General features: G+C 55.2%; 4 protein-coding genes and 1 pseudogene across 5 annotated transcripts; 3 read left to right on the forward strand and 2 right to left on the reverse strand.

Annotated features, from left to right (window-relative positions):
* Window positions 1-13,575: 13,575 nt before the first annotated feature.
* On the reverse strand, window positions 13,576-17,134 carry LOC135666257 (uncharacterized). Of its 2 annotated transcripts, none has more exons than XR_010509729.1 (3): window positions 16,174-16,302; window positions 14,545-15,287; window positions 13,576-14,443 (listed from the first exon to the last, which is right to left on the reverse strand). XR_010509729.1 is itself a non-coding variant. In XM_065177825.1 (3 exons), exons 1-3 carry the CDS (start codon window positions 16,544-16,546, stop codon window positions 15,192-15,194), a joined length of 387 nt encoding a protein of 128 aa, XP_065033897.1. In that variant the 5' UTR covers window positions 16,547-17,134; the 3' UTR covers window positions 14,831-15,191. The 2 variants fall into 2 exon arrangements, 1 of the variants encoding a protein (XP_065033897.1); XM_065177825.1 differs by lacking the exon at window positions 13,576-14,443 and adding an exon at window positions 16,364-17,134 and having other exon boundaries at window positions 14,831-15,287; window positions 16,174-16,281.
* An 11,309-nt stretch (window positions 17,135-28,443) lies between these two features.
* LOC135666245 (LRR receptor-like serine/threonine-protein kinase GSO1) lies at window positions 28,444-30,728 on the forward strand. Its single transcript, XM_065177814.1, has one exon. It carries the CDS (start codon window positions 28,648-28,650, stop codon window positions 30,502-30,504), a length of 1,857 nt encoding a protein of 618 aa, XP_065033886.1. The 5' UTR covers window positions 28,444-28,647; the 3' UTR covers window positions 30,505-30,728.
* A 1,045-nt stretch (window positions 30,729-31,773) lies between these two features.
* LOC135666259 (ATP synthase subunit alpha, chloroplastic-like) lies at window positions 31,774-33,385 on the reverse strand (annotated as a pseudogene).
* A 3,796-nt stretch (window positions 33,386-37,181) lies between these two features.
* On the forward strand, window positions 37,182-40,727 carry LOC135666260 (uncharacterized). Its single transcript, XM_065177826.1, has 4 exons — window positions 37,182-37,856; window positions 37,956-38,345; window positions 38,433-39,793; window positions 40,058-40,727. Exons 1-4 carry the CDS (start codon window positions 37,182-37,184, stop codon window positions 40,725-40,727), a joined length of 3,096 nt encoding a protein of 1,031 aa, XP_065033898.1.
* Window positions 40,728-61,074: 20,347 nt separating this feature from the next.
* Window positions 61,075-61,539, forward strand: LOC135666261 (DNA damage-repair/toleration protein DRT100-like). Its single transcript, XM_065177828.1, has one exon. It carries the CDS (start codon window positions 61,075-61,077, stop codon window positions 61,537-61,539), a length of 465 nt encoding a protein of 154 aa, XP_065033900.1.
* Window positions 61,540-69,533: the final 7,994 nt, after the last annotated feature.

Consider the following 69,533-nt stretch of genomic DNA (forward strand, 5'->3'; position numbering starts at 1 on the left):
TCGGTCTTCGAGCTCTGGCAGAGAGGTGCAACCACCTCTGGCAGAGAGGTGAAACCTCTCTGATCAGGGGATGCACCGCCTGAGCTCGGTCTTCGAGCTCTGGCAGAGAGGTGCAACCACCCCTGACAGAGAAGGTGCATCCGCCTGGGCTCAGTCTTCGAGCTCTGCCAGGCGGTGCAACCTCTCCAGTCAAGAGGTGCAACCGCCTGAGCTCAGACTTCGAGCTCTGCCAGGCGGTGCAACCTCTCCAATCAAGAGGTGCAACCGCCTGATCCCGGAAATCCGGGATTTGATCGTTTTGAGCTCGAAGTTTGAACTGGGTTGGGGCCTATAAATACCCCACCCATTCAGCACAGAAAGGATACAGATCCACTATGAATTCTTGATCTTTTCTGTGATTCTAAGAGCTCAAACTTGTGAAAAGTCCAAAAGTTCTCCTCTTTCTGTTCTTCAAGTCTTGAGTTGTAAAGAGAGGAGAGAAAGGATCTGTAAGGGTTGTCTCCTGAGCCCGTCAAAAGGAGTGAAACTGTAAAAGGGCAGTTGGCCTTCGCCCATTGAAGGAAGGCAGCTAGTTGACGTCGGTGACCTCGTCGGTAGAGGAAGCCAAAAGTGGAGTAGGTCAAGACTGACCGAACCACTCTAAATCTCTGGTTTGCGTTTATTTTTGAGTTCCTTATCATTGCTGCAAACCTCCTACATAACTATTGCTCTCTGCGCCTTTACGAACAAGTTCTAAGTGCTGATCTTTTCGAATCTGCATTCAGACGTAAATCTCTGTTTTTCGTACGATCAGTTTACATTTACGTTTTGATTCTGCAAAACTGTCTTCTGCGCTTTTACGAATGAGTTTCTAAAATCAGATCCCTTTTAAACTGTGTTTTAGACGTAAAACTACTTTTAGACGCAAACTGCGTTTAGACGTAAAACTGCGTTTAGACGCAAACTGCATTTACACGTAAAACTGCGTTTAGACGTAAAACTGCGTTTAGACGTAAACTGTGTAAACTGTGTTTAAACATAAAACTGTGTTTTAGACGTAAAACTACTTTTAGACGCAAACTGCGTTTAGACGTAAAACTGCGTTTAGACGCAAACTGCGTTTAGACGTAAAACTGCGTTTAGACGTAAACTGTGTAAACTTTGTTTAAACGTAAAACTGTGTTTTAGACGTAAAACTACTTTTAGACGCAAACTGCATTTAGACGTAAAACTGCGTTTAGACGTAAACTGAGTTTAGACGCAAAACTGCGTTTAGACGTAAAACTGTGTTTAGACGCAAAACTGCGTTTAGACGCAAACTGTATTTAGATGCAAACTGAGTTTAAATGTAAACTGTGTTTAGACGTAAACTGCGCTAAATCTTAAGTAATCTTAGAATCAGCTTTTACATCGAAATCGTTTTTATCAGACAAATGCAGCTTTCGTTTTTAATCGCAGAAAGATTTCCGCTGCACTAATTCACCCCCCCCCTCTTAGTGCTCTCGATCCTAACATGAACCTCCGAATGTCAGGCGATCAACAGGCTCACTCCGACGAACCCCCAGCCGTCAGGTCGCACACGGCCGACGCAACGGAAGAACATCCCCGACAGGAGGGAGTTCGGGACGAGCGCCCCGCTGCGATCTCGGAGCGCTATTGGCGATTGTTCAACGACCTGGGTCTATCGCCACCCATCGCCAATCCCGGCGGCCCGTCACCCGTGCCACCCGAAGCCTTCTACGACCTCACTCACCAGGTCCGGGCTCTTATGGGGGTGATGCAAACCATCGTCCCACTGGTCTCTCATCCGACGTCTTCGCACTCAACCCTACCTCCACCACGGCAACGGCCCACCGCTCAGACCCCCGCACCGCTTCCCAAGTCTCCCGCCTCACCTCCGGGACAATCGACCCGACCCGGGAGTCGAGGAGCGGAGGATCCAACGGCGCGCCCGACGCCCGTGGCCCCAATTTCAGACTCGGCGGAGGGCCTATGGGCCCAGCTGCGCCTCGTAGGCCACCGACTGGACGAGGTGCAGCGTGAGGTTCGCCAGGCCAGGGGAGACACGGGGGCCGAGCAACGCCAGGGGTCCCCTTTCACCCCCGAGATTCAAGAGCAAGCGATCCCGCCGCATTTTCGGCTCCCTTCATTGGATGCCTACGACGGAGCCACCGACCCGGCGGACCACGTAGCTGCTTTCCGCGCCCAGATGGCGCTATATGGGACGTCCAACGCCCTGATGTGCAGGGCATTCCCGACAACCCTGCGAGGCCCAGCCCGAGCGTGGTACAGCAATCTCAAGACCGCGACCATCGCCTCTTTCGACCAGTTGGCCAAAGACTTCGAGCTTAACTTCCTGGCTCACGCCCGGCCGAAGCCGTCGGTGGCAATGCTTCTCGGGCTCAACCAGAGGGAAGACGAGCCCCTTTCTCACTTTGTGAACCGCTTCACCACACAAATTCGCGGGCTGTCTGATGCTCACCCTTCTTTGATGATGCAGGCATTCATGATGGGCCTGCAGCCTACCCGATTCTTTTGGTCTCTGGTAGAGCGACCCCCCACTTCGGTACCTGAAATGCTCCAGCGTGCGAACCAGTTCATCGCGGCTGAAGCATGGATGGTCGGCAAGCGCGACGAGCGCAAGAGGCTCAAGCCGGAGCAGTCCCGGCAACAACAGCCCGCTACCTCCCGGCGTAGGGCCAGCGGCCCCAACGATGCGGTACCTAGGTCCCCCCCCCCCGGGCCTGAACTCCTCTCGGACCGAAATATTTCTCCACATTAAGGAGAAAGGCCTTCTCAAAGACCCCCACCCGATGAGGAGCCCGCGCGAGCTCGCGGACCGCTCTAAATACTGCCGTTTCCACCGACAGCCCGGTCACGACACCGAGGAATGTCGAGAATTAAAAAGGCAAATCGAGGAGCTCATCCGCTGAGGGCACCTCGGCCCCTACCTCCGGCCAGTTAAGGAGCTTTCACCACGCCCGGAGGGTCCCATCGAGCGGCACATAGATGTCATAACCGGCGGGCCTGCGTCCGGAGGAAACTCTATGGCGGGCGGAAAGGCACGCGCCAGGGCCTCCCGAGCTGAAGCTTCCAACATGCAAAAGGACCCGAAGTCACCTTCCCGACCGGGGAACCTGGGCTAGCCGAACATGATGACGCGTTGGTGATATCAGCCAGGATCGCCAACGCGCAAGTGAGAAGGATCATGGTCGACATCGGAAGCTCGGCCAATATACTTTATTGGGACGCCTTCCAAAAGCTCGGCCTGGTCAAGGAGAACATGAAGCCGGTATGCTCGACGCTCACGGGGTTCACCGGCGCCTCAATCTCGTCACTTGGGGTTATCACCCTGCCCCTAACTTTGGGAGTTTTCCCGAAGACAAAAACAGTGATGACCTCCTTTCTGGTGGTCGACCTCCCCACGGCATACAACGCCATCCTCGGACGGCCAACCCTCAACAAGATCCGAGCCGTCATCTCAACTTACTACCGAACCATCAAATTCCCGACCCACGATGGGGTCGGGGAGGTAGCAGGGAACTCCTGGGAATCCGGGCGCTGCTACTTGACTGCCGGGTCGCTAAACAAGAGAGCGAGGGTCCAATCCCCGCTAGAAGACCCCCGGGAGGGAAAAAAAGCTGACTCCCCACCCCGAGCCGAAGGAATTCACCATCGACGTGCCGCTGATCAAAGGCAGCCCCGACCAAACAGTCAAAATCGGGTCGGGACTGCCCGAACAGGAGCAACGGCAGCTCGTCGACCTTCTGCAAGCCAACGCCGACATCTTCGCTTGGACGCCATCTGACCTAGTAGGAGTCCACCCGGAAGTTGCGCTGCACCACCTAAACATCTCGTCCGACGCTCGTCCGGTGAAACAAAGGCCCAGGCGGCAGGCCCCAGATCGGCAGCTGGCCATCCGAGAAGAGGTAAACCGACTTCTGGCGGCCGGTTTCATAGAAGAGGCCAGGTACCCACAATGGCTCTCCAATGTAGTCCTTGTCAAAAAGCCTAATGGAAGCTGTCGGATGTGCATTGACTATACTAGTCTCAACAATGCTTGCCCAAAAGATTGCTACCCCCTGCCGAAGATCGACCAGCTAGTCGACGCCACGGCCGGCCACGCCCGTCTCTCGTTTATGGATGCTTTCTCCGGGTACAACCAAATCAGGATGGCACCCGAAGACCAAGAACACACAGCCTTCCTCACCGAACAAGGGGTATATTTTTACAAAGTCATGCCGTTCGGGTTGAAAAATGCCGGGGCCACCTACCAGAGGACGGTGAACAGGATGTTCGCCCGCCAAATTGGACGAAACATGGAGATATATGTCGACGACATGATCGTGAAGAGCCGAACAGCGGAAGCTCATTCTTCCGACCTGGCTGAAACATTCGACACCCTGCGGAGGTTCAGCCTGCGCCTCAACCCCGCCAAGTGCGCCTTTGGCGTAACCTCGGGAAAATTCCTCGGATTCATCATACACGAGAGGGGGATCGACGCCAACCCGGAAAAGGTCCAGGCTATCATTGACATGCAGCCCCCTCGGACGATCAGAGACCTACAGCACCTTAACGGGAGGCTAGTCTCCCTATCACGATTCCTTTCCCGATCGGGAGATCAAGGCCTCCCCTTCTTCAAGGCCTTGAAGGATCCGAAGAACTTCCGATGGACGACAGAATGTGAGAGGGCCTTCGAGCAGATGAAGCAACACCTGGCCAACCTCCCCCGACTCGCTTCAGTTTCCTCGGGGGAGAAATTGAGTCTCTACCTCGCCGCCTCCCAGCATGCGGTCAGTTCGGTTCTGGTCAAGGAAAACTCCGGCGACCAACTGTCGGTCTACTATGTCAGCCACATGCTGAGCGGGCCAGAGAGATGCTACCCGCCAATTGAAAAGCTGGCGCTGGCGCTCGTCCTGTCAGCACGAAAGCTCCGCCCTTATTTCCAGGCCCACCCGATAGAGGTAATAACTGACCGGCCGCTGCGGCTTGTTTTGTCTAAATTCGACGTTGCAGGGCGTCTCCTCAAATGGGCAGTAGAGCTTGGCGAGCACGACATACAGTACATACCTCGGGCCGCCATTAAAGCCCAGTCCGTGGCAGACTTTATCGCGGAGCTGACCCCGAGCACAGGCAGAGAACTCGAGCCACCACGTGACACGTGGACTCTCCACGTAGATGGGTCGTCCAACGCAAAGGGCGCCGGAGCAGGGCTGGTGCTGGTGACACCTGACGGCCGCTCGATTGAGCGCTCCTTCCGCTTCGGGTTCAGGGCCACCAACAATGAAGCAGAATACGAAGCTCTCCTAGCAGGGCTCCAATTGGCACTGGAAATGCGGGTGACCGACATACGCGTCATCACCGACTCATAGCTGGTGGCTAGGCAGCTCGACGGCGAATACGAAGCCCGGGACCAGACCATGGCGAAATATCTGGCACAGGTAAAAAGCCTTGCCACCAAGTTCGCCCAGTTTGAATTATCGAATGTTCCCAGGAGCGAGAACCAGCGAGCCGACACTCTGGCAAGACTGGCGTCCGGCTCGGCACCCTGGGCTCGACCCGAGACCGAAGAGCTCCCTCACCGAGCCATAGAGATCGTCGCCACAGTCACGGGCGGCGCGCCGGCCACTTGGGTACAGGAGATGCTACGCTTCAAGCGGGACGGAACCCTACCCGACAATGAAACTACGGCTCGACGCTTGCGTCGGACGCAGGCGTGGTACTCTGAAGAAGGAGGGCGGCTGTACAAGCAGTCTTTCTCGCGCCCCTTGTTACGCTGCCTAGAGCCGAACGAAGCCCGGACAGTTCTGTCCGACATGCATGAAGGGGCCTGCGGGGAACACATAGGCGAACGAGCCCTGGCGCACAAGATACTCCGACAGGGATACTACTGGCCGACCATGCGCCAGGACGTGAAAGCTTTCGTGCGGCGATGCAACTCATGCCAGGAGCACGCCCGCACCGCCCGACGGCCGGCGGTCTTGTTCACCCCCGTCGACTGTGCTTGGCCATTCGCGCAGTGGGGACTGGACATACTCGGACCTCTCCCACCCGCTTCCGGGCAGCGGAAATACATCATCGTAGGAGTGGACTACTTTACCAGGTGGGTCGAAGCCGAGCCCCTAGCAACCATCACGGAGTCACAAGTGAAAATGTTCGTGTGGAGAAACCTCGTAACTCGGTTTGGTCTGCCCCGGTCCATCGTCACCGACAATGGACCTCAGTTCGCCGGCAGGAGGTTCCAAGAGTTTTGCGCCAAGCACAAGATTCAGCTGAGGTTCAGCTCGGTGGCTTACCCCCAGGTGAACGGATTAGCTGAAGTAACCAACCGGTCCATCATCGACGGTCTCAAGAGAAGAGTGTCCGCTGCCCGATCGGCCTGGATCGACGAGCTCCCGAGCGTCCTATGGGCGCTGCGCACTACCCCTAAGACCCCAACGGGGGAGTCTCCCTACAGCCTCACGTTCGGGACCGAGGCCGTATTACCATCCGAAGTGGCTGTCCCGACTCCGCGGGCAGCAGGCTACGGTGAAGAGGCCTCGGGCGAAGGGCTCCGATCCAACCTGGATTTGCTCGAAGAAAGACGGGCCGACGCGCACCGGAAAACCCTTTCTTACAAAAGAGCCGTAGCAAGGGTCTACAACCGGAGGGTACGACCCCGATCGATAAAGCTAGAAGACCTGGTCCTGCGCAAAATCGAGGTCAGCCACCCGACCCGAGTAAGGGGGAAACTGGCCCCGAAGTGGGAAGGACCCTATCGAGTCATCGGAGTGTCCCGACCAGGGACGTTTCGACTCGCAACAATGGATGGCGACCCCATACCCAGGACTTGGAACATACAGAACCTTAGGAAATACTTCATCTGAAGAATGCAGACACTACGCAAACACAGAAACCGGAAGAAAAGAGCATTTTATTTTAAAAGGGGGTACAGAAGCGTAACGGTAAGGAACAGACAGACCCCTCACACCCTCGACCCCGACTCCGACATACAAAAACCAAACTCATCACTCTCCTGGAGTCTCTGGGCGATCGTCGAAAGGCACGTCCTCCGGCATGTCCACCTCCAGGTCCACGGGATGAGAGGCAAACGGGTCCCTTTCCACCTCAGAGCCAGAAGGGCATGAGCCAAAGCGACCTAGGGTGATTCTATATCCATACTCGTAAGATACTCGCCCCATTCGGGTCAGTCCGAGCTCAAAGTTCTCGGACTTCTTATAAGCTTCGACCGCCTCTTTATCTTTTGACGGGCGAAGGCGAACCTCCTCGGCTAGCGCATCGGAAGAAGCGCGGGCCTCAGCTTCGGCCTTCTCCGCCCTCTTGGTGAGGCCAAGTGCCTCCGACTTCAGTAGGCGAAGCTCGGCCCGATCCAAACGAAGAAACTCTTGGAGTTCCTTGACTAAGTTGCCCGACTGCTCGAGCTCTGCCTCCAGACGCGCCACCTCCTCCTCGGATTCAGTCGCGCGCTTTTCCGCGGCCGCTACCGCCTCTGGGCCCGAACCGGCCCGAACTTCCTCTAGCTGGCGGCACAACTCGAAGTTTTGCTCGCTGAGGGTCCAGATTACCTGGCCAGCGTTACGCACTCGGTCCATCAGCGCCGTCGAGTAGTGGAGGCCCTGCCACAGAAAAAGGAGGGTCAGCGCGCAGTTACAGGGATGCCCGAAGTTAGCAAAACCCTCACCAGTGTCAGAAACCTCCCCGCCTTGTTGAGCAAGGCCTCCGAGGGCAGGGTATATAGGTCCCGAGCCAGATCGGGGTGGAGCACGCCCCGAAGAAAAGCAGCCGAGGGATCTCCCCCGGCCCACACCTTCTCCCCTCGGGACAGCCCCTTCCAGCGGGCGACTAGCGGGTCGGAAGCCTCCCCCGGTGGAAGCTCGCCCATCACCAACGACCACAGGGGCTCGTCGGCCCCCGGAAGTAGCCCGCACAGGTCATCCACCGTAGGCAGGCTCGACCTCTTCCCGGCCGCCCCTTGGCTAGGCCCATCAACTCGGGAGGGCCCTTCGTCCCGAGCGGTCCCCTTTGCGCCCACGGTTGTCGAAGAGGTGGCCCCCGCCTTGACTTTCCCGGGACCAGCCGTCTTCGCCTTCTTTGACGGGCGCCCCTCCGGAATCTCTAATGGAGCACCCGCCGAGCCGGGTAACGGGTCGCTTGAGGAGTGCGGAGAGGAAGCAGCGGACGGGCGTGGGGAAGGAGCCGACGATGACCGACCACTGCGGAGTGACAGAAGCTTCATTCCTACAAAGGAAACAAGCAAACCATCATAAACTACGGAAACAAACAAAACACGGGGAACACCCGCTATAAACATACCCCCGAAAGCCGGGCTAAGACCCGCCTCGGCCAGCCACTCCTCGGTCATAGCTCGGATGGCCTGAGAACCGGGAAGGATTGCCCGAAGCCTCTTCAGGTCCCGACGCTCCTCGTCGTTCAAATCCGGGACTGTGTTATCTATCACCCTCACTGCCCACCGAACTCCGAAGCCCCAATCCTTCGACCAGCTAACATAGAAAAACCGCCCCTTCCACCCTTTGTTGTTCGAAGGGGCTCCCCCGACACGAAAGCCAGCCCGGGCTGACACGAAATAGCCCCCCGGCCCCTTGAGAAGGCGGAAACAGGAGAGAAAGAGGTTTCGGGTAGGGGTGATGTTAGCATAATGACATTCCCCTAAGAACGCTACTAGGTAACGCCATGAGTTAGGCGCCACCTGGGAAGGTGAAACCCGCCACAAAGAAAGACAGGAGACAATGATAGGGTGAAGGGGGAGGTGCAACCCAGCCTCTAGGGCATCTTGAGTCAGCACGAAACCTCGGGGGATCGGGTCGTATGACCGCTGCCCCGGATCAGGCGCAACTAGGACAAACTCCTCCGGGATGTGATAACGATCCCGGAGCTTCTCCAGCGACGACCCACTCACCACCGAGTCAAGGTCGTGCGGCCACATTAGAGCCTCAAGGGCTCGCACCGCCTCCTCGTCTGGGGAGGGCGGAGGCGTGCTCTCCCGGGCTCTGTCGGGGAACAAAGGTGAAGAGACGGGCGAGAGGGGCATCCTTACCGGCTTTGAAACGAACAAGAGGGACGACGAGGGAGCGACTGGGGAATGACGGCACAGGAGAGGAGAAGGTGCGATGACAGAAAGGACGACGAGGGCCGAGGCTCAGCAGCAAAACTCATGAGACGGGCCGAATGCGCCATTTATATAAGAAAAATCCTGCCAAGAGAGACGTCCCTTCGTCTCCCCATAGCGGCCGACAGCTCATCCGCACCCTCACTCATCGCGTCAGGGAAGTCCAACGAACATCCTATCATAAATGCGGACCCAAGGTTACTGCAGGGGAGGGCCAACGGGCCCCTCGGCCGCATGTCCCCGAGACCACGTCCTCGGCGCGGCCAGCCCGCCCGAGACGTGCTCCTCGGCCGCATGACCCCGAGACCACCTCCTCGGCGCGGCCAACCCGCCCGAGACGTGTTCCTCGGCCGCATGACCCCGAGACCACCTCCTCGGCGCGGCCAACCTGCCCGAGACGTGCTCCTCGGCCGCATGACCCCGAGACCACCTCCTCGGCGCGGCCAGCCCGCCCGAGACGTGTTCCTCGGCCGCATGACCCCGAGACCACCTCCTCGGCGCGGCCAGCCCGCCCGAGACGTGCTCCTCGGCCGCATGACCCCGAGACCACCTCCTCGGCGCGGCCAGCCCGCCCGAGACGTGTTCCTCGGCCGCATGACCCCGAGACCACCTCCTCGGCGCGGCCAGCCCGCCCGAGACGTGCTCCTCGGCCGCATGACCCCGAGACCACCTCCTCGGCGCGGCCAGCCCGCCCGAGACGTGTTCCTCGGTCGCATGACCCCGAGACCACCTCCTCGGCGCGGCCAGCCCGCCCGAGATGTGCTCCTCGGCCGCATGTCCCCGAGACCACCTCCTCGGCCGCGGCCAGCCCGCCCGAGGCGTGCTCCTCGGCCGCATGACCCCGAGACCACCTCCTCGGCGCGGCCAGCCCGCCCGAGACGTGCTCCTCGGCCGCATGTCCCCGAGACCACCTCCTCGGCGCGGCCAGCCCACCCGAGACGTGCTCCTCGGCCGCATGACCCCGAGACCACCTCCTCGGCGCGGCCAGCCCGCCTGAGACGTGTTCCTCGGCCGCATGATCCCGAGACCACCTCCTCGGCGTGGCCAGCCCGCCCGAGACGTGCTCCTCGGCCGCATGACCCCGAGACCACCTCCTCGGCGTGGCCAGCCCGCCCGAGACGTGCTCCTCGGCCGCATGTCCCCGAGACCACCTCCTCGGCGCGGCCAGCCCGCCCGAGACGTGCTCCTCGGCCGCACGTCACCCAAAGCGCCTCCGCAACGCGGCTTTTCCGCCCCGGACATATGTCTCAATCATGAACCGCGAAGAGAACCACCGCCTACCGATCAAAGCCACGCCTCGAATCCCCTCCATCCGATGCCGAGCCATGGCTTCCTTTGGGGGGGGAATATGATATGACAAAAAATGGCAGACCCCACTCCCGGCAACATCCCCCGCACGTGGACAGGCGCGGCGCCCAAGGGGAAGCAACGAGGGTGACGACCCACGTCCGGACGTCAGCCTCACTGAGCCCACAGCCCCTCGGTTGACCCAGCACAGTCGGACGGGACAGAAGCAGGTAACGGTTGAAGCTCGCCCATACCCTGCGATCCCCGCTCCCCCACGCAACATCCTCGGCGATGTCGGACGCCATCAGAGGTACGGCCCCGACCGACGCGATGGCACGCCCGGTAAGGCCGAGCCCCCCCTATAAACGTCCCCGAGCGAAAGGGGAAGGGGGGAGAAAGAAAAGAGAAACTCTCCCTACACCAAAAAAGGCCCCCACATCATTCTCTAACAGTGATCGTCGGAGGGGTCGGGTCGAGCACCCCGACCCGACCTTTGTGTAGGTACAAAGCCCGGGCCCCCCGTCCGGACGTGCAGGCGAGAAGTCCCCGCCCGGGAGGAGTCGCAGCGACGCCCCGAGTCCGAGGCCGCACCCGACCTCCTTAGTGGAGCCGAGCAACGCCCCAGGGAGATTCCCGCCATTCGGACCCCCGAACGAGCCGAGACGCCCCCCCCGGGTCACGGCTAAGAAAAAGGTGTTTACATTAACACTACTTATTGTTAAAACTGCCCTCTTATACTCTGGTGTGTGGGATTGTCTGGACCTTTGCAAGAAATGGTAAAGGGTATGCGCTTATTACCTGCTATGTGGGGTCCCGCTCTGTGGGATATTCTGGACCTTTGCCAGAAATGGTAAAGGGTATGTGCTTAGAGCCTGCGATGCTCTGCCGGCCCCCTCTGACTTCACCTAGACGTGGGTGGATGGAGCTCCCAGACGTGGGAGACTTTTGTCAGGTGGTCATTCAGAAATGGATGAATCACATTCTGACTGAGATCCCACTACACCTTCTATATGTTTGATATGACATCCAGAGTTTTGGTGAGTTGTTTCTGTTCATGCTCTGGATAAGAATGATATGATTGCAACGTCAAGGACGACATTTGAGCTTCTGTACGATATTTGTTTTTGGATATGCTCTGAAATGCTTCATTCACTGATGATTTTGCTTCGAAATGTTCCACATGCCGTTGATATGCTTCGGAACATTTTATATGCCATTGATAAGCTCCGATATGTTTCCTTTGTTACTGATATGCTCCAATTACTCTATGCCCCATCTGTCAGGAACCAAATATGTAAGATTGAAAGGACCATTGTGTTTCTGCTCTTAATGATATTATGTCTACGAAATCGTATATTCTGCCTTGTATTTTGAAACTGTATCTCTTTGGAAATTGTACTATTTTGATATGGATATGTTAGTCACTTGCTGAGCTCTTTATGCTCACCCCGTTTGTTGATAAATTTTTCAGGATAGCGTATTGCTTGCTTAAATGTTAAGATTGGGCTGAGGCGGTGGAAAGTTTAGAAGATTTTGGGCAGATCTTTGTTAGCATATGTGTATTTGTTGTATAAGATACTCTGCATCTTATGAAATGTGACGATGAATCTAAACCTGTGGATTTTGTGTAAGATAAAGGATCCCTCATGTATAGGATTTTGGAATGTTAAGTTAAATTCATGTAATGATATGATCTTATGGTAATCGTTGGTTTGGTGACTGCATAGACTTCCCCACTTGTGAATTTATGTTGTGGTTATTATTTTGATGAGTCGAGTTCAGATTGTATGAATTATCAAGTGATGTGTGGTATGTTTATGAATTGCACAGGGTTATGAATTTGTAGACTATAGAGGTGAAATTTTGATCTGAATGTTTTCTTAGTGACCTCAAATGTGTGTTTGGATCCTGGGTTTGTTGTGATGAAAATTTTAAATATTGTCGATATTTTGGAGGGGCGTGACAGACGCGGTCGGGCTCGCCGCGCGCGTGCGACCGAGGGGTCGAGGCAGCGTTGGCTGCGCACGGTGCTGAGGGGCCGAGGCAGCAAGCTGCGCTGGCTGTTCGTGCGCGGGGCGCCGACGCGGGCGGGCTGTTCGCGCGTGGGGTGCCGACGTGGGTGGGCTGTTCGCGCGCGTGGTGCCGACGCGGGCGGGCTGTTCGCGTGCGGATTGCCGACGCGGGCGGGCTGTTCGCGTGCGTGGGGCCGACGCGGGCGGTTCAACCGTGCGCGTGGGACCGAGGGGTCCAAGCGGGTGGGGCCGAGGGGCCGAGGCGCGCGGTCTGGCCGCGCGCGTGGGGCCGAGAAGCCGAGGCACGCGGGCTGGTCGCGCGTGGAGCCCCAGAAGTCGCTGCTGCTGGTGCAGGTCGGCTGTAGTGGAGCAACCCAAGAGAAGGCTAACGTACTGTCATTCCGGGCCCTCCTTCTAGCGCCAAAATGTTACGGTAGGTAACTTTTTAAGCCGTGGCCTCAGGGCCGACGCGGCTCGGTTCTAGGGTCCAGATGTCGGGGATCTCGGGAGACGTCCCTCGGGGTTTCCTGGCGGCCGAGCACTGTGGTTCGGGGCGGTAGATCGGGTCGGCAACTCCGCAGCAGCACCGAGAAGAGGCCACCTCGCCTTCGTTCCTGCACACAGGTCGGGTCGGAGGCTCGGCCCGACCCCTCCGACGATCAAGTTAGCGATGATGTGGAGAGGGTTTTGGAGGAAGAGAAGCAGAAGTGTTCTCAAATGTCTTCCGAGTCCCCCATGAACTAGAGGGTGGTTGAAGAGGGAGTGTTTCTCTGTCCGTCCCTTTTTCTTCTAATGAGCGAGAGGGTATTTATAGGGAAGCAATCTGCTTCCTAAGCTGCCCACTTGCAGGGGGCAGGTCGACATTAATATGCCTTGGTCAGCGTGTTAGACTTGACTTTTGGCAAGGAAACAGACTGGTATTAATGATGCCTCGATCAACGTGTTGGCCAGTTTGACCCGGTGCTGAGGCGTGATGGGACAAGTGACGTCAGCCAGTCTTGTTGCCATTATTTCCCTCATCAGGCCCCATGAAGCTTGCCTGGGTTCAGACGCCCCATGATGGAAGTGGCGCTGCTGACTTTAATGGGACCATAGAAGAAAGAATAGGGGCGTCTCTCTGTCCCAATGGAGTATTATATCTCCTTCCTTCTCACCTAATGAGCTGTCGGAGTCGATGGGCTTCACTTGCCTTCGCCTGCCTTTCCAGGGTGTGTACTTATGATGGCGCACGAGGCTGTCAACCACTCACCACAGCAAACTGCAGGTTGGGGGAAGCCCTAAGGTAGTTGTCCCATCAATCGAACACTGATAAGGTAGCGCAGTACCAGAGCGAGCGTGTCGATAAGGCAAGCCCTACTCCCGTTGCTCTCGTCCGAAGTGAAGCGCTGCAGCAGCGATAAATTGGACCGAGGGCACCCGACTTGCGCCGCCAGCAGCCGCATCAGCGACCAGCAACGAAACCCGAACGCGGCGGCGCCTCTACTGCAGGCGATAGCCGCCGCAGACATCTGGATCGCGAAGTGAGAACTCGTCCGTCCGATTCGAGATCGAGGGGGATGAAAACGAAAAAAGGAAATATATTGTCGCGTTCGCTATCGACAACCTTTCTTCTTCCTGTTGCTTAGGCCGCGAAGAGAAGGGTTTTATTTGGCTTCTTGGCCCCCTTGGGCGGTTGGGCGGTTGCTATGATGACGAAGACCGTTCCCATGGATGCTAACGAACTTTCTCCACCCGTTCCCGTAGCAGATTTTTATTGATTTACCAAAGTAATCAATTTTCTTTTCTTCGCTGAAGCCTTTTAAGTTTCTCATTTGCTTTCATTTTGTCAGGTACATGTAGATCATAGTATGTAGGGTTAGAATTGGTAAATCAATCATTTGTCCTTGGGGATCTCCTCAGCCGCTTCTACACGCGAGGAACTGAACGTGAGAGCCGCAATCTGACAAGCAACAGCACATATAGAAACAACAGTAACGATGCAGAACTTTGTGGCATCATATTTTGCTGCGTCTAGCTGTGCCCTTAATGCAAGGATTTCCTGGAAAATTTACAAAGATAAACCAAATTTAGACATACTAAACCAAAAACTACGGACAGAATTATCAGTAATTTTTTTTCTCCTTAATCTAGGAAACTTACCTTCTCGATTTTGGTAATAAGTTTTGTGGTTTCTGCATTTTGTTTGGCTAACTTGTCACGTAACTTGTGACGTATGCGCCTAAACAATTAGAAAAAAGAAGTTAAAATTAAAGCTACTACATTCATCCGGTACAGCACATTAAAAATGAAAAGCTACTTGCAATAAGCACATACATAATCATTGATCGATGCTACTGATGGTAGTCCTATTTGTTTGCTCCAGGCATAACAAAGGTGATAAAAAATGAACAAAGTCAAATGAAACATTGGATCAACATTAGCACAGTGATCTAGCAACACTCAGACCAGAACGTCTTGATGATAAATCAGAATTCAAATCAATATGAACTCTTGTTTTTTGTTACCTACAACATGAACTCTTCATCTGAACTAGCATGGTTAACCTAGTTGTTAAATTAAAAAAGTGTATTTTCTGTAACAAATATGGACAATAATTCAGCCTGAGGTATCACCACATATTCCATTATCAAATAGACATTAACATCCCTTACCGTCTCTCGAGGATTAGATCCAAGCGCTGCCCAGCAATTACCTTGTCGATTTCATATCTGTTTAAGACAGTGAGTTTAAATTAAAGAAAGAAGTATTAATCTGGATATAATTGGCTTACTAATCTGTTATATACTTCAATGCAAACCAGACCTAAGTTCACTACGCATTTTCTCGATATCAACTCGAAGATTTTCTTCAGTCTCTCGTTGCAGCATTGGATAGTGTTGATCCTGCAATCATATGACATAAGTTTAAAAAAAAAAGAGTATATAGAGTAGAATCTGAACAGAGTGCCTAATGAACTGTAAATCGACAAACTTGTTACCCTCATGTAGTATTATAATAGATAAATCAGCTATCAGTTGATACATCACAAGACTGACTAACATGTTCACAATCCAATTGAGATGTACCTTTACTGAATGATATTAATTCCATGCTTTGATGTCCAAGCTTGTTGAAACTGCTAATTTCAAATATGGCATGATAAAGTTCAACATGTTCACAAGTACTTTAGGGTGTCTTCATCAAAAATTTCTGAAACGTTCCTTTGGGAAGAATATTTATGGAAATGATTGCAAATGCTTGCGATATGTCTAATCATAAAAGGTCTGTTAACTTCGAAGTGATTATCTGATCAAATAAGTGTTTAGTAAAACAACTTCTTAACAAATATCGGTAGTAGCAAAGCTACTGACATTGGTGGAAATGGCAGTGGAAAAAATACACACTAATTGTTCAATTTTTTCAAGCTAGAAAAGTATCAGTTCTGGAAGTCTGCCATAAATTTTCATGCATTATGCGTCACTTCATAAAATTGCAGCATAACAAAAACATAGCTAGAAACACTTGTGCATGCAATATTAGCTATACTAACAAAAAAGATGCTTGTTGATGCTACCACACAGACTTGTGATCAAATCTATCCAAACTAAATCAATAACTTAAACATAGATTGAAGTTTCTAGACTCATTTTAAACTATTCTCACAGTGGATGTACCGAAAACTCATGCTCAGTTTGTCAATTCACAATAGAAATAACTAATATATAGTGAGCATTCAATTACTTAAACTGATATGAAAAAGGTCTCAAGAAACATAAAAAGAGATCAAACCCTCTGTATCTCGGGCTTGGACCCAAGGGAGCGGGCGATCTCGTTCAAAACCTTCGTTATGGCCTCCGCTTGCTTCGACGGGACCCCTTCCTTCTCCAACTTCTTGACCTACACAAGCAAAAACACAAACACCTGTAGCGCAACCAAGACCCCCTCCCATCAGTCGAACACCGATAAGGTAGCGCAGTACCAGAGCGAGCGTGTCGATAAGGCAAGCCCTACTCCCGTTGCTCTCGTCCGAAGTGAAGCGCTGCAGCAGCGATAAATTGGACCGAGGGTACCCGACTTGCGCCGCCGGCAGCCGCATCAGCGACCAGCAACGAAACCCGAACGTGGCGGCGCCTCTACTGCAGGCGATAGCCGCCGCAGACATCTGGATCGCGAAGTGAGAACTCGTCCGTCCGATTCGAGATCGAGGGGGATGAAAACGAAAAAAGGAAATATATTGTCGCGTTCGCTATCGACAACCTTTCTTCTTCCTGTTGCTTAGGCCGCGAAGAGAAGGGTTTTATTTGGCTTCTTGGCCCCCTTGGGCGATTGGGCGGTTGCTATGATGACGAAGACCGTTCCCATGGATGCTAACGAACTTCTTGATTTACCAAAGTAATCAATTTTCTTTTCTTCGCTGAAGCCTTTTAAGTTTCTCATTTGCTTTCATTTTGTCAGGTACATGTAGATCATAGTATGTAGGGTTAGAATTGGACCTATTTGAATCAGATTATTTAATCCTCATCATTCCTAAGGAGTTTGGTGTCCACTAAACCTAGTGTCTTCTCTGGAATCAAGTTTGGAGATTCTATGCAATTGAGTGTGTTTTGATTATATTGTAAATGTCATTATTTGAGGAGTATGCATAAAAGAGAATAAACATGTAAATAGGAAAGCAAGCTCAAATAGGATGAGAGAAATCAGAAGCTTCCATACGTGATGAAACAAAAGAACAAAGCATATTATGTTTATTAGCACAATAACAGATGTTTCAACTCAAACACATGGAATTAATTTTCAGTCCTTAATAGTCAAAGATGGTTTGAGCACTTATGCTTATATTGGTTACCAGTGATATTTGTTTTGCTTTGGGCAATTGCTTCTTCTACAGCTGGCTTTTTTACTTGCGCATTATATTATCCAGATTTGTGAAGGTAATGTATGTGAGCCAAAGTACATTTTAGCTAGTGATCCTTATCATCTGATACTTCCTGGTCACCCCTGCCTCGATCAACGTGGGCGGGGTGACCGCTCAGGTGTGTCTCGGGATGCGTAAAGCTGAGGGCCGAGGAGCACAACGTGGGCGGGGTGACCGCTCGGGTGTGTCTCCGGATGGCGTAAAGCTGAGGGCCGAGGAGCACAACGTGGGCGGGGTGACCGCTCAGGTGTGTCTCGGGATACGTAAAGCTGAGGGCCGAGGAGCACAACGTGGGCGGGGTGACCGCTCAGGTGTGTCTCGGGATGGCGTAAAGCCGAGGCGCTCGGTTCGGGCAGGCTGTAACCGAGGCGATGGCCCCGGTTGTAACACGGACGAGGCGATACTTGGCTTTCGATCGGTGTTTTGGTCGTTTTTGACCATTGTGCGGGCGCAGTCAACCGGGTTGCCTTTTGCCTGGGGAAGATCAAAGGGCCACGCCTTTCGGGCGTCGTCGGTTTTCGAGGTTGACATGATTAGGGGCTCCGTACTTCGCATCGCACTGTGATTAAGAGCCGTACCAGCCGAAGTTATGGCGATACAGCCTTTGCGTCTTCGTAGCATATCTCAGGAGGGGAAGGGTCGCCGCTTCGGCGGGAAGCAGGCTATAAATAGCGCTCCATCGGTCTCTTTCACTTCTTGGTACCTGCATTTGCTTCAACCCCTTCTCTGGGTGACTCGACCTAGCACTCTTCAGTCGCCCTGCCTTCCCAAAAGCTCGGTAAGGATGGCTTCCCCTCCGTCGTTGTCTCCTTCTTTGCCTCCTTTTTCTGGTGCTGCTGGTGAGGTGGCGTTGGCGAGCCCCCGCTCGTCGTCCGAGGAACGGGCCACCAAAGCCCTTGAATCGCTGATGTGGCCGCACGACCTCGACTCCACTGTGAGCGAGTCGTCGCTGGGGCTCCTTCGGGACCGCTATGGTATCCCGCCGGAGTTCTCGCTCCTTGCCCTTGAGCCGGGGCAGCGGGCGTATGATCCCATTCCTAGGGGCTTTGCCCTAACCATAGATGCCTTCGAAGCCGGACTACGCCTACCGTTCCACCCGGTCATAACCTCCTGTGTCGCGTGGTGGCGCATTTCCCCTTCTCAGATGGCGCCGAATTCTTGGCGCTACCTGGTGGCGTTCCTCGGGGAATGCTACTTCGCCCGAATCACCCCGAGCCGGTCTCTTTTCCTTTCCTGTTTTCGCCTGTCCAGGGGGTCGGGGGGCTATTACTTGTCCGCCCGACCTGGTTTCCGGGTCGGCGGGGCTCCCTGCAGCAACAAGGGGTGGAAGGAGCGCTTCTTCTATGTCTGCCATCCGGAGAGTTGGAGCTTCGGGCTCCGGTGGGCCGCGCGCGCAGTCGATAACACTGTCCCGGCCTTGGATGAGGGGGAGCTCCAAGCCCTTCGAAGATTGAAGGAGATCCTCCCATCTTCCAGAGTCATCCGAAAGATGACCGAGGCGTGGTTGGTCGAGGCGGGCTTGAGCCCGGTACCTCGAGGTATGCCTTGAGAAGGTGGCGGTAGGCCCTCATGTTTTATTTTCTTCTTTCGGGGTGCTCACCGAGGCCGATGTGTTTTTGCAGTGATGGTGAAACTTGCTGTAGTGCGCGGAGGACGCGTCCCGTCCGCAGCATCTCCGCGGCGTCAGGTCGGCCTAGGCGCTGGTACAAGAGAGGCGCCAGTGGAGCTCGAGGATGCCCGCCCTCGGAAGAAGGCCAAGGTCGGAGCTTCAAAGAAACCGACTCCCCCGCGGGCTCAGGAGAGCGTGGGGGCGGCGGAGTCGGGCTCACACGACAGGCGAGGGCGAGGCAGGCCCGAGCAACGAGGCGGGGAAGGCGCCGCGGGAACCCTCGATCCGGGACTTGTGCCGTCTGCCCTCGGGGCCGCCAAACGACTCCTACCAAGCGCGCTTGATGGGCGAGCTTTCCGAAGGCCAACCCTCTGACCGGTTGGTAGCCCGCTGGGGGGGGCTGACCCGCGGGACCCGGGTGTGGGCCGATGCGGAGACCGCAGCTGCATTCATCCGAGGGGGGCTGCATCCCGACCTGGCTCGCGAAATGTATATTCTGCCGTCGGATGTCCTGCTCGGTAAATCCGTGAAGTCGCTGTTGTGGGTAAGTGCTCTGCTGTTGGCTTTCGATCTATGACGCAACCGAGGGTTCTGACTTTCCTCCCGCAGGGTCAGCACTACGCTATGGCGTTGGCAGATCGTGTTCGCGACTCGGGCCGGGCCTTAGGTATTTTGTGCGATCGCAACGCCGAGCTGCGCAGGCAGCTTGAGGAGGTTCGTGCGGGGGCAGCTCCTGAGGCGGTCGCGGCAGCCGAGCAGCGTTCCTTAGAGCTTGAAGCGGAGGTGACGCGTCTCCGGGTTGAGGCTGGGGAGACCGAGGCCGAGGTCCTTCGCCTAAGGTCCGAGGCGAAGGCGGCTGAGGAGGAGAAAGACAACCTCCGAAGGCTCCTGGAGGGGGCACAGTCCGAGGCTTGCCTGGCCCGAGGCGAGGCGGCCGCTCTTACCCAGCGGCTGGAGGGGGCTTTGGCCGACGCGAAGGGGGCCTCGGAAGCCCTGGCGGCCGAGCGGGAGCGGCGGCCGGAGAAGGAGAGGGAAATAATCGAAGCCTACAAGCAATCCCCCGGCTTCCAACTCGGGCTGGTTCGGTCAGGGCAGGTTACCTATGAGTACGGGTACCGGATAGCCCTGGGCCGATTCCGGACGTGCCATCCCGGGTTGGGGGTCGAGGCGGATCCTTTCACCTCGCACCCCGAGGACTTGGACGTAGACATGCCGAAGGAAGTTCCTTTCGACGATAGCGTCGGGGGCCCCGACGGCTTAGGGCAGTCTTGAAGTCGGCTCAGCCGAGCCGTTTTTGCTTGTAACTTTTGTGGTCTTCGGGTCAGGTCGTAGTTGTAATCCTGTGCTTCGTAAAATCTTCCCAGTGTGCCTTTTTGCTTCGAGAGTCTTCTTGTATTCTCATGCTCCAGAAATAAAGGTCCTTTCCTCGTATGTTTTTGAGCTTCAGAAATTGCATAGCTTCGACTTGGGAGACTTGGGAGATGCTTAACACGGATGTTGACCTCAGACAAAGAACTTTTTGAGGTTCTGGATGTTCCACGTTCTCGGCAAGGAGGAACCGTCCATTGCTGTGAGTCGATACGTACCCGGTCGGACCACGGCGGCAACTCGATATGGTCCCTCCCACTTGGGGGCCAGCTTCCCCCTCGTTCGGGTCGGGTCGCTGACCTCGGCCCTTCGTAGGACTAGATCGCCTAACATGATCGGTCGGGGTCGCACCTTTTTGTTATAGGCCCTGGCGACGGCTCTCTGGTGAGAGAGGGCCTTCAGGTGCGCGTCGGCGCGTCGCTCCTCGAGCACGTCGAGGCTGGCGCGAAGTCCCTGGTTCGAGGTTTCCTCGTCGTAGCTCCTTGTCCGACGCGTGGCGATAGACATCTCGGGTGGTAGGATGGCCTCGGTTCCGAACGTCAAACTGTACGGGGATTCTCCGGTCGCAGTCTTGGGAGTGGTTCGCAGCGACCATAACACACTAGGGAGCTCGTCCGTCCAGATCGATCGGGCCGCTGACACTCTTCTTTTGAGGCCATCCAAGATGGACCGGTTGGTTACCTCGGCCAACCCGTTCGTCTGAGGGTGGGCCACCGAGCTGAACCTTAGTTGAATGCCGTGACCGGTGCAGAATTCCCGAAACCTTGTGCCTGCGAACTGAGGTCCGTTGTCGGTGATAATGGCCCTGGGCAACCCAAACCGAGTTACAAGGTTCTTCCACACGAATTTCTCCATCTGATGTTCCGTGATCGTCGCCAGTGGCTCGGCCTCGACCCACTTTGTGAAGTAGTCTACTCCTACAATTATGTACTTCCGCTGTCCAGAAGCCGGTGGGAAGGGACCGAGGAGGTCCAGCCCCCACTGGGCAAAAGGCCATGCGCAGTCGATGGGGGAGAGCGGGACCGAGGGTTGTCGGGGTGCGCGGGCGTGTTGCTGACACGATCCGCACCACTGCACGTAGGCTTTCGCATCTCGGCACATGGTTGGCCAGTAGTAGCCTTGGTGGAGTATCTTGTGCGCCAAGGTTCGTCCGCCGATGTGTTCGCCGCAGACCCCCTCGTGAGTTTCGGCCAAGACTGTCTATGCTTCGTCAGGTTTGAAGCATCGCAGGAGGGGGTGGGTGAAGGACCGTTTGTAAAGCCGACCACCCTCCTCGGCGTACCACGCGTGTGTGCGGCGTAGACGTCGAGCGGCGACTTCGTCGAGAGGGAGAGTTCCATCCCGTTTGAAGCGCAGCAACTCTTGCACCCAAGTAGTCGGCGCACCGCCTGGGGCCATAGTCGCTACTTCGATGGCGCGGGCGGGGAGCTCCTCAATCTCTGGCCACGCCTCGGGGGTTTGTCTTGACGCCAGCTTAGCGAGCGCATCGGCTCGCTCGTTTTCCTCCCTCGGGACATTAGATAATGTAAAGTAAGGGAACCTCGCGGTTAGGTCTCTTACCCGTGCCAGGTACTTGGCCATGGTTGCGTCCCGAGCTTCATATCCACCGTTGAGCTGTTTGGCCACAAGTTGCGAGTCGGTGAGGACGTGTATTGCGTTTACCTGCATCTCGAGGGCCAGCCTTAATCCCGCTAGGAGTGCCTCGTATTCCGCCTCGTTATTAGTGGCTTTAAACCCGAAGCAGAGGGAACGCTCGAACGAGCGTCCGTCAGGGGCGAGGAGGACCAGCCCCGCTCCGGCACCACTTGAGTTAGCTGAGCCGTCCACGTGTAGGATCCAAGCCTCGGGGGTTTGCTTGGGATCTCCGTCCATGGGAGCCAGCTCCGCGATGAAGTCGGCCACCGCCTGGGCCTTCATGGCGGTCCTGGGTGCGTAACTGATATCATGTTCACCGAGCTCCACGGCCCATCGGAGGAGTCGACCTGCAACATCGAATTTTGTTAAGACCTGCCGGAGAGGCTGGTCGGTGATGACTTTCACCGGGTGCGCCTGGAAGTAAGGGCGCAACTTCCGAGCCGAGAGCACTAGGGCGAGTGTGAGTTTTTCTATCGGCGGGTAGCGCTCTTCAGGTCCACTAAGGACGTGGCTGACGTAGTAGATCGGTAGTTGCGGGCCGGAGCTTTCCTTGACAAGGACGGAGCTGACCGCATGCGGGGAGGCCGCTAGGTAGAGTCCCAGCTCCTCGCCGGGGGAGACAGAGGTGAGCCGAGGGAGGCTGGCCAGGTGCTGCTTTATCTGCTTTAAGGCCTCCTCGCATTCCGATGTCCATTGGAAATCCTTCGGGTTTTTGAGCGCCTTGAAGAGCGGGAGGCAGCGATCGCCCGCTCGGGCGAGGAAGCGGGACAGGGCGACAAGTCTTTCGTTGAATCGCTGTAGGTCCTTAACCGTCTGGGGGGTCTGCATATCGATTATTGCCTGTACCTTCTCTGGGTCGGCGTCGATTCCTCTCTGGTGTACAATGAATCCTAGGAACTTCCCGAAGGTGACGCCGAAAGTGCACTTTGTGGGGTTGAGCCGCATGCGGAACTTGCGTAGCGTGGCGAAGGCCTCGGCCAGGTCGGCAAGGTGCGTTCTGGCCTCTCGGCTTTTTACGATCATGTCGTCTACGTAGACTTCCATGTTTCTGCCGATTTGATGGGCAAACATTTTGTTTACCGTCCTCTGGTATGTGGCCCCGGCATTTTTTAACCCGAACGGCATGACCTTGTAGAAGTATATCCCTTGATCGGTGAGGAAAGCCGTACGTTCTCTGTCTTCGGGCGCCATCCTGATCTGGTTATACCCTGAATAGGCGTCCATGAAAGAGAGGCGTGCGTGTCCCGCCATCGCGTTGACCAGCTGGTCGATCTTCGGGAGGGGATAGCAGTCTTTAGGGCACGCACTATTGAGACTGGTGTAGTCAACGCACATCCTCCAGCTTCCATTGTGTTTCTTCACGAGAACTACATTGGATAACCACTGGGGATACTTGGCTTCTTCTATGAAGCCTGCCGCTAAGAGTCGGCCCACCTCCTCTCGTATGACGCATTGTCGGTCAGGGGCGTGGCGCCGGGGTTTCTGTTTCACTGGGCGAGCGTCAGGTGGGATATTGAGATGATGCTCTGCGACCTCTGGGTCGACCCCCTCCATGTCCGATGGGGACCAGGCAAAGATGTCGGCATTTTTCCGCAGAAGACCGACGAGCTGTTCCCGTTCCCGTTCGGGCAGTTCCGATCCGACCCTTACCGTTTGGCTTGGCCGCGCTTCCTGCAAAGGAACGTCAACAGTGGATCCCCTCGGCTCGGGATGAGGAGCCAGTTTCTTCGCTTCCCGCGGATCTTCCAAGGGCGCCCCGGCCCTAGTTCTCTTGCCCAATGAGACGGAGGTAAGGTAGCAGCGCCTGGACTCTCGGGGGCTTCCGGTGGCCTCCCCGACCCCCTCGCGAGTCGAGAATTTGACGGTCCTATAGTAGGTCGAGACAACGGCTCTGACCTTGTTGAGGGTGTTGGGAAATCATAGGGGGGGCGACATCATATGCGCAGCGGAAGAACAAGAAAACAAAAAATCCCCGATTCCCAAAAGGATGTTCATCGTCGTGCGAAGATTGGTGCGCAAAATCCGCAAAAACACAAAACTGCGTATAGAGATTGTGTTACCTAGGGAGATCGTATATCCCTGTTTCCTTGCAGATCCTTAGGAGAGGGTGAAGGAGGTCAAGCGTCCTCCTCTCTAGCGGTGATCCACACAGCAGGGTTGCGACGACGCTCCTCAAAACTCCAGGCCTACTCTGAGGTGGAGAGGGAGAGGAGAATAGGAAGGGCAAGCAAAGACTCTAGCCTATGAGGCTGTGAATCCCTCCTATTTATAGAGATCCCGTGTCAAAACCCTAATGGGTCCTTCCCTAGTGGGTATTGGATCTGCATCCAATAAGACAAGGGCTCCGTCGGATATCTCATATCCGAACCTCTACTCATCGCAATGCCTACCATATGTGTGTGACCCTCTAGGCCCAATATCGAGCTGGCCGTGAGTCATACCTGTCAGAACTCCTTCTGACTGAGTGAATTATTATCTCTGTAATAATTCACTCGACTCATCGACTACGGAAGTACTAGGCCACTACGCCGTAGTCCCCAGACGATACAGGGGAATCCAATCCATTGGACCTGTCTGTCCTCAGTTACCATGTACCTATAGTCCCTCATCCATCTAATATCCCAGAGACCGTATATCGAGCATGGTGCTGTCAGACCCATACGGTTTCTACTCGAGTCTCGCTCTAATCGGATTCTCCCGGAGAACTCTTTCTCTCTCAACCCGAATGACCCTGGCCAGGGATTTGTCTGAGCAAGAACACATGGGATATTCCTCTCATTATGCCGAGAGTGGATGATCCTCTGTCGACACTCAATAGCCCTCGTAAGGTCGACTACCACTCCCAATGACCAGCTGTACTAGATCTGGGAACAGTCAAACCTATAAGTCTGGTATCAAAGAGTGGAGCACTCATACAGGACATCCTTGGTGTCTCAAGTCTAAGGACCAGATACACCACTAGGACTACGGAATCGCTGTATGACAATAAGGCATCATCAACCATCCAGCATTCCGTAAGCGGATCAATCAGTGAACTCATTCTCCAATGAGCACCTGTACTGTATCCCTAGTGTCCCTACACGAGCAGCTATGAGACCAGCTGCATCCATCATATGGACGGGTATACAGCACACCAGTCTATCCGGTTATCACGATGTCCCTCTCGAGTAACCTATGACCGGGATTATTTAGGATATGTGTTTAAAGGTGAATCGATCTCATTATCGTGATCTCATCACGATCCGATTCCCATTGCACAAATCCAAGGACATCACAATATATATGCATTTATGCAATAGTTATAAAGTGATATACGCCAAAATATAATAAGCAAAAAGATTCTGTATCAAGTCACACGTGCCATCACTCACGTGATTGGCTTGCTGGGCACCTATGACTAGCAGAGGGTCGGTCGACCTAGTATGGCATTGTAAGCGGTGGGAAGGTCGACCACCAAGAACGTAGTCATTACGGTCTTCGATCTTGGCGGGGTCCCCACGGTCAGAGGCAAGGTAATGGCTCCCAGGGGCGATATTGAATCTCCCGTGAAGCCGGTGAGCGCTGAGCAGATCGGGCTTAAATTTTCCCTGGCCAGGCCCAGCTTTTGAAAGGCACTGAAGTAGAGTATGTCGGCCGAGCTTCCCGTGTCGACCATGATTCTCCTCATTTGCGCATTGGCTACCCTTGCCGATATCACCAAGGCATCGTCGTGGTCGGGTCGCTCAGCAGCTCCGGTTGGGAAGGTGATCTCGGGCTCGGGCTCGTGTCCCGAGGCTTCGTCGGGAGCGGACCAGGCGTACGCCTTTCTGCCCGACATGGAATTTCCTCGGATGCGGGGCCTCCGGCTATGACATCGATGTGTCGCTCGACAGGGCCTTCTGGGCGAGGTGACTGCTCCTTGTTCGGCCGGAGGTATTGGCCGAGATGACCTCTGAGGATGAGCTCCTCGATTTGTCTCTTCAACTCGTAGCACTGCTCAGTGTCGTGCCCGTGTTGTCGATGGAATCGGCAATACTTTGAACGGTCTGCGAGCTCTCGCGGGTTCTTCATCGGGTGAGGGTCCCTGAGCATCCCCTTCCCTCTCTCGTGTAAGAATATTTCAGTCCGGGAAGAATTCAAGGCGGGAAGAGGAGGCCTGGGGTCGGGCCTGTCCAACTTTCGCCGGGAGGCGGTAGGTTGTTGCTGTCGGGGCGATTCTGACTTGACCTTTTTGTGCTCCTCCCGCTTTCCAGCCATCCAGGTTTCCGCGGCGATAAACTGACTGGCACGTTGGAGCATTTCGGGGACCGCGACGGGGGGCCGCTCCACGAGTGACCAGAAGAACCTGGAGGGCCGCAGGCCAACCATGAAGGCCTGCATCAAGAGAGAGGGGTGAGCATCCGCTAGTCCCCGGATTTGTGTTGTAAATCGGTTCACAAAGTGGGAGAGGGGCTCGTCCTCCTTCTGGTTGAGCCCCAAGAGCAACGCCATGGACGGCTTTGGCCGGGCGTACGTCAGGAAGTTAAGCTCGAAATCCTTGGCGAGCTGGTCGAAGGAGGCGATGGTCCCTGGCTTCAGGCCGCTGTACCACGCGCGGGCTGGTCCCCGCAGAGTCGTCGGGAACGCCCTGCACATCAGGGCGTCTGAAGTCCCGAATAGCGCCATCTGGGCCCGGAAAGCAGCCACGTGGTCCGCCGGGTCGGCTGCGTCGTCGTACGCATCCAGTGAGGGGAGGTGGAAGTGCGGCGGGATCGCCTGGTCCTGTATCTCGGGGATGAACGGAGATCCTCGATGTCCGTCCGCCCCGAGCTCTCCCTTTGACTTACGAACTTCCTATTGTACCTCGTCAAGCCTTTGACTGACGAGGCGCAGCTGAGCTCGTAGAGCGTTCGTCGAATCGACAATCGGAGCCTCAGGTTCGGGATGGCTCACCGTGTCCTCTGCTTCCCGACTCCCGGGATGAGTTGTGGGGTTTCGAGGCGAGCCAGGAAGTTCTGTGAGTGGCACGTGGGTCCGGGCGGGGGGCTCCTGTTGCCGCGAAGGCGGCGCTGCCTGCGAAGACGTTCGCTGGGAGACGATGGTCTGCACTATGCTTGTCAAAGTTTGGACCTGGTGGGCGAGGTCATGAAAGGCCTCAGGTGGCACTTGCGACGGGTCGGCGGGTGCACCGCCGGGGGGCGCCAAGCCCGGGTCATTGAACAGTCGCCAGTAGCGTTCTGATACCGCTGCGAGGCGTTCTGATACCGAAGGCGGGGAGCTCCGTATTTGAGGATCCGCCGAGGTGGATTCGCTGGTCGCCTGACATTTGGATGCGGCCCTCCTTCTAGCACCAATCTGTTACGGTAAGTAACCTTTTAACCGCGACTTCGGGGTTGACGCGGCTGATTCAGGGCTCCAAATGACTCGGATCAGACGTGACTCCCTTTGAAGTCCCGGGGCGGCGGATGCGGGGGATCTTGCCGGGGAACTCCGTCTTGTCGAGCAGGCTTAACAGCGGTCGGGTACCTGCACACAGGTCGGGTCGGTAGCTCGGCCTGACCCCTCCGACGATCAAGTCAGTGCGGGGAAGTATCGTGTTTTTTGGCCTCCCCCTTTCCCCCATGTCCGATGGGTATTTATACAAGGGTTTTGATGTTACCTGATGGTCCATCCTGTAGGAGGGGGGCCGTACCTCTGATGGCGTCTGTCGTCGTGGACGTTGCGTGGAGAGCCAAGCTTCGGCAGGGTGAGGGGAGCGTCGATCAGCCGAGGGGGTCTGGGTACGGTGGGTGTGGGCTCATGTCGCGTCGTTATTAACGTTCGTTTTGGGGCAGTGTGCCGCACAGGGCGTTCGACGTGGGGGGTGTATTACGTCAAATCCGGGGTGTTACGTCAGGCCAATTTTTTACCCCTATCAACAGGCATTATAGAACTGGGGCAATCAAGAAATAATAGATCAGTGTTAGTGAGATGGCACAGAGAATCTATTCGGTCAAAGAGAGGATCACTGTCAAATGACCAACCATATTTATAGTTCATATCACTCGAATTGAATTGCTTTCATGCATCTCAAAGCACGCATTACCTTGATTTCTGCATCTAGCCTCTGACCTGTGGGCGCTAGCCGTCTGCCATTCCTCTCCTTTGCCTTCTAACAGAAGAAATCGTTCGCTTCCTAAATGCCTGTGTGCAACGATATCTAATCAGTATCAAAGCCTTGTAGAAACAGCCAGATGATCCAATGAGTTGAGGTTCCCCCAACCTGCAGTTTGCTGTGGTGAGTGGTTGACAGCCTCGTGCGCCATCACAAGTACACACCCTGGAAAGGCAGGCGAAGGCAAGTGAAGCCCATCGACTCCGACAGCTCATTAAGTGAGAAGGAAGGAGATATAATACTCCATTGGGACAGAGAGACGCCCCTATTCTTTCTTCTCTGGTCCCATTAAAGTCAGCAGCGCCACTTCCACCATGGGGCGTCTGAACCCAGGCAAGCTTCATGGGGCCTCACCCCAGTTTCCTTGGAGACCGTTCATGACTGCAGCAGCAGACTCCGTTTCCACGCCTAATTTGCTGCTGCATCTCCACATTTCTGCCGACCTGAGAGCCCATTAAAGAAGTAGAAACTGCGAGGAAATGGTCTCTTAAGAGACCCTCTGCTGCCACTTTCATGGCAGTAACGAATGCTTTTCGACTCCAGTTTGATCCACCGCCTTTTCATTGCAAGTTCTTCGACTGGGGAGAACATCGGTCGACCCTCGTCGATTCTTTCACGTAAGAGATGGATAACATGCAGCCGCTGTGCCTCGTCTTCCTCTTCCTCTGCTCCACCCTGTTGCTGCAGTGGTCGCAGGGATGTCACCCCCACGACCGTTCGGCCCTTCTCACCTTCAAGGCCGGCATCACCGCCGACCCCTCCGGCCTCCTCCGCTCCTGGGACTCGGCCACGGACTGTTGCTCCGCGTGGGACGGCGTGGCCTGCGACGCTGCCACTGGCCGCGTCGTCAACGTCTGCCGCCCTGGCCTCTCCTCCGGGCCCGACTTCATCTCCGACGCCTCCATTGCCGGGAGTCTCTCGCCTGCCCTCGGCGACCTCTTCTCCCTCCGGTTGCTCGATCTCAGCAACCTCAAGCAGCTCGCCGGCCCCGTTCCACCCGCCCTCGGCCGCCTCTCCCGCCTTGAACACCTCCTCCTCGACTCCAACCAACTCACCGGCTGCATCCCCTCCGCCTTCGCAAACCTCACCCGACTCCGGAAGCTCTCCCTCGGCAACAACCGCCTCTCCGGATCGCTTCCCCCTTCCATGTTCACCTCTCCATTTCTTTCCGTGGTCTCTCTTTCCAACAACAGGCTAACCGGCGGCATCCCGGCATCCATCGGGCGGGTACCTGCAATGGAGGCACTAGACCTCCATGGCAACCACCTCACCGGCTCCATCCCCATGGAGATCGGATTGCTGCGAAGGCTCACTGTTCTTGATCTTTCAGAGAACAAGATCTCCGGCGGCATCCCCAGCTCCATAGGCAAGCTCAAAAACCTGGTGGTTCTCTACTTGAACCAGAACTGCATCACGGGAAGCATTCCGCCTTCCATCGCCGGTATGGTCTCGCTGCAGTTCTGTAGGATGTCGGAGAACCAGCTCACCGGGAGCATCCCGGATTCGATCGGCGGCCTACCTAGCATCGAGAGACTGATACTGGAGAACAACAAGCTCACCGGTCAGCTGCCCGCCGCTATAGGACGCCTCGCCACGCTCACGGACATCTTCTTCTCCAACAACCGATTTACCGGCAGGATCCCTTCCAGCTTCGCCAACCTGGCCAATCTGCAGACGTTAGACCTGTCGCGGAACCGCCTCGGTGGTCCAATCCCCGCCGAGCTCTCCCGGCTGCGGAACCTCCAAGAGCTGGATCTCTCCTTCAACTCCCTGATGCACTTGGGCAGGCCGCCGAGCTGGCTCGGCCAGATGAACATATTCAAGCTTGTCCTGGCGGACACAGGGATCTCCGGTCCGCTGTCTGACTGGCTGTCGTCGGCGTCGTCCATCTCGATCCTCGACCTTTCCAGCAACGGACTGGTGGGGGATCTCCCGCCGTGGATCGGCAACATGACCGGGCTCTCGTTGCTCAACCTCTCCAACAACACTCTGCATTCGGGGATCCCGGAGGGGTTCAAGAACCTGACGCTGCTGATGGACCTGGACCTGCACTCCAACGAGCTGTACGGCCGGCTGCGGCCAGTGCTGGCGAAGGGGACGCAGGACCCCTTGGGGCACTACCGGACGCTGGATCTGTCACGCAACCGGTTCACCGGGGGGCTTGACGAGGGCGTGGGGGAGCTGGCCGCGATGGACACAGTAGAGAGGCTAGTGGTGTCGCACAACCCAGAGCTTGGCGGCGGGATACCGGCGTCCATGGCGAGGCTGGCGGCGCTGAAGGAGGTGGGGATGGCGGGGAACGGGCTCTCCGGGAGCATACCTGAGGGCGTGCTGGACCTCGCGCGACTGACCGAGTTCGATGTGTCAGATAACAGGCTCAGCGGTCGGATACCGCGCCATCGGGCTCCCTTGACGGCGGAGGGCTTCAGAGGAAACACGGGGCTCTGCAGCGCGCCTCTCCCGCCATGCAAGCTGTGGTAACGAGCCAAAGTACACAGGAAGGAGTCTCAGATTTAATTTCCCGATGTCAAGGTGACGGAGAACAAAACAAAACTTTCTTGTTTGACAATTCATGGAAACGTAAGAACGGCTTGCACTTTTTTCTTTTTCGTTTTTTGGAGTCCAATTGTCTATTAAGGTGAGGAATCTTAATATATCAAACTATATAATATAATATAAGGCTACATACTTACATAATTTATAGAGATTGATGAATATATCTATATACTTGAGCTCCTCCAATCGAACAATATCCATGTGTTGTGTCAGTCGACGTAATAAAATCTGGTTCAAACCGTTTTCAGTTAGATTTGATTAAAATAAGATAGTTTGAATCGTAATCGATTCAAATTTATTTAATCGATTCGATTAATTCGATTCAATTAATCAGTTTATAATTAAAATAATTATATATATATATATATAATAAATTAGTTCAATTCAATTGATCCGAACTGAAATCTTGGTTAGGTTCAATTTGAACACCTCTACCATTTATGGCTTGCACAATATTTTTCTAATAATATATTTACAAATATGTGTACCAAATCTAAATCTATGATTATATAAGAGGACCTCGATAAAATGAATATTCTTTATGTTTTTATTTTCATCACAAGTAAATTTGATTAGGTTTTACACTAATCTCCAATCTCCAACCGATGTTTAAGAGTGGCAGAAGTCATGAGATTGTTAAGAAGAACCGTTTAATAGTCAAAATCATATATCATGGTCTACATCGACTCAAAATATTTATCATGGTATTAAGTTTCAATTATATATTGATCTGATATTTAAGTTTTTTTTTCACTTAAGTTCAGTTTACGATCATTCGAACAAAAATCCTATTTATCATGTCATATCGTGACAAATCTTAGTTTTAATGTCACTCCAATGTTTAACCGGTTGACAACGTTGTTTTTGCATTAGAGAAACCGTCAAAGAAAGGCTGCTACTTTCAACGACACTTGCAACGAGCATGATCTCGAACGGAAAGCAAATAGTGGAAGAAAGCCGATCAACCAGAAGCTTCACATCAAGAAAACAAACAGTTCGATCCAACCCTCCATGGGAACTAATCAGGCAAAGTAAAGGATTAGCTTCTTCGTAAATGAAGTGAAATCCATGTCCCAAGTGCCACTCCAAAGAAACGCAGCTGAAGGTGATCCCACCCTAATCACAGACAAACCCCATTCCAAGATCAAGAACCAAGGAAGGAAGCCAATTCAAGAAACCGTTGAGAGATCGGATTTACCTAAGAAGCCGATGAACGTTCAAAAGAAATTCTACTTCCTCGGTGAATGACTTGGTAGAAGATATAATTTCTTGAAATTTAGGTTTATTGTTTTTTAAGTAGTTACGTAACTGATTGATAAATTTCTTTACCTGTCCAATTTCTAGCGGATCAAGATATCCATTCGCTCCGGTATAAATAGTAGCTATCTGTTCTTCCACTGCGAGAGGGTCTGATTGGGATTGTTTAAGCAACTCGCGTAATCGTTGACCTCTTGCCAATTGATTCTGAGTAGCTTTATCGAGATCAGAAGCGAATTGTGCAAAGGCTTCTAACTCTGTGAATTGCGCTAGTTTCAATTTTGATTTGCCGGCTACTTGTTTCATGGCTTTAATTTGAGCTACGGATCCTACTTTGGAAACGGAAATACCCACATTAATAGCAGGTCGGATTCCAGCATTGAATAGATCGGCAGATAAGAATATTTGTCCATCTGTAATGGAAATTACATTAGTAGGAATATAAGCTGAAACGTCTCCGGATTGAGTCTCAACTATCGGTAAAGCGGTCATACTTCCTTCACCTAAACTAGAATTTGATTTAGCGGCTCTTTCCAAAAGTCGTGAATGCAAATAAAAAACATCTCCTGGATAAGCTTCACGACCGGGAGGTCTTCTTAATAGAAGAGACATTTGGCGATAAGCTTGTGCCTGTTTGGAGAGATCATCATAAATTATTAAAGTATGTTGTCCACGATACATAAAAAACTCAGCCAGAGCCGCTCCCGTATAAGGAGCGAGGTATTGTAATGTAGCAGGTGAATCCGCCGTTTCGACTACCACAATAGTATATTCCATCTTTCCTACCTGAGCCACAGAAGATGCTTTTTGACCAATAGCTACATAAACACACATTACATTTTGACCTTTTTGATTGAGAATCGTATCTGTGGCTACGGCTGTTTTGCCGGTCTGTCTGTCTCCAATAATTAATTCTTGTTGACCGCGTCCTAGGGATCATCAAATCAATGGCAATAAGCCCCGTTTGAAGAGGCTCATATACAGAACGTCTAGAAATAATACATGGGGCAGGAGATTCAATTAACCGAGATTCAGAAGCTGAAATTTCACCTCTCCCATCAATAGGTTTAGCCAGAGCATTTATAACACGACCCAAATAACCCTCACTCACAGGTATCTGAGCAATTCGTCCTGTTGCTTTTACGGAACTTCCCTCTTGTATCATCAAACCATCACCCATTAATACAACGCCAACATTATTTGATTCCAAATTCAGAGCAATGCCTATTGTACCCTCTTGAAACTCTACTAATTCACCTGCCATTACTTCATCAAGACCATGAACACGAGCAATTCCGTCGCCTACTTGAAGTACGGTACCGGTATTCACAATCTTTATTTCTCTACTATATTGTTCAATACGCTCACGATTAATATTACTAATTTCGTCGGCTCGAAGGGTTACCATTAGTGTTTCTTTATTCTTTTTAGGAAGGAAAAGAAAAAAATAATGCCTAAACTATAACTAAAAAAAGAAGGGCTAATCAGTTATTTCTTGCATGGCCCTGAGAATGCCAATATTAGCACGGATCGTACGGAAATGTAACTCGCTATTCAAGCAACTATTCAGAGCTCCTTGTAAGGCTTGTTGGAAAACTCGTTGTCGGACCTGATTAATCGCTCTTTGTTGTTCAAACTGAAGGGTTTCATTTTTGTAATTTTCTAATTGTTCCAAACTATTACTAGTGGCATTAATCAAATTTTGTTTTTCTCATTCTATTTCAGAGTATCCATTCATTCGATACTCATATGCTTCCATTTCCACTTTACATAAGCGAGCCCGGGCTCTTTCGAGCTGCTCAATGGCCCCTTTACGTAATTCTTCCGAATTTCGAATAGTATTCAAAATCCTCTGTTTTCGATTATCTAATAAATCATTTAATGAAAGTAGATTATCTTATCATTAATTTCAAAACTTCCATGATCTCTTCCCAAACCAAACATGAATCTTTCGATTCATTTGGCTCTCACGCTCAATTATTTATTTTATTTATGGTGTGGGTATTCCCATATCTTTTTTAATGTTTTATTTATGGTGTGGGTATTCCCATATCTTTTTTAATGTAATGAGCCTACCCTCTCTTTTCTGTTTGTATTCAAAGATGTCAAAACTGATACAAGACCAGAATATCAGGAGGACTCTTCCGACTAGACCAGACAAAAATCTAGAATTGTCAACAAAGTTGTTTCTTTATTTGTATTTTATTTATATTTGTTTTGTATTTTATTTATCATTTTCAATTTTAGAATTCTATTTCATTTTTCATTTTTTAAAAATGAAAATAATAATTATTATATTTTTTTATTTGTTTCTTCAAGTCCAAAAATTCCTTTTTTTTATACATAGGTCGTCATTTTGGCATTAGATAAAAAAAGCAAAGTGCTCATTTTTCTAGTAAATGGTTCAAATTCTTTTATCGATACGAGTGTTCTATATCAAATCAAATAAATTACCAACTATTTTTTTTTAACCATTTCGTTACTAACGTAGTGGTAGAAGTGGTAGAAAGAGTACCATGTTTTACCTAGACTTTAAACAATTTAGCTTTAACCATGTTAATGGTCTCACATTATTGGTTGATAGAGAATCAAAGTGGATTTACCAATAAGTCACGAAATGCTATGGTTCTTACATATGATTTCTTAATTTATTCAGAAGTAATTCATCGAGATCGTGCACCTTTTTCCTATTTCTCCTATAAATACCATAAATAAAGTGCAGCCGGATGGATCCAACCTATTCTTGAAATACACAACTCGCACACACTCCCTTTCCAAAATAAATCAATACACCAAGCACTACACTTAGATTTATTGGATTTGTTGCTAAAATATCGGTATTAAACCCGAAACTCCCGGCAGATGGCCAGTGACCCAAGGAAACGAAAGAATCGATTACATTTTTCATATGCTCCCCTCTCTTATGGATAGGACTAACAAAGAACAGAGTTCTTTTTGTATCACTTCACTCGCCTTTTTTTGATCGATTTCTTTGTTGAATCTCGTATTTTGATAATGAAACTACTTGATATATGTTTATGATTTAATCTACGGTTTGAGTAACGCAGGATGCTTCGATCAGGATGAGACAATTAAAGCAGGAAAATCATGTTGTGCCGAAGGAACATGTCAGAAGATTGGACGTCGGGTCGGTGGATCGGTCGACGTATCGACAGAAGGCTTCGGGCCGTGGAATCGGGCATCAGGCCAAGAAGAGCGGGTATTGTGCCAAGGATATCGGAGTTGCGGAGTCAACTGGCTGATTGGGCAATAGGCTGCAGGAGAGGACGATGCGCCGAAGAATCGGACGAAGCGTCGAGTGACCAATGACATGTCGGACAACTTGGTTAATTGCTTAGGATTAATTGTCTCGATCGAAGTTTTGTTTTATTGTGCAGGATTAACTATGATAACGATGAAGACATAAAGCGAAACAAAGTGTCGGAGTCAAGCGCGAAGGATTTGTTGCGAGTTCGAGAGTTCGACGGAAGTCCGAAGGTTCGTCGGGAATGCTACCGGAACTAGCCGAGAATGAGTTGGGAGCTTGCCGAAGGGTTTTTCGGAAGCTCGCCGGAAGGTTCGTTGGAAGTTCGCGGAGCTCGCCGAGAAAGATCGGAGCTTGCCGAAGAAGCTCGTTGGAACTCGCTAAGATCAAATCGTGAAGTCTAGAAGCTTGCCGGGAGTCCGCAGAATGGTTTCCGAGAGTTCATCGGAAGACCGCCGGAAGTTTGCCGGAAGCTCGCCAGAAGAAGTCTTGACTTGCGGACTTTGTAATAGCTTAGAAAATGTCTTTAAAATCATAGTTAGCACGTTAATTAGGGTTAGGATTAGGTGTTAATCCTATAACCCAAGTAGGGGCCAATTAGGCTCGAGTTCGGACTGGTTTGGGCCAAGTTTGGAGCCAAACCAAGTGAGCTGAAATAGTGAAGGAGGTAAAACCGCCCCAGGCAGGAGGTGCAACCGCCTGGGCTAAGTCTCCCAGTGAGACTGGGCGGTGCAACCGCCCCAGCCAGGAGGTGGCACCGCCTGAGCTCAGTCTTCGAGCTAGACTGGGCGGTGCAACCTCCCTGACAGAGAGGTGGCACCGCCTGAGCTCGGTCTTCGAGCTCTGGCAGAGAGGTGCAACCGCCTCAGTCAAGAGGTGGCACCGCCTGGGGCTCAGTCTCCGAGCCAGAATCAGGCGGTGCAACCGCCCCTGACAGAGAGGTGCAACCGCTTGAGCTCAGTCTTCGAGCTCTGCCAGGCGGTGCAACCGCTCCAGTCAGGAGGTGCAACCGCCTGATCCCGGAATTCCAGGATTTGATCGTTTTGAGCTCCAAATTTGAACTGGGTTGGGGCCTATAAATACCCCACCCATTCAGCACAGAAAGCACACAGACCTACACCGAAATCTTGATCCTTTCTGTGATTCTAAGAGCTCAAAATTGTTGTAAAGCCTTTAAGTCTCATCCTTCTGTTCTTCAAGCTTTTGAGTTGTAAAGTGAGGAGAGAAAGGTTCTGTAAGGGTTGTCTCCTGAGCCCATCAAAAGGAGTGAAACTGTAAAAGGGCAGTTGGCCTTCGCCTATTGAAGAAAGGCCTCTAGTTGACGTCGGTGACCTCGTCGGAGGAGGAAGCCAAAAGTGGAGTAGGTCAAGACTGACCGAACCACTCTAAATCTCTGGTTTGCTTTTATTTCGAGTACCTTATCATTACTGCAAACCTCCTACATAGCTACTGCTCTCTGCGCCTTTACGAACAAGTTTCTAAGTGCTGATCTTTCCAAATCTGCATTCAGACGTAAATCGGTGTTTTTCGTACGATCTTTACATTGCAGCTTACGTTTGCGTTTTGATTCTGCAAAACTGTCTTCTGCGCTTTTACGAACTAGTTTCTAAGTTCAGATCCGTTTGAAACTGTTTTAGACGCAAACTACGTTTAGACGTAAAACTGCGTTCAAACGTAAAACTGCGTTTAGACGCAAACTGCGTTTAGACGTAAAACTGCGTTTAAACGTAAACTGCGCAAACTGTGTTTAAACATAAAACTGTGTTTTAGACGTAAACTACTTTTAAACATAAAACTATGTTTAGACGTAAAACTGTGTTTAGACGCAAACTGCGTTTAGACGTAAAATTGCGTTTAGACGTAAACTGAGTTTAGACGCAAAACTGTGTTTAGACGTAAACTGCGCAAACTGTGTTTAGACATAAAATTGTGTTTTAGACGTAAACTACTTTTGAACGCAAAACTATGTTTAGACATAAAACTGCGTTTAGACGCAAACTACGTTTAGACGTAAAACTGCGTTTAGACGTAAACTAAGAGCCATTACCTCTAAAACACAGTTTACCTTGCCTCTGCGTTCATGGGAGATTCAATATCGCCCCTGGGAGCCATTACCTTGCCTCTGACTGTGGGGACCCCGCCGAGATCGAAGACCATAATGACCACTTTCCTGGTGGTCGACCATCCCACCGCTTACAATGCCATACTAGGTCGACCGACCCTCAACAAGGTCAGAGCCGTCGTCTCAACCTACTACCAGACCGTCAAATTCCTGACTCGCGAGGGGGTCGGGGAAGTCACCGGAAGCCCCCGAGAGTCCAGGCGCTGCTACCTTACCTCCGTCTCATTAGGCAAGAGAACCAGGGCCGAGGCGCCCTTGGAAGATCCACAGGAAGCGAAGAAACTGGCTCCTCATCCCGAGCCGAGGGGATCCACTGTTGACGTTCCTTTGCAGGAAGCGCGGCCGAACCAAACGGTTAGGGTCGGATCGGAACTACCCGAACGGGAACGGGAACAGCTCGTCGGTCTTCTGCGGGAAAATGTCGACATCTTCGCCTGGTCCCCATCGGACATGGGGGGGGTCGACCCAGAGGTCGCGGAGCATCATCTCAATATCCCACCTGACGCTCGCCCAGTGAAGCAAAAGCCCCGGCGCCACGCCCCTGACCAACAACGCGGCATACAAGAGGAGGTGGACCGACTCTTAGCGGTAGGCTTCATAGAAGAAGCCAAGTATCCTCAGTGGTTGTCCAATGTAGTTCTCGTGAAAAAACACAATGGAAGCTGGAGGATGTGCATTGACTACACCAGTCTCAACAGTGCGTGTCCTAAAGACTGCTATCCCCTCCCGAAGATCGACCAGCTAGTCGACGCGACGGCGGGGCATGCACGCCTCTCTTTCATGGACGCCTATTCAGGGTACAACCAGATCAAGATGGCGCTCGAAGATAGAGAACATACGGCTTTCCTCACCGATCAAGGGATATACTTCTACAAGGTCATGCCGTTCGGGTTAAAAAATGCCGGGGCCACATACCAGAGGACGGTAAACAAGATGTTTGCCCATCAAATCGGCAGAAACATGGAAGTCTACGTGGACGACATGATTGTGAAAAGCCGAGAGGCCGGAACGCACCTTGCCGACCTGGCCGAGGCCTTCGCCACGCTGCGCAAGTTCGGCATGCGGCTCAACCCCACAAAGTGCGCTTTCGGCGTCACCTCCGGGAAGTTCCTAGGATTCATTGTACACTAGAGAGGAATCGACGCCGACCCGGAGAAGGTACAGGCAATAATCGATATGTAGTCCCCCCGGACAGTTAAGGACCTGCAGCGATTCAACGGAAGACTTGTCGCCCTGTCCCGCTTCCTCGCCCGATCGGGCGATCGCTGCCTCCCGTTCTTCAAGGCGCTCAAAAACCCGAAGAATTTCCAATGGACATTGGAATGCGAGGAGGCTTTAAAGCAGATAAAGCAGCACCTGGCCAGCCTCCCTCGGCTCGCCTCTGTCTCCCCCGGCGAGAAGCTGGGACTCTACCTAGCAGCCTCCCCGCATGCGGTCAGCTCCGTCCTTGTCAAGGAAAGCTCCGGCCCGCAACTCCCGATCTACTACGTCAGCCACGTCCTGAGTGGACCTGAAGAGCGCTACCCGCCGATAGAAAAACTCGCACTCGCCCTGATGCTCTCGGCTCGGAAGTTGCGCCCTTACTTCCAGGCGCACCCGGTGGAAGTCATCACCGACCAGCCTCTCCGGCAGGTCTTAACAAAATTCGATGTTGCAGGTCGGCTCCTCCGATGGGCGGTGGAGCTCGGTGAACATGATATCAGTTACGTACCCAGGACCGCCATGAAGGCCCAGGCGGTAGCCGACTTCGTCGCGGAGTTAGCTCCGATGGACAGAGATCCCGAGCAAACCCCCGAGGCTTGGATCCTACACGTGGACGGCTCGTTCAACTCGAGTGGTGCCGGAGCGGGGCTGGTCCTCCTCGCCCCTGACGGACGCTCGTTCGAGCGTTCCCTCCGCTTCAGGTTTAAAGCCACTAATAACGAGGCGGAATACGAGGCACTCCTAGCGGGATTGAGGCTGGCCCTTGAGATGCAGGTGGACGCAATACATGTCCTCACCGACTCGCAACTTGTGGCCAAACAGCTCAGCGGTGGATATGAAGCTCGGGACGCAACCATGGCCAAATACCTGGCACGGGTAAGAGACCTAACCGCGAGATTCCCTTACTTTACATTATCTAATGTTCCGAGGGAGGAAAACGAGCGAGCCGATGCGCTCGCTAAGCTGGCGTCAAGACAAACCCCCGAAGCGTGGCCAGAGATTGAGGAGCTCCCCGCTCGTGCCATCGAAGTAGCGACTATGGCCCCAGGCGGTGCGCCGACCACGTGGGTGCAAGAGTTGCTGCGCTTCAAGCGGGATGGAACTCTCCCCCTCGACGAAGTCGCAGCTCGGCGTCTGCGCCGCACACACGCGTGGTACGCCGAGGAGAGTGGTCGCCTTTACAAACGGTCCTTCACCCATCCCCTCCTGCGATGCTCGGAGCCTGACGAAGCACGGACAGTCCTGGCCGAAACTCACGAGGGGGTCTGCGGCGAACACATCGGCGGACGAACCTTGGCGCACAAGATACTCCGCCAAGGCTACTACTGGCCAACCATGTGCCGAGATGCGAAAGCCTACGTTCAGCGGTGCGGTTCGTGCTAGCAACACGCCCGCGCACCCCGACAACCCTCGGTCCCGCTCTGCCCCATCGACTGCGCATGGTCGTTTGCCCAGTGGGGGCTGGACCTCCTCGGTCCCTTCCCACCGGCTTCTGGACAGCGGAAGTACATAATTGTAGGAGTAGACTACTTCACAAAGTGGGTCGAGGCCGAGCCACTGGCGACGATCACGGAACATCAGATGGAGAAATTCGTGTGGAAGAACCTGGTAACTCGGTTCGGGTTGCCCAGGGCCATTATCACCGACAACGGACCTCAGTTCGTAGGCACATGGTTCCGGGAATTCTGCGCCGGTCATGGCATTCAACTAAGGTTCAGCTCGGTGGCCCACCCTCAGATGAACGGGTTGGCCGAGGTAACCAACAAGTCCATCTTAGATGGCCTCAAAAGAAGAGTGTCTGCGGCCCGATCGACCTGGACGGACGAGCTCCCCAGTGTGTTATGGTCGCTGCGCACCACTCCCAAGACTACGACCGGAGAATCCCCGTACAGCTTGACGTTCGGAACCGAGGCCATCCTACCACCCGAGATGGCTATCGCCACGCTTCGAACGAGGAGCTACGACGAGGAAGCCTCGAACCAGGGACTTCGCGCCAGCCTCGACATGCTCGAGGAGCGACGCACCGACGCGCACCTGAAGGCCCTCTCTCACCAGAGAGCCGTCGCCAGGGTCTACAACAGAAAGGTACAACCCCGACCGATCAAGTTAGGCGATCTAGTCCTACGAAGGGCCGAGGTCAGCGACCCGACCCGAACGAGGGGGAAGCTGGCCCCCAAGTGGGAGGGACCATATCGGGTCGCCGGCGTGGTCCAACCGGGTACGTATCGGCTCACAGCGATGGACGGTTCCTCCTTGCCGAGAACGTGGAACATCCAGAACCTTAAAAAGTTCTTTGTCTGAGGTCAATACCCGTGTTAACATCTCCCAAGTCGAAGCTGTGCAATTTCTGAAGCTCAAAAACATACGGGGAAAGGACCTTTATTTCTGAAGCATGAGAATACAAGACAACTCTCGAAGCGAAAAGGCACACTGGGAGAAGATTTTACGAAGCACGGGATTACAACTGCGACCTGACCCGAAGACTACAAAAGTTACAAGAAGCTAAAACGGCTCGGCTGAGCCGACTTCAAGACTGCCCTAAGCCATCGGGGCCCCCGATGCTATCGTCGAAAGGAACCTCCTCCGGCATGTCTACGTCCAAGTCCTCGGGGTGCGAGGTAAAAGGATCCGCCTCGACCCCCAACCTGGGATGGCACGTCCGGAATCGGCCCAGGGCTATCCGGTACCCGTACTCGTAGGTAACCTGCCCTGACCGAACCAGCCCGAGTTGGAAGCCGGGGGATTTCTTGTAGGCTTCGATTATTTCACTCTCCTTCTCCAACTGCCGCTCCCGCTCGGCCGCCAAGGCTTCCGAGGCCCCCTTCGCGTCGGCCAAAGCCCCCTCCAGCCGCTGGGTAAGGGCGGCCGCCTCGCCTCGGGCCAGGCAAGCCTCGGACTGCGCCCCCTCCAGGAGCCTTCGGAGGTTGTCTTTCTCCTCCTCAGCCGCCTTCGCCTTGGACCTTAGGCGAAGGACCTCAGCCTCGGTCGCCCCTGCCTCAGCCCGGAGACACGTCACCTCCGCTTCAAGCTCCGAGGAGCGCTGCTCGGCTACCGCGACCGCCTCAAAGGGTTGGCCTTCGGAAAGCTCGCCCATCAGGCGTGCTTGGTAGAAGTCGTCCGGCGGCCCCGCGGGCAGACGGCACAAGTCCCGGATCGAGGGCTCCCGCGGCGCCTTCCCCGCCTCGTTGCTCGGGCCTGCCTTGCCCCGACCTCGCCCTCGCCTGTCGTGCGAGCCTGACTCCGCCGCCCCCACGCTCTCCTGAGCCCGCGGGGGAGTCGGTTTCTTTGAAGCACCGACCTTGGCCTTCTTCCGAGGGTGGGCATCCTCGAGCTCCACTGGCGCCTCTCTTGTGCCGACGCCTAGGCCGACATGACGCCGTGGAGATGCTGCGGACGGGGCGCGTCCTCCGCGCACTGCAGTAAGGTTCACCATCTCTGCGAAAACACATCGGCCTCGGTGAGCACCCCGAAAGAGGAAAATAAAACATGAGGGCCTACCGCCACCTTCTCAAGGCATACCTCGAGGTACCGGGCTCAAGCCCGCCTCGACCAACCACGCCTCGGTCATCTTTCGAATGACTCTGGAAGATGGGAGGATCTCCTTCAATCTTTGAAGGGCTCGGAGCCCCCACTCATCCAAGGTTGGGGCAGTGTTATCAACTGCGCGCGCCGCCCACCGGAGCCCGAAGCTCCAACTCTTCGGATGGCAGACGTAGAAGAAGCGCTCCTTCCACCCCTTGTTGCTGGAAGGAGCCCCGCTGACCCGGAAACCAGGTCGGGCGGACAGGTAATAGCCCCCCGACCCCCTGGACAGGCGAAAACAGGAAAGGAAAAGAGACCGGCTCGGGGTGATTCGGGCGTAGTAGCATTCCCCGAGGAACGCCACCAGGTAGCGCCAAGAATTCGGCGCCATTTGAGAAGGGGAAATGCGCCACCACGCGACACAGGAGGTTATGACCGGGTGGAACGGTAGGCGTAGTCCGGCTTCGAAGGCATCTACGGTTAGGGCAAAGCCCCTAGGAATGGGATCATATGCCCGCTGCCCCGGCTCAGGGGCAAGGAGCGTGAACTCCGTCGGGATACCATAACGGTCCCGAAGGAGGCCCAGCGACTACTCGCTCACGGTGGAGTCGAGGTCGTGCGGCCACATCAGCGATTCAAGGGCTTTGGTAGCCCGTTCCTCGGACGACGAGCGGGGGCTCGCCAACGCCACCTCCTCACCGGCGGCACCGGAAAGAGGAGGCGAAGAAGGAGACAACGACAGAGGGGAAGCCATCCTTACCGAGCTTTTGGGAAGGCAGGGCGGCTGAAGAGTGCTAGGCTGAGTCACCCAAAGAGGGGGTTGAAGCGAATGCAGGTACCAAGAAGTGAAAGAGACCGACGGAGCGCTATTTATAGCATGTTTCCCGCCGAAGCGGCGACCCTTCCCCTCCTGAGATGTGCTGCGAAGACGCAAAAGCTGCATCGCCATAACTTCGGCTGGCACGGCTCTTAATCACAGCGCGGTGCGAAGTACGGAGCCCCTAATCATATCAACCTCGAAAACCGACGACGCCCAAAAGGCGTGGCCCTTTGATCTTCCCCAGGCAAAAGGCAACCCGGCTGCCCGCGCCCGCACAACGGTCAAAACGACCAAACACTGATCAAAATCCAAGTATCGCCTCGGTCATGTTACGCCCGGGGCCATCACCTCGGTTACAGCCTACCTGCACCAAGCGCCTCGGCCAAATCTCTGCCGAGACTCACCGCGGCGCGGCCCCAAACGCCTGCCGTGTTCCTCAGCTGTGTGGTGCCCGAGGCTGCGTCCTCGCGTCCTGCCCACTTGGTCGTGTTACTCGGCCCCTCGGCCCTCGGCTTTACGCCATCCCGAGTCACACCTGCGCGGTCACCCCGCCTGCGTTGTGCTCCTCGGCCCTCGGCTTTACGACATCCCGAGTCACACCTGCGCGGTCACCCCACCTGCGTTGTGCTCCTCGACCCTCGGCTCTCGATCCTCATCGGCTCTATTGGCCCCGAGTCCAACCCTGCTCGGCCTCCCGATAGAGTTGCGTGTCTCGGCCTAGCGCTGCTCAAGAAGCGTTAACGCGACCGATCCGTCTACGGCGCGCCTCTCAGACCCACACGAATAGCACGCCTGAAGCAGGAAGCCATGCATCGGACTCCCCACATGCAAAACCGACGCATAGCTCCTTTCGGATGGGGCATATGATAGGGGTAAAAAACTGACCTGACATAGCACCCCGGATTTGACGTAATACACCCCCCACGTCGAACACCCTGTGCGGCACACTACCCCAGAACGAACGTTAATGACGACACGACATGCGCCCACACCCACCGTACCCAGACCCCCTCGGCTGACCGACGCTCCCCTCACCCTGCCGAAGCTCGGCTCTCCACGCAACGCCCGCGACGACGACAGACGCCATCAGAGGTACGACCCTCCTCCTGCAGGATGGCCCATCAGGTAACATCAAACCCCCTGTATAAATACCCCCCCCCGACTCCCAACCGAAAGGGGGGGGATCGATCTCTCAATACTATACTTCTCCCCACTGACTTGATCGTCGGAGGGGTCGGGCCGAGCTACTGACCCGACCTGTGTGCAGGCACTCGATCGCTGTTAAGCCTGCTCGACAAGGCGGAGTTTCCCAGCGAGATCCCCCGCATCCGCCGCCCCGGGACTTCAAAGGGAGTCACGTCTGATCCGAGTCATTTGGAGCCCTGAACCAGCCGCGTCGACCCCGAAGTCACGGCTAAAAAGTTACTTACCCTAACAACATCCATCCTTGTTTTAAATAAAATAGAACTTCCAAAAGATCATTTATGGTCCATCACCTTCCTTGTTAACATTTGCAGGAATATGACCAGCAGTTGAAGTTCTTCTGTCCGCCAATATCTGCAATAAATTTCACATGGATGCTAACGAACTTTCTCCACCCGTTCCCGCAGCAGATTTTTATTGATTTACCAAAGTAATCAATTTTCTTTTCTTCTCTGAAGCCTTTTAAGTTTCTCATTTGCTTTCATTTTGTCAGGTACATGGAAATCATAGTATTTAGGGTTAGAATTGGACCTATTTGAATCAGATTATTTAATCCTCATCATTCCTAAGGAATCTGGTGTCCAGTAAACCTAGTGCCTTCTCTGGAATCACGTTTGGAGATTCTATGCAATTGAGTGTGTTTTGATTTTATTGTAAATGTCATTATTTGAGGAGTATGCATAAAAGAGAATAAACATGTAAATAGGAAAGCAAGCTCACATAGGATGAGAGAAATCAGAAGCTTCCATACGTGATGAAACAAAAGAACAAAGCATATTATGTTTATTAGCACAATAACAGATGTTTCAACTCAAACACATGGAATTAATTTTCAGTCCTTAATAGTCAAAGATGGTTTGAGCACTTTTGCTTATATTGGTTATCAGTGATATTTGTTTTGCTTAGGGCAATTGCATCTTCTACAGCTGGCTCTTTTACTTGCGCATTATATTATCCAGATTTGTGAAGGTTATGTATGTGAGCCAAGTACATTTTAGCTGGTGATCCTTATCATCTGATACTTCCTGGTCACGTTTGTCTTGTTTTTCTCCAAACAAATCGTGCAAAGACTTGCTTTCTACTGTCATAGCACCAGCCGGAGCACTTTAGTGCATTGCGTTGGTCTTATCCACTCAGAAACCACAAATTTCCTTAACTTGTTTTGTATGTGTAAGTGGAGGTCGGGCCAACGGGGATATGGGTTCCTTAATTGGAGGATGCTAATAACCTAAATCTTACTTGATATCTTACAAGTGAATCCCTAGAAACGCAGTTCCATGATGACAGGCATTATAGAACTGGCGCAATCGAGAAATAATAGATCAGTGTTACTGAGATGGCACAGGGAATCTATTCGGTCAAAGAGAGGATCACTGTCAAATGACCAACCATATTTATAGTTCATATCACTCGAATTGAATTGCTTTCGTGCATCTCAAAGCACGCATTACCTTGATTTCTGCATCTAGCCTCTGACCTGTGGGCGCTAGCCGTCTGCCATTCCTCTCCTTTGCCTTGTAACAGAAGAAATCGTTCGCTTCCTGTTACGGTGAGTAACTTTTTAAGCCGTGACCTCGGGGCCGACGCGGCTCGGTTCTAGGGCTCGGAATGTCGGAGATCTCGGGCGCAGCTCCCTCGGGGTCTCTCGGTCGGGATCGGTCGTTCGGGGCGGTAGATCGGGTCGGCAGCTCCGCAGCAGCGCCAGGAAGAGGCCACCTCGTCTTCGTTCCTGCACACAGGTCGGGTCGGAAGCTCGGCCCGACCCCTCCGACGATCAAGTTAGAGGGAGATGTGGAGGGGGTTTTGGAGGACGAAATGCCTCCATACAAGTATGGTGTGTGAGTGTGTCCTCCTCCGCTTGTCTGGAACTCCCTAGTATTTATAGATGGGCCTGGGTAAATACCTCACGTTGCGTCTGACACGCCCATTGGGGCTGTGTGGGAGGCCGGGTTGCTGCAGGGTATGGCGCGTCTCGGTTGGCGTGTTCCTTACCCTTGACCGAGCCCAGAAGGCACAGAGCCGGGCTCGTTGGCCGAGGGGTGGTGGCGTTGTTGTGACGGACGGGGTCCAGTCCGGGCGTTAATGCGCCTGGGTCGGTGTCCCAGGGTTTCGTTGACCGGGGAGTGAGGCCTTGGTACAGGGTGGCTGGCGTCATTCACATCATGTCGCCATTATTGCCCTCATCATATTCCCCCCCGGAAAGAAGCTATGCGTCGGCAGTCGTAGCGAGAGTCCGAGGCATGGCTTTCGTTTTTAGAGATGGTCGGGTGCGGAGTCACAGACCCTGGGGGTGCGGAAGGGGAATGGCCTCCCGTGCGGTGCAAGGCCAAGGGACCGGGAAGGGGCCAAGTATGTGTCGGGAGGTGGAAAGCCGAAGGGTCGAGGAGCGGCCGAGCATGTCTTGGGTGGCGTAAAGCCGAAGGGCCGAGGAGCGGCCGAGCATGTCTTGGGTGGCGTAAAGCCGAAGGGCCGAGGAGCGGCCGAGCATGTCTTGGGTGGCGTAAAGCCGAAGGGCCGATGAGCAGTCGAGCATGTCTTGGGTGGCATAAAGCCGAAGGGCCGAGGAGCGGCCGAGCATGTCTTGGGTGGCGTAAAGCCGAAGGGCCAAGGAGCGGCCGAGTATGTCTTGGGTGGCGTAAAGCCGAAGTGCCGAGGAGCGGCCGAGCATGTCTTGGGTGGCGTAAAGCCGAAGGGCCGAGGAGCGGCCAAGCATGTCTTGGGTGGCGTAAAGCCAAAGGGCCGAGGAGCGGCCGAGTATGTCTTGGGTGGCGTAAAGCCGAAGTGCCGAGGAGCGGCCGAGCATGTCTTGGGTGGCGTAAAGCCGAAGGGCCGATGAGCGGCCGAGCATGTCTTGGGTGGCATAAAGCCGAAGGGCCGATGAGCGGCGGAGCATGTCTTGGGTGGCGTAAAGCCGAAGGGCCGATGAGCGGCCGAGCATGTCTTGGGTGGCGTAAAGCCGAAGGGCCGATGAGCGGCCGAGCATGTCTTGGGTGGCGTAAAGCCGAAGGGCCGATGAGCGGCGGAGCATGTCTTGGGTGGCGTAAAGCCGAAGGGCCGATGAGCGGCCGAGCATGTCTTGGGTGGCGTAAAGCCGAAGGGCCGATGGGCGGCCAAGCATGTCTTGGGTGGCGTAAAGCCGAAGTGCCGAGGAGCGGCCGAGCATGTCTTGGGTGGCGTAAAGCCGAAGGGCCGATGAGCGGCCGAGCATGTCTTGGGTGGCGTAAAGCCGAAGGGCCGAGGTGCGGCCGTGGCGGCTCTTAAAAGCTGCCGTGTTGATTGTTGCCTCGTGGACGGGGGTTACTTTCTTTGCACGTTTTCGGGCGTTGAGGTCGAGGAGGTCCTTGGGCGGCACCGCGTCCTCCGGGTTCGCCACGTCAGGCCATTCCTTTAATTCGGGGTGCCTTTGGGCGCTCTTCGATGTGACGTAACGGCCGCGCCTTTGCGCGAGTGCGCTGCCGCCCATTCACGGGAAGCGATGAGGCATTGACTCTGGGGGGGTGTCTCCTTTAATTGTTTGGGCGCCTGTCCTTTCCTCCACCCCCTTGCTGCCGTGCTTCCTCCTTCGAGCCCCGCCATCGTGTCCCCGAGCTTCTCCCCGGCTTCTTCCCGGTTTTTGTCTTCTTCTCGAGGTCAGTCGAGATGTCGTCCTCTCCTTCTTCGCTTTCCTCCCCATCTTCCTCTCCCTCTTCTTCTCCCGTGCTTGGGGCTGGAAGGGGCGGTCCTCCTTCGACCCTCGACGAGTCCCCTGACGAGGAGGTGGCGCGGTCTCTTGAGGCTTTGATGTGGCCGCACGATATTGACTCAACTGTGAGTGGACCCTTGCTGGAGGGACTCCGCGAATGCTATTGCATCCCGGGAGATCACGCCCTCGGTGTACCTGAGCCAGGGCAGCGGGCGTATGACCCGATCCCGAAGGGTTTCGCTTTGTCCCTTGATGCTCTGGAGGCGGGTTTGCGTTTCCCCCTTCATCCCTTCATTGTATCTTGTTTGTCCTTCTGGCGGGTTTCTCCGTCTCAGGTAACGCCGAACTCCTGGCGTTACCTAGTGGTATTCCTGGGGGAGTGCCATTATGCCCATATCACCCCCACCCTCAGCCTCTTTCTTTCCTGTTATCGCTTTTGCAAAGGCTCGGGGGGTTACTTCTTAACGCCTCGGACTGGATTTCGCGTTGGGGGTGCCCCTTCCAATAACAAGGGATGGAAGGGGAGGTTTTTTTATGTCAGCCGTACACAGGACTGGGGCTTCGGGGTTCGGTGGTCTGCGAGGGTGATTGACAACACCCCCCCTTGTTTGGGCGAAGTGGATCGCCAAGCTCGGGAGAGGCTCAGAGAGATTCTCCCTAAGTCGCAGGCCATCCGGACCATGACCGAGCAGTGGTTGGTCGCGGCGGGCCTTAGCCCGGTGCCTTAGGGTATGTGAGTGACAGTTGTGTCGGGTCTTCGTGTGGCTGGTTTCGGACACTAATGTTATTCATTTCCTGTAGAGATGGTGAACCTTTGGTCGCTCCTGGAGAATCCGGCGTCGCAGCCTCCTTCCCCGACTCCAGATACCGCCTTGCGGCCTCCTCCCCCCGCTCCGGCGACCGAATCACAACCTCCACAGCCGGCTTTGGCAGCCGAATCGTCGCCCCCTCCCTCGGCGCTGGTGACCGAACCGCAACCCGGTACGGAGGGTGCCCCCTTGGAGGTCGGGGACGGGCGCCCTTCAAAGAAGGCGAAGGTATGCGCGTCGAAAGGGCCGGGAACGAGCTCCCGTCAGGGCGGGGTGGGGCCTGATCGGCGCGTGGCGGGGAAGGGGCCCCACCCCGTCTCCGTGCATGGCTTGTGCCGGCTCCCGGCTGGGGATGGGGAGCCGTTCCTGGCACGGCTGGTCGGCGAGATCCCGCGTGGCGAGCCCCGCGAGCCCCTGGTCGCCCGCTGGGAGGGTCTTTTCCGGGGGGATAGGGTGTGGGCCGGAGGGGATCCCTCTGCGGCGTTCCTCCGAGGGGCGCTCCATCCCGACCTGGCTCGGGATTTGTACACCCTGCCCTCGGAAACGCTCCTTAACAAGTCTGCTCAATCGCTGGTCTGGGTAAGTATATCTTTCTCTTGGGGTTTGGCTGCTTGGTGCCGACTTCCTTGACACTTTTCTCCTTCTGCAGGGTCTTCATTATGCGACTGCCCTGATGGACAGGGTGCGGGATGCCGGCCGAACCGTCGGGGGCCTCGTTTGTCGTAACGCTGAGCTCAGCCACCAGATTGTCACGGACTTAGCTGGTTTTGCCTAAGTCGTGCGGCACCCTTGCGCGTCCGTCCGCAAAGGTCAGCCTCCCCGAAGCCTCCCATGGTCCCATAGGTCCCACAAAAGAGAGAACAGGATAGAGAAAAGGCCTCGCTCGGGATCCACAAGCAAACATCTCCGAAAAACACTTTATAGACAATGCAAATAGCAAACAGACTTTACAAGCTCTGAACAGTTGCACAATAAAGGGTAAAATGGTCCATTACAGACCGAAAAGCTCTCGCGCGTGTCCACATGACACAACCTTTATTTACAAGCCTAAAGAGGCCACAAACTTAACTCAAATGGGACTTTGAAGCCTTCGGCCGCCCCTTTACATTCTGTACAAGGCATGAACATGCCAAAAGACACGGACACACATAAGCATTACATCCAACATCTTGTTTAGAAGTTTGTCCGTGACATTCTCCCCCACTTATCCCTTCGACGTCCTCGTCGAAGCCTTTGTGAACACTGCAACTCTTCGCCTTTGCTGAGTCTTCAATCTTCCGCTCTAGCTGCAATGCGCCTCCTGGCTCCCAACTGCTCTCCGCTGCTGTTTTTGAGTAGTCGACCCTTTAATCCGCCATGCTGCTACAACTCACCAATGACTATGACTCTGTTGGGGGGTTGGCTGAGTTGTGTTAATCCTTGTTGATTTATGCGGATCCGCCAGATGAAGGAAAAGACCATCTTTACTGCGCCAGTTTCTCAAAAATTCCACATGCTGCTTGAACTGGATGGATGCTTGTTGGAGCTTTAACGAGCATCGCCTCGCAAACTTCTGAAGTTTTGGGTCCTTCCTCCACAAAATCTGCTCATTGACTCTTCTTTCAGTTAGTTGTCACATCCAAGTAGGTTCGCATCACTTCCGCTTTCGATTGGCATTTCATTGGGAAATGAAGCGGACAATATACTCTCAGTAGCACTGATCACCGCTGGTGAGGATTTGACAACTATTATCTTCCGTTACCTTCGAAGGGTCTTTGAACTTGTGCAGAGCTCCTCTGCTGGATAGATAAGAGAACTGGGGTACTCGATTTCGCCCATTCTCTGAAGAGTAGAGAAGGCAAAGGTTACTTGACTTCGCCCGCCTCCTCGAGGTTGTACTTCATGCATCGAGCTGGTTACTGGCCTTCGCCTGCTCTTTGCTCACACTTCTGAAGCACTTGAAGTGTTTGCACTCCTTGCGTTGAGTTAGCTACTGTGATTCACTTTCTCAATGCCATTGAACTTCTGGAATGCAGGAAGTTTTCGCCCCAACTTGGAGTAATTTTCTGATAGATGAGGTCGCCTCTGGGATTGTACCGTCTTCTCCATCAACCCTGCCGCCTACTCCGCTGAGTAGCAAAGGTACAGCACCGCGTACTGCCTGCTTCGTTCCTTGGTCGTGCACTCTTGCATGACCCGAAGTCCTTCACTTACGGCAATCTTGATGAGAAACTTGTTGACACCGGTCTTACGAAGTTTCTTAGCCTCTGCCCTTCAGCCTTGTCTCGATACTTGGAGATTGCCACTGCATGCTCCACCTCCTCGGCCCCTTTCACGACCAAGCGCTCTCCCTCCGTAAGAGCAAGGGATTAATGACTTGCATGGAAGTCCCGCCTCTGCGGTACCATGGCGCTGCCATGCCCATGGCACTACTATCCGTCGCCTCGCATCTGCATCCCTTTTCTTCACAATCAGTAGATATGCCTCTGTGGTACTCCTCCGAGTCCACCTCCATTCTACCTGCTGCTTGATTTTGGGTAGCTAAGTCCCTCTGGACTCGTCGTCGCTTCCTCGCCCCTTTCGACCCCCTGCTTCAACACCTCTGTGTTCTCCAAGCAGTCCGTCTGGTCGATGGAGAGACAGACTGCAACTCCCATGCATGGCCTCTGCCATCACGTTGTAGAGTTTGCACCGATTTTGTTCTCCTTAGCTTCCTTGGTAGCAACGTTCGCTTACTCGACCTTGTCCTCTGACTTGTCGGGCTCCCGTAAGCGAATATGAGCTCTGGAGCAGTCCAACTCTCCAGCTGCTTTGATCATACCGCTGTATGATCAAGTCCCTCCCATGGAACTCACTGGTACTTGCATTCGAACTTTTCCCTTGGTGGAACACAGCCCCCATATGCTGATGACCAAGGCTTTCATCCGATGCAAAATTCGATGCACGCACGGAAGACCCGCCTCTGCGGTACCATGGCCTTCACTCCTTGAATCCATAGCCCTTCTTGCCGTCGTGTTGTTCACCGAAGTGGAGCTTCCAGTAGCTCCCAATCATACCTCCGTATGATCTAGTCCCTCACGGGGCCCATTGTGTGTATCGCATTGCCACGAACTGTTCCACCACACGATCCGCTGCACCATGTCGCCTCCTGGTGACATCTCCATTGCATTCTGATCCTTGTGGGATGAACTCAAATTGTGGTCCCTCCATGTGTGGCCTATGCCAATACATCGCAGGATCTCTTCCACCTTCGATTTTGTTCGCTCCTTTGGCAATCGACCTTCATCCACCCACTCTTGGGTCACACCAAGATGAAGCACCGCTCTAGGACAGTCTGTCGCCTAGTAGCTCCCGAAGTCCCCCGACTTCGCTGCAATTAGTGCACCATTGTCTGGATCCTGGGCCTCTACCCCTACCAGCACAATCTTCGCTGCGCACCGCCCCCTTTATAGCAACTTGAATGACAACACTGTGGCATATTCTTCAAGAGTATCCGCCTCTGCGTCCTCTTGCCCCGTGCTAAGACCTTCTGAACCCAACTTCGCCTCCGCAAATTGAGTCGCCTTAGTTCCTCCATCAAATGCTCCTCCGAGAGAAAGTGCATGTGCCCAGAAGCTCCCTTCGTCTTTGGCACCATGCAAGATGAGTCCGCTCCGTCAAAATGAATGACCCATGGAACAACATGATCCTGCTCTTGCCTCTGCAAGAGTTCATGTCCTTGACCTCTGTCCAAGGAAAGCACAATGCCTCTGCTCCATGTTCCATCTTCTATGCTGGCTCCCTTCATGCGGCTTGGGTACTTCACCAAGTTACACCCAAGTTGCTCCGCTCCTCGTTTTTGCATTGAGTTGATGGTGGCCCTCGCGCCCACCATTCCACGGGTCAGCCCTCCCTTGAGTCCGATCTCCATATCGACTCCAAGTGTGCCATCATTTGTGTTGCTTTGGGTCGCTCCCCCACTTGATCTCGCAATGCATCCACCAATGCATTCTCTCAAGCGAGATCATGCGACGACTCCTCGCCGCTTGCTCAGTCCATTGAGTTTCGTGGAGTTATTGTTTGTTGAGGTACTCCTCCTCAACTGGTGAGGTCCGCCCCCACATGATTCTCCCTCTGGAGAGCCGGGACTTATCCCTCCTGGATAACTGTCCCATTGGAGCAACATCTCTCTTCGTTTCGGAGACCACCATCCCCTTGGACTACTCCGATCTGCTGAACAAACTGTGCCTTGTTCTGCCTCCTGCAAACGCACTTGCTAGATTGCGACTCCACGTCAATACAGCCCTAACTGCACCCCTCAAGGTCTAGCAACATGCTGAACTAGTTGCACCCTTCAGCCTCCACCGGACGTATCCTTCACATGCCGAAGAGAAAGTTTCAATGCTCCAATGGCGCCAAGTTTCGGTCGCCTTGGGATGGCCACGAACATTCCATCGTTCGCCTACAAGCCCATGTATGAGTACCAAATTCTTCGAGCTAGCAATTCCCCTCACCTCTGTGAGCTTTGCACAACTCTTTTGGTCGTTGAGCAACTCATTCCACTTTGCATGGTCTCATCCTTTACCAAGCGCCTCGCTTGCCTTGAGCACCATCAAGTATAGTTGTCAACGTTGAGCCATAGCTCAAACTCAGCCATCCCAACTTTTGTGCGCTTCACATTCTTCCAAGCTTGTCTGTTCTCGTGGTGCCTCTTGCGCGAAGGGTTGGCCATTCCTCTGAATGCAAATCTTAGATGCCCGCTCCTCTGAGCGACTCCTTTTCCCTACATCTCCATGCCCGTTTTCCCCCAAACGGTCGCGCGTGTGCTGACTGCCCTCAACGCAGTCCCGCTAGGTCCCCCACGTTTGCATGCTAAGTGTTTCTATGAGTGCTTGTCCCGCTCTGATACCATCTGTCACGGACTTAGCTGGTTTTGCCTAAGTCGTGCGGCACCCTTGCGCGTCCGTCCGCAAAGGTCAGCCTCCCCGAAGCCTCCCATGGTCCCATAGGTCCCACAAAAGAGAGAACAGGATAGAGAAAAGGCCTCGCTCGGGATCTACAAGCAAACATCTCCGAAAAACACTTTATAGACAATGCAAATAGCAAACAGACTTTACAAGCTCTGAACAGTTGCACAACAAAGGGTAAAATGGTCCATTACAGACCGAAAAGCTCTCGCGCGTGTCCACATGACACAACCTTTATTTACAAGCCTAAAGAGGCCACAAACTTAACTCAAATGGGACTTTGAAGCCTTCGGCCGCCCCTTTACATTCTGTACAAGGCATGAACAAGCCAAAAGACACGGACACACATAAGCATTACATCCAACATCTTGTTTAGAAGTTTGTCCGTGACAAGATGGCGGAGATTCAGGCCAAAAGCGGGCCGGAGGTTGTGGCGGCTGCTGAGGAGCGTGCCTCGGGCTTTGAGGCGGAAGTCGTCCGTCTCCGGTTGGAGCTTGAGGCCTCCAAAGAGGCCAACGACGCCATGAAGGAGGCCAACGGGGAGCTCCAAAAACTGATGCGGATAGAACGGACCGAGCTCCGTCTGGTGAAGGCCGAGGCGAGTGCCCTTAGCAAGAAGCTGGAGGGCGCAAATGCCGAGGTGAAAAAGGCCTCGGAGGCGTTGGCGGAGGAGACCCTGCTTCGACCCCTGAAGGACAAGGCACTCATCGAGGCGTACAAGAAGTCGGAAGGGTTCGAACTCGGGCTGACGCGGACGGGGCGGGTATCCTTCGAATACGGGTATCGAATCGCTACGTCGCGCTTCCGTGCTCACCATCCTGGTCTCGAGGTGGACGAGGACCCCTTCAACTCTCACCCCGAAGACCGAGGTGTGGACATGCCCGAGGAGGTTCCCTTCGACGACCGTTTGGAGGTCCCCCGGCAGTGAGGACGGGCTTCAGCCCTGCGGGCTTATGTGCGCCGAGCCTTTGTGCTTCCTCTGGGTGCCGAGTCTTGTATTTCTCCATTTTTTAAATAAAGGAAGCTTTCTACCATTTGTGTACTGTCCGGCCAGAGAGGCCTTTCGCTTGGCGGCGCGATCTTCCCTTGTTCTAAACAAAAAATCTCCTAAGGTTCCGGACGTTCCATGTTCTTGGCAAGCGGGACCCGTCCATTGTCGCGAGCCTGTATGTGCCTGGTCGGACTACCTCGATGATCCGATAAGGTCCTTCCCAGTTGGGGGCCAGCTTCCCCCCGGCCCTGGTCGGGTTGCTGACTTTGGCCCTTCGCAGGACTAAGTCGTTCATTTTAATAGGCCGAGGTCGTACCCTGCGGTTGTACACCCGGGCAACTGCTCTTTTGTAAGAAAGATCCCTCAGGTGTGCGCCGGTGCGCCGCTCTTCGATCAGGTCCAAGCCGGCGTGCAGCCCCTGGTCCGATGTGGTCTCGTGGTACTCTTCTACTCGAGGGGTAAGGAATACTACCTCGGGGGGTAGGACGGCCTCGGTCCCATACGAGAGGTTGTAGGGTGATTCCCCGGTGGCTGTTTTGGGGGTGGTCCGCAAGGACCACAAGATGCTGGGTAACTCCTCGACCCAGGCCGTTCGGGAAGCTGATACCCTTCTTTTGAGCCCGTCCAGGATAGATCGGTTTGTTACCTCGGCCAGTCCATTCGTCTGGGGGTAGGCTACCGAGTTGTGTTTTAACCGGATTCCATAGCTAGCGCAGAATTCTTGAATCCTTTTGCCGGCGAATTGGGTCCCGTTGTCCGTGACGATGGTCCTGGGGAGGCCGAACCGGGTCACGATGTTTTTCCATATGAACTTCTTGATCTGCTGCTCGGTGATCGCCGCCAGCGGTTCAGCTTCCGGCCATCGGGTGAAGTAGTCTATTGCGACCACAATGTATCTTCTCTGCCCTGAGGCTGGGGGGAAGGGGCCGAGGAGATCCAGCCCCCATTGCGCGAACGGCCACGCGCAGGTGATGGGGGAGAGCGGCACCGCCGGCAGTTGGGGGGTCCGGGCGTGCCTTTGGCACGGGCCGCACTTCCGTACGTAGGCCTTCGCGTCCTGGACCATGGTGGGCCAGTAATAGCCTTGGCGGAGAATTTTGCAGGCCAGGGTTCGGCCGGCGATGTGCTCTCCACAAATCCCTTCATGGACCTCGGCCAAGACAGTCGTCGCCTCCTCTGGCTCGAGGCACCGTAGAAGAGGGTGGGAGAAAGTTCGCTTCGGAGTACCATGCATGTTTTCGGCGAATATGTCGGGCTGCGGCTTCGTCGGTGGGGAGGGTCCCGTCGCGTTTGTAGCGCAGCATGTCCCCTACCCAGGTGGCTCGGGAGTCGGCCGCCGAAACACACGCGACCGGGATAGAGGGGGAGGGGAGCTCCTCGATCCCGTGGGTGGTGCCCGGGGGTCGCTTCGAGGCTAGCTTGGCCAGCTCATCGGCACGGTCGTTCTGAAGTCTTGGCACCCTGGATATCGTGAAGTGTGCGAAACATGAGGCTAAGTTTTTTACCTCCGCTACGTACTTTGCCATGGTGGGTTCTCTGGCCACGTATCCGCCGTTAAGTTGCTCGGTCACCAGCTGCGAATCGGTGAGGACTTTGATGGCGTCAACCTGCATCTCGCGGGATAGTCTGAGCCCCGCCAGGAGTGCCTCGTACTCGGCTTCATTGTTGGTGGCATGGAACCCGAAGCGGAGGGAACGCTCGAACGTCTGCCCATCGGGGGCCGACAGCACTAGTCCTGCGCCTGCGCCGGTTGAAGCGGACAAGCCGTCCACCTGTAGGACCCATGTTCCGCCTAGTTCACTGGGGGGCCGCCCTTCGGGATGGGCGAGCTCAGAGATGAAGTCGGCCAGTGCTTGTGCTTTGATGGCGGTCCTGGGCGTGTAGTGGATGTCGAACTCTCCGAGCTCGACCGACCACTTGAGGAGTCGCCCTGCGACATCGAATTTTGACAGTACTTGACTGAGAGGTTGGTCGGTGATTACCTTGATCGGATGAGCTTGGAAGTAGGGGCGTAACTTTCGGGCTACCAGCACGAGCGCGAGGGCGAGCTTCTCGATTGGAGGATATCGCTCCTCGGGCCCGCTCAGGACATGACTGGTGTAGTAGACGGGGAGCTGTTGGCCGGCTTCCTTGACGAGGACCGAGCTGACTGCGTGCTGTGAGGCAGCCAGGTAAACGCAGAGCTCCTCTCCAGCAGTGACTGAAGCGAGGCGGGGAAGGTTGGCTAAATGCTGCTGGACCTGTCGGAAAGCTTCCTCACACTGGGGCGTCCATTGGAAATTCTTCGGGTCTCTTATTGCACGGAAGAAGGCGAGGCAGCGATCGCCCGACCGGGACAGGAATCGGGATAGGGCGGCCAGCCGTCCGTTCAGTCGCTGTAGGTCTTTGACCGTCCGAGGGGCCTACATGTCGAGGATCGCCTGGACCTTTTCCGGGTTGACGTCGATCCCTCTTTCGTGTATAATGAATCCGAGGAACTTTCCTGTACTGACGCCGAAGGCACACTTTGCGGGGTTGAGCCGAAGGCCGCAGTTTCGGAGTGTGGCGAATGTTTCTGATAGGTCCGTTAGGTGATCTCCCGAGACCCGGCTTTTTACAATCATGTCATCCACATAGACCTCCAAGTTTCGCCCTATCTGCTGGGCGAATATCTTGTTGATGGTCCTCTGATAAGTTGCGCCTGCGTTCTTTAGTCCGAACGGCATTACTTTGTAAAAGTATGCCCCGAGGTTGGTGATGAAGGCTATGTGTCTCTGATCCTCAGGCGCCATTCGGATCTGATTATATCCGGAGAAGGCGTCCATGAATGAGAGTCGGGCGTGCCCTGCGGTTGCATCCACGAGCTGATCAATTCTCGGAAGGGGGTAGCAGTGTTTTGGGCACGCCTGATTAAGACTGGTGTAGTCAACACACATTCGCCAGCTCCCATTATGCTTTTTTACCAGAACTACATTGGATAGCCACTGTGGGTACTTGACCTCTTCTATAAAGCCGGCCGCTAAGAGCCGTTCTACCTCTTGGCGGACAGCTTGTTGCCTGTCCGGGGCCTGGGGTCGCGGCTTTTGTTTCACCGGGCGGGCATCAGGCGATATGTTGAGGTGATGTTGGGCTACCTTTGGGTCCATGCCTGCTGCGTCGGATGGCGACCAAGCGAAGACGTCGGCGTTCTCTTGCAAGAGGCCGACGAGTTGTTCCCGCTCGTCTTGGGGTAGGTCAGTCCCGACCTTAATGGTTCGGTCCGGGCGTCCCTTTTTCAGTGACACGTCGTAGGTTGGGGCCGACGACTCGGGATGTGGATTTGGCCATTTCATTTCTCTGGGATCGTCCAGGGGTGCTTCGGTTTTTGCCCTGTTGTGTAGGGAGACCGCCGTCAGGTAGCATCGCCTGGATTCCCGAGGGCTTCCCCAAACCTCTCCAGTTCCCGCGTGAGTCGGGAATTTCACTGTCTGATGGTAAGTGGAAACCAGGGCCCTGCTTTTGTTGAGGGAAGGTCAGCCGAGGATGGCATTGTACGCTGTAGGAAGATCTACTATCAGAAAGGTCGACATCACCGTTTTAGTCTTGGGCGGTGTCCCCAGCGTCAGAGGTAGTGTGACAGATCCCAAAGGCGAAACCGAGTTGCCGGTGAACCCGGTGAGGTCCGAGTGGACGGGTTTCAGGGCTTGCTTCGTAAGTCCCAACTTCTGGAAGGCGTCGTGGAATAGTATATCCGCCGAGCTTCCTGTGTCAATCATAATCCTTCTTACCTGGGCATTGGCGATTCTGGCGGTTATTACCAGCGCGTCGTCGTGCTCCAGTCGTTCGGCGTCTTCGGGGGGAAATGCGACCTGGGGGTCAGGGGTTCCATGGGGACCCTTGTCCCTAGCCGAGCGGGCGTAGGCCTTCCTTCCAGACATGCTATCCCCTCCGGACGCTGGGCCGCCAGTGATGACACTGATTAGGCGCTCGGCCGGACCGTCTGGGCAGGGCGGGGGGATGTTGCCTGTCTGAACGTGGGGGTCGAGGCACCCCTCCCGGCGGAGTTCGTAGATTTGCCGCGAGAGCTCGCGGCATTCCTCAGTGTCATGTCCGTTTTGGCGGTGGAAGCGGCAGTACTTGGACCGGTCGGCCAGCTCTCGCGGGTTGTTCATCGGGTAAGGGGTTTTGAGCAGTCCCCTTTCCCTGGTCTGGAGAAAGATTTCTGTCCGGGATGTACCCGTTGGGAGCGGGAGGGGTCTTAGCAGGGGAGGATCGGGTTGGTGGAGCTTGCGTCTGGGAGGGAGCGGTCCCTGAGCCGGCTCTGGTCTTTCCCTCTTGTGTTCCTGCCGTTTCCCCCCCGTCCAGGCTTCGACTTCCACGAACTGGTTCGCGCGCTGGAGCATCTCGGGGACCGAGGTAGGAGGTCGCTCCACGAGAGACCAGAAGAGTCGGGAGGGACGCAGACCTGTTACGAACGCCTGCATTGACAGTGAAGGGTGAGCGTCCGGGAGTTCCCGGATCCTTGTAGCAAAGCAATTTACGTAAAGGGAGAGGGGCTCATCCTCCTTCTGGCTAAGCCCGAGGAGGAACGCCATGGAAGGCTTCGGGCGAGCGCAAGCTATGAAGTGGAGCTCGAAGTCCTTGGCGAGCTGGTCGAATGAGGCGATCGTCGCAGTCTTCAAGCCTCCGTACCACGCGAGGGCCGGCCCTCTCAACGTGGTGGGGAATGCCCTGCTCATCAAGGCGTCAGAGGTCCCGTACAATGACATCTGTGCGCGGAAGGCCGCCGTGTGGTCGGCCGGGTTGGCAGAGCCATCATAAGTGTCCAGGGGGGGGAGTCGGAAGCCTGGGGGAATGGCGTGCTCCAGTATCTTCGGCACGAACGGCGACCCCTGATGCGGGCCTTCCGTGGGCTCTCCTGGTGGCCCGGCACGGATTTCCCTTTGCACATTGTCAAGCCGTTGGTTGACGAGACGCAACTGAGCGCGGAGGGAAACTGCAGAGTTCGAGGATAGTGCCTCTGGTTCCGAATGGCCTTCCGGGCAGATCGCCGCCTGCTCACGGGGTTGAGATAGCGGCACTCGAGGTGAAGTGGGGAGCTCTCGAGGCTGGGTGGGAGCTTGACTAGGGACCCCCTGTTGATACAACAGTTGGGGTCCCGGGGGCCGAGATGGACGGGAGACAAGGGGGACAATGGTTTGTACCATGTCGGTGAGTAGCTGGACCTGGTGAGTGAGGCCGTGGAAGGCTTCGGCCGATACGGGCGGCGGATCGCCGGTGGTTCCGTCGGGGGGCAATAGGCCCGGATCGTTGAAGATCCGCCAATAGCGCTCCGAAGCCGTAGCGGGATGCTCTTCCCGAGGTCCTTGGAGAAGGGGGGGTTCCCCCGTAGCCTCGGTCGGGAATGGTCCCCCGATCGCGAGTCTGGCACGATCGTCCTGATGATCGCTCGACATGCTGGGCCCTCCTTCTAGCGCCAAAATGTTACGGTAAGTAACTTTTTAAGCCGTGGCCTCGGGGCCGACGCGGCTCGGTTCTAGGGCTCGGAATGTCGGGGATCTCGGGCGCAGCTCCCTCGGGGTCTCCCGGTCGGGATTGGTCGTTCGGGGCGGTAGATCGGGTCGGCAGCTCCGCAGCAGCGCCAGGAAGAGGCCACCTCGTCTTCGTTCCTGCACACAGGTCGGGTCGGAAGCTCGGCCCGACCCCTCCGACGATCAAGTTAGAGGGAGATGTGGAGGGGGTTTTGGAGGACGAAATGCCTCCATACAAGTGTGGTGTGTGAGTGTGTCCTCCTCCGCTTGTCTGGAACTCCCTAGTATTTATAGATGGGCCTGGGTAAATACCTCACGTTGCGTCTGACACGCCCATTGGGGCTGTGTGGGAGGCCGGGCTGCTGCAGGGTATGGCGCGTCTCGGTTGGCGTGTTCCTTACCCTTGACCGAGCCCAGAAGGCGCAGAGCTGGGCTCGTTGGCCGAGGGGTGGTGGCGTTGTTGTGACGGACGGGGTCCAGTCCGGGCGTTAATGCGCCTGGGTCGGCGTCCCAGGGTTTCGTTGACCGGGGAGTGAGGCCTTGGTACAGGGTGGCTGGCGTCATTCACATCATGTCGTCATTATTGCCCTCATCACTTCCTAAATGCCTGTGTGCAACGATATCTAATCAGTATCAAAGCCTTGTAGAAACAGCCAGATGATACAATGAGTTGAGGTTCCCCCAACCTGCAGTTTGCTGTGGTGAGTGGTTGACAGCCTCGTGCGCCATCACAAGTACACACCCTGGAAAGGCAGGCGAAGGCAAGTGAAGCCCATCGACTCCGACAGCTCATTAGGTGAGAAGGAAGGAGATATCAAATACTCCATTGGGACAGAGAGACGCCCCTATTCTTTCTTCTCTGGTCCCATTAAAGTCAGCAGCGCCACTTCCATCATGGGGCGTCTGAACCCAGGCAAGCTTCATGGGGCCTCACCCCAGTTTCCTTGGAGACCGTTCATGACTGCAGCAGCAGACTCCATTTCCACGCCTAATTTGCTGCTGCATCTCCACATTTCTGCCGACCTGAGAGCCCATTAAAGAAAGTAGAAACTGCGAGGAAATGGTCTCTTAAGAGACCCTCTGCTGCCACTTTCATGGCAGTAACGAATGCTTTTTTACTCCAGTTTGATTCACCGCCTTTTCATTGCACAAGTTCTTCGACTGGGGAGAACATCTGTCGACCCTCGTCGATTCTTTCACGTAAGAGATGGATAGCATGCAGCCGCTGTGCCTCGTCTTCCTCTTCCTCTGCTCCACCCTGTTGCTGCAGTGGTCGCAGGGATGTCACCCCCACGACCGTTCGGCCCTTCTCGCCTTCAAGGCCGGCATCACCGCCGACCCCTCCGGCCTCCTCCGCTCCTGGGACTCGGCCACGGACTGTTGCTCCGCGTGGGACGGCGTGGCCTGCGACGCTGCCACTCGCCGCGTCGTCAACGTCTCCCGCCCTGGCCTCTCCTCGGGGCCCGACTTCATCTCCGACGCCTCCATTGCCGGGAGGCTCTCGCCTGCCCTCGGCGACCTCTTCTCCCTCCGGTTGCTCGATCTCAGCAACCTCAAGCAGCTCGCCGGCCCCATTCCACCCGCCCTCGGCCGCCTCTCGAACACCTCCTCGACTCCAACCAACTCACCGGTTGCATCCCCTCCGCGTTCGCAAACCTCACCCGACTATTAATGCTCTATTTTACGTCTTATATAAAACATAGTTTAATCGGATTTCTTTGTACGAAATGACTTTCGATATTTGACATTTTTTCTTGAAACCACACACGAATAAGTGTTAAGGTTTCAAAAATCAATCTTTTAATGTACGATTTTGAACTCTTTTAAATGAAACCAAAAGAAACCGTTGTTGACATATACATCCGTTTTACGGATGTCGTCAATGGTTTAAAAACAATTGGTAGAAGTTTTTCGGATTTTGAACTTGTAAACAAGATTTTACATTCTCTTTCTAAAAATTAGAATTCAAAAGTAACTGTGATAAAAGAAGCTAAAAATCTAAACAACTTACCACTTGAAGAACTAATTGATTCGTTAATGACATATGAAAATGGTGTACAATACACATGATGAACATGATGAACAAAATAACCTTTCAAAGAACATGAACGATTTGAGATATAGAACACAAGAAAACCACTTGAGCATAAGCTGAAGTGGTGATGAATTTGAACTTGTATAGAAATTTAAAAAGTTAATAAAACAAAAATTAAAGAATAAAAAAAACGGAATTCATCGGTTGGGTACATGCAACGGAGGCATTAGACCTCCATGGCAACCACCTCACCGGCTCCATCCCCATGGAGATCGGATTGCTGCGAAGGCTCACTATTCTTGATCTTTCAGAGAACAAGATCTCCGGCGGCATCCCCAGGTCCATAGGCAAACTCGAAACCTTGATAGTTCTTGATAGGGGTAATAATGGCGACATGACGCGTCACGACGTCGGCCTCACCTGGGTGCCACTCTATCCGAGGAGGAGGGCAATAATGCTAACTCGACATGCGCTGACGTCATCCGCTCTTAGACAACGACTTCATCGTTGCTTGACCTCGTGCGCTTGACCGAGGTAGAGGAGGACAACAACCGACCCTCGCCCATACCCTTCGACATTTCGGTTCTCCACGCAACGTCAATAGCAATGTCAGACGCTACCAGCCTGCCCCTTGCAAGCGGGCACATCAGGGAACAGTAAGCTTCCCTATAAATACCCTTACCTTCTGAATGGAAAAGGGGGACTGGAACTTCTACTTCTCCACCTAAAACCCTCTTCGCTTCCTCTAACTTAGTCGTCGGAGGGGTCGGGCCGAGCTTCCGACCCGACCTCCGTGCAGGTATGAAGACGCCCGACCTCCCGCTGGGCTCCCGACGTGGAGCCGCCTCCATGAGGACCCGACGACACCAGCACGCGACCACCCAGACGGTTCGTCGAAGCCCACCTCGGAGAGATCCCCTCGTCGACCGAGCCCGAACCAAGCCGCGTCGGCCCCCAAGGCCACGGCTTACAGTTGTTTACCACAACATTTTGGCGCTAGAAGGAGGGCTCGGAATGTCGGGTGATCACTCGAGCGGCTCAGACGAGCTTACGGCTGAGAGGTCGCGCCCGACCGAAGCCTCGCGGGAACGGCCCTCGCACGGAGACCATCGTGACGAACACCTCGCCATGATCTTAGGACGATATTGTCAAATAATCAACGACCCGGGCTTGTCGCCACACGGCGGCGCCCCAGCCGACTCGACGCCCGTGTCGCCCGAAGCCTTTCAAGCCCTTGTTCATCAGGTCCAAGCTCTAACGGACATGGTGCAATCCATCATCCCGTACATTGCTAAACCGCTGTGGCAAGAAGAGCCACCCGTTCAGGCTCACACGCCGCCCTTGGAGTCTCCCGGCTCGCCTCGGATCCCGTCATTACCACTCGAGGATCGAGTGATGGCAAACCCGAGCGACTGCACGGAACCCGAGGCACTCTCTTCGGAATCTCTATGGGCCCAGTTGCGGCTCGTCAGCCAGCGACTCGACGAGCTGCAGAAAGAGGTCCATAGGTCCAGGGGAGAGGTAAGGGAGGACGTACACCAAGGGTCTCCATTCACGCCCGAGATACGGGATTTGACAGTCCCCTCGGACTTCCAGCTCCCCTCTCTAGATGCTTACGATGGCTCCGCCGACCCGGCGGACCATGTAGCTAGTTTTCGCGCCCAGATGGCGCTATACGGGACATCTGATGCTCTGATGTGTAGAGTGTTTCCCACAACTCTGAGAGGGCCGGCCCACGCGTGGTACGGCGGCTTGAAGACTGGAACGATCGCGTCTTTCGACCAGCTCGTCAATGACTTCGAGCTCCACTTCATGGCATATGCACGGCCGAAGCCTTCCGCGGCACTGCTCCTTGGACTCAGACAAAGGGAGGACAAGCCCCTCTTACATTTCGTGGATCGCTTTGTCACGCAAATCCGGGGTTTGTCGGACTCTCACCCCTCTCTGTTAGTGCAGGCGTACGTGATAGGCATGCGACCTTCCGGATTTCTCTGGTCCCTCGTAGAGCGACCTCCCACCACGGTGCTAGAAATGCTCCAGCGGGCTAACCGGTACATCGCAGCGGAGACCTGGGCGGCCGGGAGGAGAAGGGACGACTCCCGATCGCGGGCTCTACGAGAGAGGCCAAGCGCACACAGTGGCTACTCGATGTAGTCCTCGTGAAAGAAATCAAAGCCCTGCCTCGGTCTTTTCCGAGCGAAGGTTCAGTATCTGCCTTACCTCCACTCGACTCGCTTCGCTGTTAGCCCCGGCCTAAACTCCTCCGAGCCTACACGGCTCGGCCGGAGACAACCTCGGCCTTCGCTGCGTCCCTCGGCAGCAAACTGCCGAGTCCTATCTCAGCGCGGCCTTCCCGTCTGAGATGCATCCCTCGGCCCGAGTCATACCTTTGACCCGAGCCGTGTCCCTCGGACGTAGACTGCTGAGTTCCACCTGCGCAATTTGCCCGCCTGCGTCATGCTACTCGGTCGCTCGATGCCCGAGACCTCACCAGCGTGGCCTGTCCGCCTGCATGGTGCTACTCGGTCGCTCGATGCCCAAGGCCACACCTGCGCGCCCTGCCCGCTTGTGTCGTGCTACTCGGTCGCATGATGCCCGAGACCACACCTGCGCGGTTTGCCCGCCTACGTCGTGCTCCTCGGCCGCGTAATGCCCGAGACCACTAGCGCGGCCAGCCCGCCTGCGTCGTGCTCCTCGGCTTCCTGCTCCCGAGACACACCTGCGCGGCCAGCCCGCTTGCGTGGTGCTACTCGGTCGCTCGATGCCCAAGGCCACACCTGCGCGGCCTGCTCGCCTGCGTCGTGCTACTCGATCGCACGATGCCCGAGACCACACCTACGCGGTTTGCCCGCCTGCGCCATGCCCCTCGGCCGCGTAATGCCCGAGACCACCAGCGCGGCAAGCCAGCCCGCTTGCGTCGTGCTCCTCGGTCGCGTATTGCCCGAGACCACCAGCACGGCTAGCCAGCCCGCCTTTGTCATGCTCCTCGGCTTCCTACTCCCGAGACACGTGCGCGGCCAGCCCGACTGCGTCGTGCTCCTCGGCTTCCTGCTCCCGAGACACACGTGCGTGGCCAGCCCGCCTGCGTCGTGCTCCTCGACTTCCTGCTCCCGAGACATACCTGCGTGGTTTACCCGCCTGCGTCGTGCTCCTCGAGCCGTATCCTTCGGCTTGAGCCATATTCCTCGACCGCAGACTGCCGAGTCCTACCTCAGCGCGGCCTTCCCGCCTGAACTGGATCCCACAGCCTGAGCCACATCCTTCGGGTTGAGCCATATCCCTCGGCCGTAGACTGCTGAGTCCTATCTCAACGCGGCCTTCCCGCCTGAGATGCATCCCTCGGCCCGGGTAATAGCTTCGACCCGAGCCGTGTCCCTCGGACGTAGACTGCCGAGTTCCACCTCAGCGCAGCCTGCCCGCCTTCACCATATCCCTTGGCCTTCACCGTGTTACTCAATTGCTCGATGCCCGAGACCTCACCAGCGTGGCCAGCCCGCCTGCGTCGTGCTCCTCGGCTTCCTGCTCCCAAGACACACGCATGCGGCCAGCCCGCCTGCGTCGTGCTCCTCGGCCTCCGCTAGAAGGAGGGCCCGAATGTCGAGGGATCGGCAAATCGACTTGGACTAAGCCACAACTGAGGGGTCACACCCGATCGGGGTTCCGGGGGAGCGCGCCACGTAAGGAGAACCTCGAGATGAACACCCCGCCATGACCTCGGAATGCTTTTGGCGGTCATTTAACGACCCGAGTTTGTCGCCACCCGAGGGTCCCCCTACCGACCCATCATCGGTGTCATCCGAGGCCTTACAGGACCTCTCCTATCAAGTCCGGGCTTTGACGGGCATGGTGCAAACCATCATCCCACTAGTCCCTCGTCCGGAGCACCCGCCTGAGATCTAACCAGTGCGGCAACAAGCGCTGCCTGTCCAGGCCCACACGCTACCTCCGGAGTCATACCATTGACCCGAGCCGTGTCCCTCGGACGTAGACTGCTGAGTTCCACCTGCGCAATTTGCCCGCCTGCGTCATGCTACTCGGTCGCTCGATGCCCGAGACCTCACCAGCGTGGCCTGTCCGCCTGCATGGTGCTACTCGGTCGCTCGATGCCCAAGGCCACACCTGCGCGCCCTGCCCGCTTGTGTCGTGCTACTCGGTCGCATGATGCCCGAGACCACACCTGCGCGGTTTGCCCGCCTACGTCGTGCTCCTCGGCCGCGTAATGCCCGAGACCACTAGCGCGGCCAGCCCGCCTGCGTCGTGCTCCTCGGCTTCCTGCTCCCGAGACACACCTGCGCGGCCAGCCCGCTTGCGTGGTGCTACTCGGTCGCTCGATGCCCAAGGCCACACCTGCGTGGCCTGCTCGCCTGCGTCGTGCTACTCGATCGCACGATGCCCGAGACCACACCTGCGCGGTTTGCCCGCCTGCGCCATGCCCCTCGGCCGCGTAATGCCCGAGACCACCAGCGCGGCAAGCCAGCCCGCTTGCGTCGTGCTCCTCGGTCGCGTATTGCCCGAGACCACCAGCACGGCTAGCCAGCCCGCCTTTGTCATGCTCCTCGGCTTCCTACTCCCGAGACACGTGCGCGGCCAGCCCGACTGCGTCGTGCTCCTCGGCTTCCTGCTCCCGAGACACACGTGCGTGGCCAGCCCGCCTGCGTCGTGCTCCTCGACTTCCTGCTCCCGAGACATACCTGCGTGGTTTACCCGCCTACGTCGTGCTCCTCGAGCCGTATCCTTCGGCTTGAGCCATATTCCTCGACCGCAGACCGCCGAGTCCTACCTCAGCGCGGCCTTCCCGCCTGAACTGGATCCCACAGCCTGAGCCACATCCTTCGGGTTGAGCCATATCCCTCGGCCGTAGACAGATGAGTCCTATCTCAACGCGGCCTTCCCGCCTGAGATGCATCCCTCGGCCCGGGTAATAGCTTCGACCCGAGCCGTGTCCCTCGGACGTAGACTGTCGAGTTCCACCTTAGCGCAGCCTGCCCGCCTTCACCATATCCCTTGGCCTTCACCGTGTTACTCAATTGCTCGATGCCCGAGACCTCACCAGCATGGCCAGCCCGCCTGCGTCGTGCTCCTCGGCTTCCTGCTCCCAAGACACACGCATGCGGCCAGCCCGCCTGCGTCGTGCTCCTCGGCCTCCGCTAGAAGGAGGGCCCGAATGTCGAGGGATCGGCAAATCGACTTGGACTAAGCCACAACTGAGGGGTCACACCCGATCGGGGTTCCGGGGGAGCGCGCCACGTAAGGAGAACCTCGAGATGAACACCCCGCCATGACCTCGGAATGCTTTTGGCGGTCATTTAACGACCCGAGTTTGTCGCCACCCGAGGGTCCCCCTACCGACCCATCATCGGTGTCGTCCGAGGCCTTACAGGACCTCTCCTATCAAGTCCGGGCTTTGACGGGCATGGTGCAAACCATCATCCCACTAGTCCCTCGTCCGGAGCACCCGCCTGAGATCTAACCAGTGCGGCAACAAGCGCTGCCTGTCCAGGCCCACACGCTACCTCCGGAGGCGCGCGGGGTGCCGACGCGGGCGGGCTGTTCGCGCGCGGGGTGCCGACCCGGGCGGGCTATTCGCGCGCGGGGTGCCGACCCGGGCGGGCTGGCCGCGCGTGTGTCAGCCGAGGAGCTCTCGGGCATACCGCGCAAGTGCGCCTCGGGCATTATGCGACCGAGGTGGTAGGCTCGGGCCGAGCGACAACTCAGCCGGGCTTGCCCGGCTGAGGTGAACTCGACAGCGTATGGCCGAGAAGCTCGGCGCAGGCGGGCGGACCGTGCATGGGGCCGAAGGCCGAGGCAGCGTGCAGCGTGTTGGCTGCGCATGTGGCCGAGGGGCCAAGGCAGCGGGCTGCTTGCTACGCTTGGGGCCGAGGAAGCGTGTTGCTGCGCACGGGGCCGAGGCGCCGAGGCAGCAGGCTGCTAGCGCGGGCTGGCCGCGCATGGGACCGAGGCAGCAGGTTGCGCCGTCAGCCGAGGAGCTGAGGCAGCGTGTTGCCGCGCACGGTGCCGAGGGGCCGAGGCAGCGTATTGGCTGCGCACGGGGCCGAAGGGCCGAGCGGCGCCGAGAGGCCGAGGTAGCGTGGGGCCGAGGCAGCAAGCTGCGCTGGCTGGTCGCGCGCGTGGGACCGAGGGGTCCAGGCGCGAGGGGCCGAGGCAGCAAGCTGCGCTGGCTGGTCGCGCGCGGGGCACCGACGCGGGCGGGCTGTTCGCGCGCGGGGTGCCGACGCGGGCGGGCTGGTCGCGCGCGTGGGGCCGACGCGGGCGGTTCGGCCGCGCGCGTGGGACCGAGGGGTCCAGGCGCGAGGGGCCGAGGCAGCAAGCTGCGCTGGCTGGTCGCGCGTGGGGCGCCGACGCGGGCGGGCTGTTCGCGCGCGGGGTGCCGACTTGGGCGGGCTGGCCGCGCGCGTGGGGCCGAGGCAGCTCGGCGCAGGCAGAGACCAGCCCCAGAAGTCGCTGCTTCTGGTGCAGGTCGGTTGCAGCGAAGCAACCAAAGAGAAAGCTAATGTACCGTCATTCCGGGCCCTCCTTCTAGCGCCAAAATGTTACGGTGAGTAACTTTTTAAGCCGTGGCCTCGGAGCCGACGCGGCTCAGTTCTGGGGCTCGGAATGTCGGGGATCTCGGGCTTAGCTCCCTCGGGGTCTCCCGGTCGGGATCGGTCGTTCGGGGCGGTAGATCGGGTCGGCAGCTCCGCAGCAGCGCCAGGAAGAGGCCACTTCGTCTTCGTTCCTGCACACAGGTCGGGTCGGAAGCTCGGCCCGACCCCTCCGACGAACAAGTTAGAGGAAGATGTGGAGGGGGTTTTGGAGGACGAAATGCCTCCATACAAGGGTGGTTTGTGAGTGTGTCCTCCTCCTCTCCTAATGGATGAGAGGGTATTTATAGGGGAGTATTCTGCAGGATGCACCTCGGTCAGCGTGTTCGGCCTGCCTTTTGCAGGATGTACCTCGATCAGCGTGTTGGACCTCGGTCAGCGTGTTCGGCCTGGCTTTTGCAGGATGTACCTCGGTCAGCGTGTTGGACCTGGCTTTTGCAGGATATTAGTGTGCCTCGGTCAGCGTTTTGATCAATTCCGAGGTGCATGATGTCATTTGGAGCAGCTGAGACTGTTTGCCATTTTTTCCCTTAACAGGAGGTTTCGGGGAAACTGACCTTTGCGGACGAACACGCAAGGGTGCCGCATGACTTAGGCAAAACTAGCTAAGTCTGTGACAGATGGTATCAGACTGGGACAAGCACCCATATAAACACCTGGCATACAAATCTGAGGGACCTAGTGGGGTTGCGTTGAGGGCAGTCAGCACACGCGCGACCGTTTGGGAGAAAACGGGCATGAAGATGTAGGAAAAAGGAGTCGCTCGGAGGAGCGAGCATCTGAGACTGGCATTCGGAGGAATGGCAAACCCTTCGCGCAAGAGGCACCACGAGGACAAGCAAGCTGGGAAGAATGTGAAGCGCACAAAGGTTCGGATGGCTGAGTTCGAGCTACGGCTCAACGTTGACAACAACACTTGATGGTGCTCAAGGCAAGTGAGGCGCTTGGTAAATGATGAGACAATGCAAGGTGGAAAGAGTTGCTCAGGGATCGAAAGAGCTGTGCAAAGCTCACAGAGGTGAGAGGAAT

The sequence above is a fragment of the Musa acuminata genome, unplaced genomic scaffold (genome assembly GCF_036884655.1).
Source record: "Musa acuminata AAA Group cultivar baxijiao unplaced genomic scaffold, Cavendish_Baxijiao_AAA HiC_scaffold_1077, whole genome shotgun sequence".
Classification (NCBI taxonomy): Eukaryota; Viridiplantae; Streptophyta; class Magnoliopsida; order Zingiberales; family Musaceae; genus Musa; species Musa acuminata.

Coding starts and splice junctions, on each gene's coding strand:
- LOC135666261 (XM_065177828.1), top strand. CDS start 61,075: ATGGATAGCATGCAGCCGCTGTGCCTCGTCTTCCTCTTCCTCTGCTCC.
- LOC135666245 (XM_065177814.1), top strand. CDS start 28,648: ATGGATAACATGCAGCCGCTGTGCCTCGTCTTCCTCTTCCTCTGCTCC.
- LOC135666260 (XM_065177826.1), top strand. CDS start 37,182: ATGGGAGATTCAATATCGCCCCTGGGAGCCATTACCTTGCCTCTGACT. Junction 37,857..37,955: donor ATCCTCAGTGGTTGTCCAAT/GTAGTTCTCGTG, acceptor CCCCTCCCGAAG/ATCGACCAGCTAGTCGACGC. Junction 38,346..38,432: donor GGAAGTTCCTAGGATTCATT/GTACACTAGAGA, acceptor AAGGACCTGCAG/CGATTCAACGGAAGACTTGT.
- LOC135666257 (XM_065177825.1), bottom strand. CDS start 16,546: ATGTCTGCGGCGGCTATCGCCTGCAGTAGAGGCGCCGCCACGTTCGGG. Junction 16,282..16,363: donor TTATCGACACGCTCGCTCTG/GTACTGCGCTAC, acceptor TTGCTTGTGTAG/GTCAAGAAGTTGGAGAAGGA. Junction 15,288..16,173: donor CCAAGCCCGAGATACAGAGG/GTTTGATCTCTT, acceptor ATATGATTGCAG/GATCAACACTATCCAATGCT.